The sequence below is a fragment of the Zea mays genome, chromosome 6 (assembly GCF_902167145.1).
Source record: "Zea mays cultivar B73 chromosome 6, Zm-B73-REFERENCE-NAM-5.0, whole genome shotgun sequence".
Classification (NCBI taxonomy): domain Eukaryota; kingdom Viridiplantae; phylum Streptophyta; class Magnoliopsida; order Poales; family Poaceae; genus Zea; species Zea mays.
Window position 1 is genome coordinate 19,707,907 of NC_050101.1, and position 60,948 is coordinate 19,768,854.

At 43.2% G+C, this 60,948-nt stretch overlaps 1 protein-coding gene and 1 pseudogene across 4 annotated transcripts; both read left to right on the plus strand.

The window, feature by feature from the left end:
* The first annotated feature begins 16,636 nt into the window (after positions 1-16,636).
* Positions 16,637-18,544, plus strand: LOC100857050 (uncharacterized; annotated as a pseudogene). Its single transcript, NR_160698.1, has 2 exons — positions 16,637-16,743; positions 17,508-18,544. The product of NR_160698.1 is annotated as an uncharacterized protein (transcript).
* Positions 18,545-38,896: 20,352 nt separating this feature from the next.
* Positions 38,897-59,607, plus strand: LOC109939223 (uncharacterized). 3 transcript variants are annotated; one of them, XM_020539796.1, is made up of 3 exons: positions 38,897-39,286; positions 57,934-58,358; positions 58,460-59,607. In XM_020539796.1, the coding sequence occupies exons 1-3, from the start codon at positions 39,254-39,256 to the stop codon at positions 58,536-58,538; spliced, it is 537 nt and encodes a 178-aa protein (XP_020395385.1). In that variant the 5' UTR covers positions 38,897-39,253; the 3' UTR covers positions 58,539-59,607. The 3 variants fall into 3 exon arrangements, with proteins under 3 accessions (XP_020395385.1, XP_020395383.1, XP_020395384.1); XM_020539794.1 differs by having other exon boundaries at positions 57,934-59,607; XM_020539795.2 differs by lacking the exon at positions 38,897-39,286 and adding an exon at positions 57,390-57,842 and having other exon boundaries at positions 57,934-59,607.
* Positions 59,608-60,948: the final 1,341 nt, after the last annotated feature.

Sequence of the window (60,948 nt, forward strand, 5' to 3'; positions counted from 1 at the left end):
GCAATAGCTTGAAGAAAGGTAGTGCCCTCTCTGCCAATCTTGAGATGAACCGGCTGAGGGCAGCTAGGGACCCCGTCAGCTTCTGGACGTCCTTGATGCGGACCGGAGGCCTCATCGCCTCAATTGCCTTGATCTTCTCCGGGTTTGCTTCAATGCCTCGGTGCGAGACCAGGAATCCCAACAGCTTTCCTGCGGAGACACCAAAGACGCACTTTTCCGGGTTCAGCCTCGTGCGTGTTGCCCGCAGCTTGTCAAAGACCAGGGTCAAGTCTTCCACTAGGGTCGACCCTCTCTTAGTCTTGACCACGATGTCATCAACATATACCTCTACCCTGTCTCTAATCAAGTCACCAAAAGTCTTACTCATCGCCCGCACGAATGTTGGCAAGGCATTTTTCAGACCGTAAGGCATTACAACATAACAGTAAAGCCCATCCACTGTTACAAAAGCGGTATGCTTCTTATCTTGCCTAGACATCTGGATCTGATGAAAGCCAGAGTAAGCATCTAGGAAAGACAGGAGGTCACACCCCGAGGTGGAATCCACGATTTGATCTATTCGCGGAAGTGGATATGGGTCCTTGGGACAGGCCTTATTGAGGTTGGTGTAGTCGATGCACATCCGAAGCTTCCCGTTAGCCTTGGGAACGATGACCGGATTGGCCAGCCATACTGGGTGATGTACTTCCTCGATGAAGCCAGCATGCAGCAGCTTCCGGACCTCCTCACGGATGAAGTCCTGTCGCTCAATGGACTGCCTCCGAGGCTTTTGACTCACTGGTTTGGTGTCAGGGTGAATCTTCAGATGGTGCTCGATCATCTCCTTAGGGATCCCAGGCATCTGCGACGGTTCCCATGCGAATACGTCGGCATTTGCCTGGAGGAAGGCGACGAGCGCGATTTCCTATTTCTCCTCCAGATTACCCGCAATGCGAGTGGTCTGAGAGGAATCCACGCCGACCTGGATGGTCTTGACAGGACCGCCGTCTGCTCTAGATGGTTGCACCTTAGGCACCTTGGCAGGCGCCTTGGTACAGGAAGTCGAGGGATCCCTCCCCCCATCATCCGGGCGAGCTGTTTCCGCCGCCAGGGTGTGCAACTTCTCAACAGCTGCTAGTGTAGCAGCGCGGTCGCCCCGCACGGTGAGGACCCCAGCTAGGGACGACATCTTGAGGACCAAGTACCCGTAATGGGCAATGGCCATGAATCGGTACAGCGCCGGCCTGCCAATGATGGCATTGAAAGGGAGGTTAACCTCCGCGACATCGAACTGGACGTTCTCAGTGCGGAAGTTCTCCTCTGTCCCGAATGTAACCGGGAGTGCGATGCTCCCAAGGGGATACACCGGTTGTGGGCCCACTCCGGAGAATGGGCGAGAGGGTCCCAGTCGGGACCCTGGGATCTGCAGCTGCTTGAACGCAGCATGACTGATGACGTTGAGCCCAGCCCCACCATCAATCAGGACATGGTGTAGCTTCATGTTGGCAATGACAGGGGCGGTGATGAGTGGTAGTATGCCAGCCCCTGCCATATTTTCGGGGCAGTCGGATGCCACGAAGGAGATAGTGGTGCTCCTCCACCGCTGATGTGGGGCCGCCTTCGGGACCCCTGGGGTCACCGAAAGGACCTCGAGGCGTAGGGACTTCACGCTCCTTCGGGAGGTGAGTTCCCAACTTCCGCCGTACATCACGTACAGCTTCTTGCGGCGGTCGTTGTCATCACCGGAGTCAGAGTCCCCAGTGAGGATGTCCTTCAGGACCTGTTCGGGGGACTGATACCCGAGGTCCCGTTCTCCCGTGGCTGCGTCACCTTCGTCGACCTTCTCCTTGCCAGGCCGGCGACGAGGTGGCGAGCCATCCTTGGAGGCGTGCTCGCGCCGCTCGCTGATGCGCTTCGCGAGCTTGAGGATCTCCCGGCATTCCGAGGCACTGTGGCGGCTGTTGGGATGGACAGGGCACGGCCCACTGTTGCTCCCCTGTTGTCGTGGGCGCTTGCCGCGCTCGTCCCGGCCCCCAGTCGCAGCTGCGGCGACCGGAGCTCCAGACTGCGGCCTATCGTGACCGCGGTTCTTCTTCTTCTTCTTGCCACCGCCCTGGGTGGTGGCACTTGAGCCACCCACCTGGGTAACTCCGGTCTGTAGTGTCGAGTGCCATGCACGGCCCTCGGCGGCTCTGGCACATTTGTCGGCCAGAGCGAAAAGTGTGGTGACGTTTTCCACGTCATGTGTCGCTAACTTCTCCAACATCTTCTCGTCACGTACCCCCTGTCGGAAAGCAGTGATAATGGAGGCATCGGAGACGTGAGTTATAGTGCCTCGTACCTTGGTGAAGCGGGAGATGAAAGCCCGAAGAGTCTCCCCGGGTTCCTGCCTTACTGCATGGAGATGTGCCTCCACACCATGCTGTTGATAAGCACTGGCGAAGTTTGCAGTGAACCGCGCGCAGAGCTCTTCCCAGGAGTAAATCGTCCCTGGGGTGAGGTTCATGAGCCAGGTTCGGGCCAGCCCGGTCAAGGCTACATGGAAGTAGCTTGCCATTACGGCGGTGTTTCCACCAGCTGCCGTAATGGCGGTGACGTAGACCTGCAGGAATTCCGACGGATTTGTAGTACCGTCGTACTTCTCCGGCAGGTGTGGCCAGAACTTGGGTGGCCAAGTCACCGCGCGGAGATGATCCGCTAGTGCGGCACAGCCCACACCGACCAATGGGACACCCGCCTGGACTTGGATGCCCCTTGGAGTTTGTGGTGCAACCGCAGCAAAGTCTTGGTCGAGGTTGCGGCCCTCGATGTTTTGCCGGCGCTCACGCGCCCTCTCCAGGGAGACTCGAGCATCCTCGCCCGCACGCCTGCGGTTGAGCTCTGCCCGTAGGTCGTCAGTCCGTGCACCCCTCACTGAGGGTGAGCGCACAGATGCCGACGCCTCGCGTTGACGCCGGAATGATCGAGGCCTAGATCTGACCGAGCCAGGATGGGCCATGCCGAGGAGGCGGTCGACATCTTCACGCCACTGCCTCATGGCCCCCGGCGAGGCCGTGGAACTTGGGGGATTGCGTAGCAACTCCCTTGCCGCAGACAACGCCCCACTAGGAGCAGCCCGTGCCGGAGTCCTGGATGTCTGCGCAGGCGTGTGCTGCTGTGCAGCGTGCATAACAGCAACACCAGGCGCAGGGCGGTTAGAGCCCCGTGGCATGGAAGATGCTGCCTCTTCCTCCATCAGGAAGTCCTCGGAAGACAAATCGCGGTGCTCAACGATCTGAACCATCATGTCGAGCAGGAAAAACAGGCGAAAAACCCAAGACTTGTTCCACTACCTGGCGCGCCAAATGTCGGAGGGAAAATCCTCCGACCGGGTGGCGGAGTGCACCCGCCCTAATCCTAAGATGTGGAGGGGGCCTAGGTACTTGCCTGTCTGGTGATTTTTGTTGATGAACACAAGAATACTCGAGGGTTTATAGTGGTTCAGGCCGCCGGAGCGTAATACCCTACATCCACTGTGCGTAAGTTGTATTGACCGTGTCCTGCAACGCTGTGCCTCCTCCCTTTTATAGTTTAAGGGAGGTACATACAAGGATGCTGAGCCCCGACATGTGGGCCCAGGAGTATAATAGAAGGAATATGTGAATAATTAACCCTGTCAGCACACAAGGTGGGTGATGGCTTCTTTCCTTGGAGTACGGAGTAGCCTGGTACACCTGTTATGCGTAGAGGTGTATTGGAGGAGCCGTTCAGATTCCCTCTGGCTTAGTAACGTATGAGTAATCAGCGGGAGTCATGATGACTGCGGTCCATGCAGCATTGACAGGCAGTAACCCCATTCTTGGTAACGCGCGAGTAATGGTGAGTCACTGTCCTTGTTGTAGTAACGTGTGAGTAACTGCGCAGCCCACGCAGTCCGGAATGGGCGCGCCGCCTGTCACCGGAACGGACAGGCGCACGTCTTATCCGTAATAAATGCAAAGATGCGCGTAGCCCAGAGGCTTTATGCCAGCTTCCGCCTGTTAGCTTACGCCACGCGCAGCAGGCCACGTGTCAACACCGGACCCCCGCCTCGGTCCTGATTGAGGCCCGAGTATATTCTGTCCTGGAACCCTGGGACCCCACTGTGGGCGACCCGGACCCCATATAGGGGGGGTCCGGATCTCATCCCAGGGGTCCGGTTCCCACACGTGGCGGTCCTGGACCAAATTTGGAGACCAGGACTGTACATACAGGGGTCCGGGACCTTCCCATGGGGGTCCGGACCCACGGGTGGTGTCTCAGAGCATGGAGGGCAGAACTGTACGCACAGGGGTCCGGGACCTTCCCATGGGGGTCCGGACCCACGGGTGATGCCTCAGAGTATGTTACTTTCCCTGGACACGTGTCGGCACTGGACCTGCCCATGCGGTGGGGTCAGGTGCTGCTGCTGACCCAGAGTAGCCGCCCGAGGCTTGGGCGAGTCATGGCCTGGCCCCACATACAGTTCTTTTACCACGCGACTAAAAAATAATCGCGTGGGTACTGTGCTTTTATGCAGCAGTAATGGGTACCCTAGTTCCAGGGTACCGACAAATACGATACCCCAGAATACTCCTGGGTGAAGTGCTGTAACGATATTTTGTGCGCTTGTGGAATTATCTACATGAGCACAAGAAATATCAATAGGCATTTCTGGCGCTGTTGCCGGGGAAGCAATTGGCATAAAGATATTGATAGTTACCTTGATGTTTGCTAATCTAGTTTACCACTAGCTTTTGTGGGATTGTCCTTGTCCTGTTTTGTGTGGAATAAACATGGCAACATCAACCGTTCGACCTTCTCTGGCTCGCTTCCACATGAAAAAAAGAGAGAATCATCAAGAGCCAACGGTGCCTGATCATTCATGAACCATCAACATCTCCACCCTGCCATCTCATAGGTAGGTATGTATATGCATTCTAGCCACGTGTAGATGGAGGCCATCACAATCAAAAGAAGAAGAAATCACCATATGTTACGGAACAAAGGCGTTGCATCACTCATAACTCCATCTCAAGTTCTTGGTGATAGCAAAATCAATCAAGGTATGTGAGAACCTACCTTTCCACTTTATTCGTTCCATTCCATGTTTGCTTGAATCATAAATGTTTAGTGCCTTCTTTGGGTAGCTCCTGGATTTTGAGTTGTAGTCGGGCACTGTGCCTAGTCTAAGTAGATTGTAAATTTCTTTTGTGATTTATCTATTTGGGTTCTTAATTTAGCTTTGTAGTAGACGTATGTTAAATGGGGCCAACAGATTCATATGTTAGCTATGCCATTCGGTATGATATAGGCTGATGGTTCGTGCTATGGGAGAAAGCTAAGGCCTAAATGTTTATGCTCATGCACTCATTCATTGAGAATTCTTGTTTCAAAACCATAGCATTCATTTAGTTAGCTTTCCTTCCTATAGTATGCTTGCTTGATTCACCATTAATGTTCTCATCTCCACTTGAATGAATCTTAATATGCTTTCATGTTTTGGTTTGGTTGTCTTGATCATACATCTTTTAAATTAAGCATGGTGCTTAGTTTGAAGTTTGGATGTGTTGATCTGCTTCCATAGGATTTTTTAAATTAAGCGTGGTGCTTAGGTTAAATAGCCTGCCCTAATCAAATTAGACAGGTTGTCTAGTTTGATCATTGAACTAAAACTACTTGTATAGATCTTTGTTGCATGTAAAATTGTAAATATGAATGGATAAGTTATTGAGATTCAAATATGAAGATAATGGCTTCATGAAAGCTTTTGCAAGAGCTTGGTGAACAATAAACAAGAACTAAAGAACATGGGAAAAATTATCCATGCTAACAAAACATGAGTGTTAACTGGTCACCATTATGATAGAAGAAACATTTGGCCTCAATGACAACAAACACCCTTGTTTGTTTGTGCAATTCCTTCGGGTATGTTGTCCACTAACCTTTGCAGGTATAAGAAATGGTTGATCGAGAAGGAGGTGAGACATACACCTCCAAGGCCAAAACAAACCTGCCAAGCCAAAAGCAATTGAAGATGAAGATGGTGTGGCAGAAATAAGAAATTCAAGCTGAATTAAATGGGGGAGTCATGCTCAAATGACTTGACACAATGAGACCTCACCGACAGGCAAATCGGTATGTATCCCATATTTAATTCTTGCATAAGTTTTTAATTTTCAATTCTTGCATGTTTAGTTTTCAATAAAGCATTTTTTCCTTTCATGCATAATAAATTAGAATAACCTTATCTTGTGTTAATAAAAAACTCAGAATAAACATAAAAATAAAAAAATCACATTAGTTCTTTACATAATAAATTTGCAACCACTCTCCTAGGACCTCCCTTAGTAAAAAATTAACAATGAGGGAAAGAATGTGCTCCTAGGATAAGATCCCTTCGGTGTTTTTGTTCACTAAATGTTTTAAGATTAAAAAGAATGAAGGGAGTGCCATGTCCAAAAACTTGGTTCTTGCTCTTTACCATGTTTCTCAAAAACAAAACATAATTTGTTTCTTCTTTTTGTTCTCACCTGAAAAGAAATAATAATAGTAGCAACTTAGTGATGTAAGAACAAGAGCATCTTGTGGATTTTCTATCCTTCGGGTATGCTTGTTGCTAACTCTTGTAGGATGAACACAAAAAGAATGAATGATCAAAACAACAAGGTGGCGAATCTGAGCAAGACATCATTGAACAGCGGAGTACACTCTGAGGGGTGTCCTAACATCTACACTAGGCTTTTGATGTCGAGTGACATAAAAGTCCTAGTGTAGGGGAGGCCGCATGATTCTTCCCTACCATCTCTTAGGCCTCTGCCACTTTGGCACGCTAGTTTGCACCCCCTCTGCCCACTCTTGCTTCATCCTCATAAGTTTGATATGTTGAAAATGCTACATGTTAAAATCAAACTTGAAATCTTGCTTTGTTCTTATAAGTTTGATGTGTTGAAAAGTGCCATATATTAAGGTCAAACTTAAAAAGTGAAATAAAACCGTTCCAACCTATGAACATGACTTTAAAAAGGTTGGTTGGCATAAACTTTATTCCTAGTTCACATACTTGCTACTTGTGGACATATCTATATTAGGAAAAACATGTCAACTAAGTTGTTGGGAAGTGTGATATAGTAGACTAAAGAAATCCTATCTTTATATGTAAGCTCTTGGAGATTTCTATTTTCATAAAACATCAAAACCAAAAGCCTCACTTCTCCTCACTGGTGTTATTTCCTACCAAAGCCAAATATCATGCTACATGTTGAAAACCTTCCACTTGCGTTACTTGTTTTTGTATTGAGTTTTGTCAAACTTTGTTGACCTGTGTTGAGAAGTTTATCATGCTCTTAAGATCAAGGTCACGTACACACTACCAAATATATGCTACACTACTACACTAGAAGTGAGCAAAAACATGCTTTTCCTTTTCCACAAAATAAATACTCCACATTTGCTAGTATGATATTCCTCCATAATTCTCATAAATGAGGCATGGGCTAGAGTTGGTCACTTGTTTTCAATTGCTGCATAGCATCAAAAACAAGGCAACACAAGTTAAGAAATCCAGACCTTCGTCCTTAAGTTATTACTTCTTCAAAGTATTAACATGAGGACAAAGGTTTCGTGAGGAGACGAAAAAGAAGCGATGTATGTTAAAATGATAATGAACGATAAATCGTGAAACTCATCTCATTTGCCTTAGCATTTTATTTCATCTCCCTTCGTATTAACCAAGTTTACAAACATACCTTCGGCTTCTTGGTATACGATAGCTCGAAGTTACTTCGAAGGCCAAGCAGAATGAAGCTGAGGCCCTCCAAAAGGTCCCCCTATGCATGACACTATTCCTATATTTATAGGGGACAGGTACAACTTCGTATGAAATTACATGCATGTCCATAAAGCTTATACATATGGTTTACAAATAACACAAGGGTATCATCGTCTTTTCTCTCTATCATCTTGTCGTCAGAATCTTGTAAACACCTTCTTCCGGTCTTGCCTGACTAATATCTTCGCCTTCCCATATTGTTGTCACGAAGCCAGTACCTTCGTCTTGGCTTGATTCATTCCGAAGGTGGTCTTTGCCGAAGCACCTATAACACTTAGAGATGTATCGGAAAATAATGGTTAATTAAATGTTTTTGAGGACCTTCAAAGGACGAAGGCCCCCAATAGTAGCCCCTCGCAGCATTAGTTCGTTTCCTTGCAACGGACTCAGGCTGCGAAATAAACGAAGGCTTTGTGCCGAAGGTCCGAAAAAACACCTTCCCGTCGCTAATCAGCGAAATTCTGAAATGCGGGGGCCACTCTGCAGTGGTAATTTTTTTATTTTTTCTTCCTCTCCCGCCTTTTTGCTCACCCCTGACCCCGGATTTTGCGTATAAATAGAATGAATACCGTGAGGCAGTTGTCGTGTCATTTGCCTGTCTTGTTTGCCTTGAGCCGAAGGTTGTCACTCAGTATTGTGCTCGTTTTAGCTTCAGTTGTCTTTTGGTTTTGGCTAAGATGGCCGGGGGTGACAAGAGTGAGGAGTTTGCGCTTGCTGGTTTTCACGAGGCCATGGAGAAGAGTAATACTATGAAGATTACCGATGACATACTGGCCGGACTATCAGACGATTCGGATGTTAGCGAGGATTTTGATTTTGAGGGTGATGCTGATGATGCTGAGGAACGACCTTGGAAACCAAGCCATGTTAACTTTGGGAAGTCAACTGTGAAGAGAGGACATATTGAAGCTATGAAAGGTAAATATTTTCATGATGTTTCCATAGTGAGGCCTGGAGGGGAGAGTACTGTTCCTCTTCCTGAAAAAGACGAAGTAGTTGTTTTCCGAAGTTTTTTGAAGGCTGGGTTACGCTTTCCTCTTCACATATGTTGGTCGAGATTCTAAAAAGGTTCGAAATATACCTTCATCAGCTTACTCCCGAAGCTTTGATTAAGGTTGGGATTTTTATCTAGGCAGTAAGGAGTCAGGGTTTGGAGCCAAACGCTGACTGCTTTTGCAACATCCACGAGCTTTTTTATCAGACGAAGGCTACTGGAAAGGAGCAGTATCATAACAACTTTGGCTGCTATACCTTCGTATACCGGTCAGATGCCAGATACCCTGTCCCAACCTTTCGACAAAAATGGCCAGGCTCATGGATGAAGCAATGGTTCTATGTCAAAAATGATCTGGACAAGAGGGAGGACATTAAGGGTATAATTCAGTGGCATGTCAGGTCTCGCTTCGGCATAAAAAGGCCCGCTATCGTGAAGACAGAAGAAGCCCAAGCTTGCTTGGTAGCATTTAATGCCGTGTGTAGCTACATTTGCACTAGAGATCTGGTTCAAGAGCATATAGCTTTCAGAGTCTGGCCCCTTGTTAATGAATGGGAAATGCCGAAGGAGAGTGTGGATGGGTCTAGCCAGAGTGCTGGGAAAGGTGGCTTAGTCTACTTAAAATATACATACCGATATAGAAATCAGTTTGGTGAGCCTGATGACGAATGGCTTGATGCTATTGAAGCAACATGTGATGAAATGCTAGGGGCTTATACGAAGGCTGAAGACGAGGCTATGAACACTGCGTTTGGTGCCCGAGGAAAAAGAAGATTAAATAGGGTGTTTGATGCTATTGGTTTTATTTACCCTGACTACTGCTTCCCTGTCTGAGGCAAAGGACAAAAGAGGAAAAGTGCTATAAAATCTCCTTCGGCCACTCCGAAGCAGAAAAGGGTGAAAATTTTGGTGAACCGGCCCAAAATCGTATTATGTTGAAAGAGCGGCAGTGATACCTGCTCTGACGACTGCGGTGGCGTCGGAGACGAAGGTTCCATCTCCGAAAAAAGACTGATCAGTTATTTTGAAGGTAATGGCCCTTGATTTTCATTTTTTGACTGGTTTAGTTTGTAGCATGGTGTTTGTTTTTATTTTAAAACTTTAATATAGGAGAAGGAAAAAGCCGAGGAGGGAGGGATTACTAATGTTCCGAATCGGGACGAAGTACCCCTGGGTACCATGGAGCCGAAGATGTCAACCAGCGCGCAGGATCAGCCGAAGGCGAGAACTGGCGCAACAAGGACCCCTCGAAAGGGTAAAAGAATAGCCAACGTTCTGAAGGCTGTCCTTAAGCCTGCAAAGATGGCTTCGCCCACAGCGGCAAAGATTACCGAAGGTCCTCTCAGCGCACCTGTCGCTGAAAATGTGACTACTGAGTTGAAGGTGGTTGCCTGCGCAGAGGCCTTTATTAACGAGGACAAGGCTAGTTCTTCAAAAGTCTATTCAACGACAAATGTTGGCCCAGAAAAAGAACAAGAGAAAACCGAAGCTTCTGCAGCTGATGGTTTGACAGAGGAAAAGATTTCATTAGCAACCAAAAGAGCACCGCCTGCGCTCCACGAATATATTATTCGCCACGCCTCGAGTGGAAAATTGACTACTGAACAGATTGATGAAGTTCAGAATTATGCTGAGGATTTGAAGTATCCTTCGGGCTCCCTTGTATACGGGAGCAATGATGAGGATGACTATCTGTACTGCCTACCAGATAGTAAAGAGGTCGAAGTATGCCACGAGATGATGGATAAAATGGGCTATCCGAAGCTTGAACTCGGATTATCTGCAATGCCGAAGGATCATCTTGCGGACTGCTTAGCATACAACAATTTGAAGGTTGTTATACATCTCTTCCCCCCCCCCCCTTTTATTATGATGGTTCAGATGGCTCGCGTGTTACTTATTTTTTCTTTTTGTTTTGTTATTATTAGGGACTTATTCTAAGTAAAGCTTTGAAGGCGCAAAAAGATACCGAGGATGAAGGTACTCGGATAGCCTTCGATAACTTGCGGTTAGAAGTTATCGATCTTCGGCATCAAGCCGAAGAGAAAGATAAGATACTGATCACTCTAGTTAGTGAGTTAAATGAGAACCATGCTAGATTGAAGAAATTTTCCGAAGAGAAAAATAGGAAAATTTTGAAACTGGAAGAAGAGAACAAAAATAATGCGAAACGCATCGCCGACCTCGAGGCTATGCTGGCGACACAAGATGAGTCACACAAATCCGAGATGCTGAAGCTGAAAGAAAGATTCGATGAAGTAAATGAAATTTTTGAAGTTGAAAAGTCGAAGCGTGAAATAGCCGAAGTTGGACGTAACCGGGTTTAGAAGAATGTTGATGAGCTTCGGGAGTCAAAAGAACAATGCTTCTCCATTGCCGCACAATGTTGTGAGAGGTTGAAAAATATGTTTGCTGGCATCGGCGCTTTTTCTAGTGACCAAAAGTTAGTTCGCGGCGATGCCGAAGGAGCAGTTAGATGGATAGAAGATGAAGTTGAAGCCTTTGACGAAGTGCTTACTGGTCGAGGAGACTTTTGTGCTTGTATGGGTGCACGGGGAGCAGTCTCGCTGCTTGAGAAAGCTGGTTGCGAGCACGTGAAGTCTGTGATTCGACCGGAGTTTACGGTTTTGGCTAGTGATATTAAAGACCCTTCGGCCGAAGCTGTTGAACTGGGAGGGAAATTCTATTCTGACATCTGGCTTGCTGGCGGAAGACAAATGGCGGATGAAGCCATCAGAGACAGTGAGGGAGAGGTTTCTTTTGAATGTTGAATCTTGCCCTTCTTTTTTTGTGTTAGTATTTTTAGCAAATTGTATTTATTATTATTTTTTGTAGGCTCACCGGGCCGCCGAAGCGACTAAAAGGGCCGAAGAAGCTTTGCGGTTGGAGATACTCAGAGGTACAGTATTTTGTTCTATGAGTTTTAGTTTCGGATTAACTATGGCTTACGATCTAAATAATTTTTTATGCAGCGGCCCTTCCCCCACTACCAAAACCGTACGATCTAGAAAATGATCCAGAGTTGAAAGACTTCCTTGCTGAACTCAAGGTGGTACACAAGTCAATAGACGAAGCTGTTGACAGAGCTCTAAACGAAGTTGCCGAAAAAGTTTTGAATGAAGACTAAAGAGCTATTGTAAAAACTTTTAATGCTTGCTGTGTATATGAACAATTGTGTAATATGTGTGTTCTGTATGAGTAAAGGAGTCTATGGTATTTCTTTATGCAGCGTGAAATACGTACCGTTTGAGCCGAAGGCGAAAAAACACATTCCCTTCTTTTCACGCTTCGTAAAGAAATCCTCTTTCAGCCGAAGCTCTTATTTAGTCGAAGAACACCCTAGAAAACACATGGTTTGCTGGAGAAGGATTATTTTCCCTTCTTTGCCCTTCTGTCTCCTCTATACTTTTTTTCAAGGGTATGAAAAACATATACAATACGAAAAGACAATAACAACAGAAAATTTAAATATGCCTTCATCTTTTGGATCTTACTCTGCGTTCCTTTGGGAACGGCTTCGGAGTTCTTTGTAGCTGTGCACCTTTACTAAGTGTTTTCGTTGAGATCTGCATTCCCTTAGGAACGACTTCGGAGCTTTTACACCTTTACTAGGCATTTTTATTGAGCTCTGCATTCCCTTAGGAACGACTTCGGAGCTTTTACACCTTTACTAGGTGTTTTCATTGAGCTCTGCATTCCTTTAGGAACGACTTCGGAGCTTTTACACCTTTACTAGGTGTTTTTATTGAGCTCTGCATTCCCTTAGGAATGACTTTGGAGCTTTTACACCTTTACTAGGTGTTTTTATTGAGCTCTGCATTCCCTTAGGAACGACTTCAGAGCTTTTTATAGATTTGGTATCACACTCGATGGTGCAATCTCAAATTTATTACAGACGGTCGAAGGGTATACCTTCTGAATGTTTGTTGCATCAGAAAAGTACAGAAAGTAAAATTACAATAGATTTTTCGAATAGCTTCGGCTCTTTGATCCAACCTCTCAGGCGTTTCAATAGATGTGCTTTGATTCTGGGACAGCACTATTGACTGTTCTGGCTTCAGATTGTTCCCTTGCATCTCGCTGTGGTGTATTTTGTGCAGAGAACTGCTGCTGGATCTGAAGTGGTACTGGAGGTTGCTGCTCATACGATGAAGATGTTGGTATGAATGGCTGAGGCACGATCCAACGAGCCGAAGAGTGACTTGCCGAAGCGACAGACCCCGAGGATTGTGGGCTTGGCTGCTGGTTGCGAACGTACTCTGGGATGTATGGGGAGTAATATGAGGAGGTGCGAAGGACTTGCTTTGGTTGATTTTGTCGTGCCTCAGCTTCGGCAATTTCCTTCTGTTTCTGGATTGTTACCTGGCAGGTCCTTGTTGTATGTCCCTTGTCTTCTCCATAGAAAAGACAGAACATTTTTCTTGGTTGGGAGTTGAATCTTCCTCCAAAACTCCTGGATTGTTACCTGGCAGGTCCTTGTTGTATGTCCCTTGTCTTCTCCACAGAAAAGACAGAACATTTTTCTTGGTTGGGAGTTGAATCTTCCTCCAAAACTCCTTCCTCCTCTTCCACCTCTTGGGGCCGGTGGTCTGAAGCTGTTTTGTGGTTGTTGTTGTTGGGTTCTTGTAGACTGCGATTGGCTTTGTTGGCTCTGTTGTCCCTGAGTGTGATTGTTTTTGTCTTCGTTCTGATTTGGATTGTGTATGGTTCTGACATGTCTTGGGTTGAACCTTCCACCGAAGCCCCTGGTCATTTCCGTATACCTCTGGGCCTCTTCTCTCCTCTGATGGAAGTCATTATCTGCCCTGATATACTCATCCATCTTCTGAAGGAGCTTTTCTAATGACTGAGGGGGTTTCCTGGCAAAGTATTGAGCCGCTGGTCCTGGGCGAAGCCCCTTGATCATGGCCTCTGTAACTATTTCATTTGGGACTGTTGGTGCTTGAGCCCAAAGCCGAAGGAACCTTCGGACATAACCTTGCAAGTATTCATCATGGTCTTGTGCACATTGGAAAAGAGCCTGAGCGGTGACTGGCTTCGTTTGAAAGCCTTGAAAGCTTGCGATCAGCATGTCCTTCAATTTCTGCCAAGAGGTTATTGTTCCTGGCCGAAGAGAAGAATACCATGTTTGAGCCACACTTCTTACTGCCATGACGAAGGATTTGGCCATTACAGCCGTATTGCCTCCGTAGGATGATATTGTTGCTTCGTAGCTCATCAGGAATTGTTTCGGATCAGAGTGACCGTCATACATAGGCAATTGAGGTGGCTTATACGAAGGTGACCATGGTATTGCTTGCAACTCTGTAGCTAAAGGAGAAGCATCATTGTAAGGAAAATTGTCATGGTTGAAAGCTTCATACCACATATCTTCATGAGGGTGGCCCTCATGCCGAAGGTCTTTCTGATTTTGCTGGTGTTCTTGTCACTCAGTGTCTTGTGAAATGTTGCACATCTCTTCAGTCGCATCATCAATCTTCTTCTGAAGTTCGAAAAGCCAAAGCATCTTTTCTTTACGCTTCTCGACTTGTTGATGGATAGCTTCAAGATTACTGATCTCCTGATCCAAATCATCATCTTATGGTGTTGGGCTGTTGGCCCTCCTCTTCTGGTTTCGTGCATCTCTCAGGAGTGCATCTTGATTAGGATCCAGAGGAGCAAGGATGGCACCTGGTGCCGTCGTCTTCTTTGGTGGCATGACGAAGCACCTTGTGGTCGTTTAAGTGAGTTCACCGGAGGTGGGCGCCAATGTTGGTCACTTGTTTTCAATTGCTGCATAGCATCAAAAACAAAGCAACACAAGTTAAGAAATCCAGACCTTAGTCCTTAAGTTATTACTTCTTCAAAGTATTAACATGAGGACGATGGTTTCGGGAGGAGACGAAAAAGAAGCGATGTATGTTAAAATGATAATGAACGATAAATCGTGAAACTCATCTCATTTGCCTTAGCATTTTATTTCATCTCCCTTCGTATTAACCAAGTTTACAAACATACCTTCGGCTTCTTGGTATAAGATAGCTCGAAGTTACTTCGAAGGCCAAGCAGAATGAAGCTGAGGCCCTCCAAAAGGCCCCCCTATGCATGACACTATTCCTCTATTTATAGGGGACAGGTACAGCTTCGTATGAAATTACATGCATGTCCATAAAGCTTATACATATGTTTTACAAATAACACGAGGGTATCATCGTCTTTTCTCTCTATCATCTTGTCGTCAGAATCTTGTAAACACCTTCTTCCGGTCTTGCCTGACTAATATCTTCGCCTTCCCATATTGTTGTCACGAAGCCAGTACTTCATGTTGGCTTGATTCGTTCCGAATGTGGTCTTTGCCGAAGCACCTGTAACACTTAGAGATGTATCGGAAAATAATGGTTAACTAAATGTTTTTGAGGACCTTCGAAGGACGAAGGCCCCCAACAGCTAGTATTGAAAAAAAAAGAAGAGAAGAGGACAAAATGTCCCATGTGTGAGAGAGAGAAAACAATGGGTACAAAGATGCCCACCATGAGAGAAAAAAAATGTGCGGACACATTTTTGGTCCTTAGCAAAAAAATAGCCCTACTCTCAAATAAAGAATGGAGAAGGAATCATTGCTATGGAGTAATCACAATCATTCCACCTCCACACACATGCACACCTTGATCTGAGTGTGTGACATTTTTCTCCATGGATCCATTGTTTCACTTAGCAATATATGCAATGCAAGTGTGCTTTACTCTTATCCTACCTAAAGCTCCACATAAGTCTATTAGAAGTAGGAAGTAAGGCAACATATCAATGCCTTAGTGAGGATAAATATACACCATTGAGTGACTTGAGAGTACCATTTGAGGAGAAGTATGAGCTATGCTTTTAATTTCAAAAATTATAAAAACTCCAAGTATGCTTCATAGGTGATAATGATGACTTGGTGTCATGTTGTTCCACTTTTCAACCGCTCAAGGCAACATGGTAGCCACTACAAGCTCCACAGGTAGAAATCACTTAGAATGTCTTTTATGCTAGCATCATATCTTTTGAAGTCTTGTTTCATATCAAGTTGCACCTGAATCTTTATCTTCCTGCTTTGCTCGGGACGAGCAAAGGTTCAAGGAGCTTGTTGATGGTCCTTAACTATCAATTTTGACCATCAACATTCCATCAATATGGGAGTAAACAACAACATAAGTAGTCATTTATGTTTATAACTGACCTAGTTACACTTGTACTTGGAGATCTTTGCTCATGCAGGAAAACTATACAAAAATACCAAATAATGAGGCATTAGAAGCAAATGGAGCAAGGTGGGCCACCATGGCCCACTTGGAGGTGGCGCTCACCCCCTAAGGGCGGCGGCTGCTGTGGCACTTCTTGTGCCACCTCACCTATCCGTGGGACAGGACAAGAAACACACCCCCAAGCCTTCTCCACCATTGATTCCAAGTCGGTGCAAGATCAAAGGCCAAAAATCAGCATCACATGGATTGCTGACTCATCACGGCATATGTCGGTGCTCAAATGGACCAAATGGTGTCGTACCCACACTCCGCTACAACCCAAACAGCCCCACACCAAAGGAGGAGGGCCCACTCATCAGAGTGGGGGCGGCCGCCACCCTACCCACTGCGCCCGCCGGCCCACTTTAGCCGAACCGCCTCGGACAAGGTCGGTTGGTTTCCCCACGTGCAAGGCACATACCAAATTACCTCCCCCGTTGATCTTGTGGCGGTTTAAGTTGGTTTCATCCAATGGAGGCCAAGGGACGTCACGTGGATCGCTGACGTGGTAATGGAGTAGCCCCTACTCCACCTTTGGCTATAAATAGGACCCTCATCCCTCACTTGTAACACACACCAACACATACCAAGCTCTCTCTACTCTCTCAAGATGTAGCTCTAGTAGTAGTTAGTCTTGGTGGGAGCTCTGCTAGGAGTCTGGAGTAGTCTTCAAGAGTCTGGTATAGCTTAGCCCTTCTCTTGTAATACTTTCCTTATTTTAATAATATATTACTTTCTATACAAGTTCTACTTCAAGTCTTTTACTTTTAGTACTAGTCTTGTTCTCTAGTCATGCTTTGTGTTGCATGTATTACCTTTATTAGTGGTAGGCACTCATGGCATGTTTTTTGTCACTAGCTGGTGATCTAGTCTTAACGTGAGACTACGAGTAGTATCACATATTGTAAGTATGGTGCTTAGACTATGGGGGTACCTTGGATTGTGGCTAGCCCTCCGGATAGTTGTGGTAGTGGCAGGTGGTGACAGCCCTGTTTACCTATGTATTCCACCATGTTGGGGCTAGTTATTAAATCATAGGTCTCATTGTGCTTTGTGCCTAATCAACCCCCTAGGTGAGTTTTGGGTAGGTACGCTCCAAAGTGTTAGTGCATCCTACCCTAATCTTGGTTTATGTGTACCATCAAAGTATGTTGCTAGAGGATTGCTTGAATAGAAGTAATTTAGGATTTTTTTGCTATCTTTCATAGTTTCATCTCATTTAGTTGTTACACTTCCACTTTACCCTTTTCATGTGTATATCTTCTATCTGTCACCCTTACTTTATTGTATATCACTTTTCTCACTTTAGTCTAGATGATATACTAGCTAGTAGACACATGACGGTTAACTATCACTATCTTTAACCTTGCTTCCCTATGGATAAATACGATACCCTAGAATACTCCTGGGTGAAGTGCTATAACAATATTCTGTGCACTTGCAGAATTATCTACATGAGCATAAGAAATATCAACAGAAAGCAGGCCCTAAAAGATACCAAACCTATAGTTGACTCGAAAGCAATGTCTTTGGAAAATGAAAGCGCACTACAGACGGTGCACGTAAGAAGAGGTGGAAGAAAATGTCAATCCTATGGGAGCTATCTTACTGGAAAGACTTAGAGGTCCACCACAACATCGATGTCATTCACGTGAAAAAGAATGTTTGTGGGAGTTTGCTTGGGACACTCATGAGTGATAGATGGAAAACCAAGGACCATGCAAAAGCACGAGCTAACCTTGAAGAATTGGACATAAGGCCCGAGCTCTATCCTGACAGTACCAGTGCCCAACCACCTTTATCCAGAATATATTGCCAGAAAAAACCCGAATGGCAATCATGAACCTCTACTTATTTAATGTAATCTCTCAGAAGGTCCTTGATGAAGGATCACTGGATGATCATGAAATGAACATGTGTGAGATGATGTGTCTTCCCGAGCTTACTTCTCGCTGACTTTCTTTGACATATCCATCCTATATTTGGTTAAGGAGATCAGGTTTCTTGCACCGATGTTCCTCCACCACATGTATCTGTACGAGAGATTTATGAGTACTCTGAATATCCAAACAAAAGAAGACTTTTGATAATCAGAGTACAAACCCCTTTGTTCAGTTGTGTGCTAACAAACTTAGAGAGTGATCTCTACCCTTTTGCTCTTGTGTTTTCCTTCGTGGAGATTACAGAAGCGACCGCATCATCGCCACCCAATCAGTGCTCCTGATCCATTGATTCTAGGTTGCGTAGGTTGGTTCTTTGAGAGTGTGATTGGGTGAATCCTTGGTTCAGGCTGCTATATAGACATAGTGATTGGCTCCTTGTGCATGTACTCAAGTTGCACTAGTTGTCGCTGCTTGCAGCAAGTTATTGGTTCTTCTTTAGCTAGTTATAAACATCAGAATCCTATGTCTGTATTTTAGCGTACTTATTGTACTCATCAACATCATCCATGACATCAACTCTGATAATACTTTGTTTCCCAGAGGCAACCATGTGCTTTGTATTCCTCATTGTGTGGAGGTTGTTAGCGGGTCAGGTAAATAGAAAACTTGTGTGACACATGAAGTGAGAACCCAAGGGTCCTATATTGTTGAGGTCCACGATTGTCAACTCGTTCTCGTTCACTTGGTGTTATTTGACCTAGCGGCATCGAAACAGGGCTTTTTATACCCATTCCATAGTCAAGTCCCCATATATCATCAATGATGCCAAAGTATGGGGGTCCTACGTCCCATTTCGTCGATGGCTTATATCCAAATGCCACAGTTTGGTTCACATATGTACTATCCTTTGCGTTGCTATAGTACATGTACCCATTGATGTCGTAAGCTTGCTATGATGTCACTTGTCTTTGTGGGCCCGCAACCAACTTTTTGAGGGTAATATCATCTCTGGTTTCTTCGTCTAGTAGGTTTTGCTCCTTCAACCATGTAGTGAATTGATGCTTGTATTGTTTCATGACCCAATCCTTTGTGCAGCCATTACTGTCAACCCTAATGGCATCCATGTGTTGATCAATATATGGTTGCATCAGTTTTGTACTCTGAAGGACACTCTAATGCACCCGACCCACTTCGTTGAAATCCTTGTCGATGAAGACTTTTCTCCCCATGGAGCCCTTACCAGCCACCCTACCCTTGTGACGAGAATCGGGTAAACCAATCCCTCTCCATCCTTTTAGTTACTCTTGATAGCACTAGATGACTTCTTTGGTATTGTAACCCTCTATCATGGAGCCCTCTAGGTAAGGTCGATTATTATGCATTTATTGGTTAAGAACCAACATTAATCGCTTGTAGGACCACATTTCATGTAAGTAGCAAGAGTGTAGTGCTTGTATCTGATGAACCATATGAATCATGAGATGTGCTATTATATAAAAAAGCAGGAGGTAAACACATCTCTAGTTGGTTTTGTGTCTCCACTACGAATTCATGTAGGTCACGAAACTCATTTTCACCAATCATCTTCAGTGAGGCCTTCGAAAAGAAGTAACACATGTGGCCATTTCTAAGAACTGTAGTTAAGCCCTGATTGCAATAGGTAGGAACACTGTCAATATCACAAGACAATTGTGAGCCTTGAAGCATGTTAATGATAGGTCCTTCATTGGCACTAGCCTCTTCATGTTGTATGAAAACCCAGTGGGAACTTTTACCGCCCCTCAAAAAATTGCTTATCGTACTCCTCTCTTCTAGGGTCAGGTTGAAGCTACAAGCAACCAGGAGGTATTTTCCATTACCCTGAGGTACCATGTGAAGCTCTGGCTTTACAATTAGCTATAGATTCCTTTTCGTGATTTCAGACCATCCTTTTTCTTGCATGTGCCATCAAGGTAGCAATGAGACTCTTAAACACATTGTTGGACCTCCAAGTCTGACCAATAAGGCAGATACTTAAACAAGATCGACTGTTTCTTAAAAGGTACACTAGGGACAGGAGGTGTGCTTCTATCTCTCTTCATCCCATTCGCATTCTTCTTTCGAAAGGCGAAATTTATGTTTTTCACCATTTCAAACATATGTTGATCGTTTTGAAGTACATCCGAAGGGGATTCAGTCTTCGGGTTGTTGTCATAAAATTTGATGAACATCTTGCTGCGGTATATGTGAGTTGTCTTTAAGAAGCATCGGTACCTTAGGTAAAATGTCTTCTTAGATGCATCCAATTACACCCATGTAGTACCATCCAAGCATACTAAGCATCCTGTCTTCCCTTTGATCTGTCTAGAAAAAACAAACAGCGCAAGGCAATCATTGGTAGTGACAATGATAATGGATCTACATAGAACGTCCTCCTTTCTGAACGCATCGTACATCGGCTGTAATACCTGGATTCTAGTGAATAAAACAGAGAGAATATTGGTTGTACCTTATAGGGTTCTTCATTTAGCATGCATAAATATATAGAAGGTAACATGGTTAAATTCATTAATAAGTTAAAATTTATAGTTTCATCATGCTGGACTTTTGATTGTGCACCTAGTTTTATTTTGGAATTCAAAACTGACTTGAATTCATATTTGAAAACTGGAATTTGAAAACAGAAAATGAGAATCGAAAAAAAGAAATAATAAAACTTGCGCTGGGCTGAAAACACCCAGCCGGCCCACCTCCTCTTTCTCTCCCCCTCACCTGCCGGCCTAGCTAAGCATCCATGCCGATGAGCAGGGCCCACTCGTCAGCCTCGCTACCGCGTCACCCACGCGCACGTCTCTTTATTATTTCCAGCCAGTCTTGTGTCACCCTGGCGTCAGCAATGACGTCACCTATACGCTTACCCACTCGCTGACGGCTGGGTCCCTCGGACTACACTCCGTATCAAGCGCGTATGTCCCCAGGAAACGGTTACGACCGTAACGGCCTACCGTGATTTCCGATTTCCAGCTGCGTCCACCGCCTTTGTTCACCTATTTAAGGCAGCCGGCCTCCAAAGCTCCGCCTCCCCGGTCGTCTAGAGAAGCCAAGCGGGAGATTCCCCGTCGTGTGGCACGGCTGATGAAGGGAGAGGGTGAGCGCAGGGAGCCGAGAAGGGAGTTCAGGTTCTTCAACGACGAAGCACGCAGGGGCGGGCCACGGTGCTTCCCCATACCGCGCGGGAGTCGTCCGCGTCCGCGACTTCACCGAGCCGGAGACTGGAGCATCGCTGTCGGATCGAAGGGCACCGTCACGCCGAGACCTTCCGTAGGCAACCGTATTTATGCCGGTAAGACCACGTTCCTGTAATTCGCCATCCTCTCCGCTATGCGTAGGTTCGATCCGCGCTCCGATCCATACTCTAGGGCCGCTTATCCGCCTGTCCGCTGGATTTGCACCCTCCCGGTGCATGGCGCCGCAATCCGGAATGTCGTGGGGAGGAAGAAGATCCTAGGGCCGTTGATCGGGTAATATGCGGTGGAGATTAGACCGGCGTGTACCCGTTCGCAGGATTTGATCGGTGCCGTAGGAGGGGTGATGGAGGGTGTATATGTAGTGGTAGTCGTGGCTGCTGCTCGGCCGTCGAACACAGGATCGACGATTCCAGTCACACCACAATTCGTAAAACTCCTGATCTAATCTGGTCCGTTGGTGGGAGATCGGACGGCTCGGGTTGAAAGATACCCATTCGCCGTGTAATTTTGTTTGAGTCCCTGAGCTTCTACATATTCAACCCGCCGTCCTAGCCTATATATATATATATATATCCTTACGGTCAGGTCCAGTTTTTCACAAAAAGGACCCTGTGCTTTCTAGAAATCATACCCGTAGCCCAGAGTGCTGGGATAATTATAAAAATGATTCCGGAAAATGATTTCTGATATAAAATTAATCAGGAAACTTAGATAAATCATAACTTCATCGTTTTAACTCCAAATTTAGTGATCCTTGAACCTACGGTTTCGTGTCGATTTGTAGAATAATATTATGCAGTTGTTCTCATGTTTGGTCTAATGTTAAATTTTGTATATACATTGTTTGTATGTATTGCTGCAAATAGACGAGCAAGTGACCGAGGAACCCGAAGTAGCCCAAGTTGGAGATTCTGAGCAGGAGCTCGCAGAAGGCAAGTGTGTCCTTGATCACATTCTTTGACCTAATAATGTTAGTTGTTATGTTCTCACCAATGCTTGCACTGTTAAGTTAAATTGATGGGACCTAATAGGTTACCTAGTTTTGTTTACCTTACACCTTGCATACAAATGAATTGTTGGGTAGTCTTGTTATGCTCTACCTGGTTTTGGGATTAATAATATTTATGATTCATGATCATGTTTCAATATGATTTATTATAGTTGGTTTATTATTGTGCATGACAAGATAACTTTGTTTAATTGGAACATGGAGCTTAACTCGAGAAAACAGTGCAACCACAAGGACTATATGGCTCTGGTCTTGGCTGATTAATTAAGAAAGCTAGTGTGAGTTAATCCTTTCCCGAAAGGGGCAAGCGGGGTGGAGAAGCTGCTGGTATAGGGAGGTTCTCGGGTCGATCTGTCTGTGATAGCTTTTTGGACGAGGGATTCCTATATCGTCTTCGGCCCAGAAACCGTAGCGGGTTCTCTCATGCTAGTGGAACTTTGGAAAGGCCTCGTAGTGCTACCCTGCCTCGCCTCCTCGGTAGAGGTGTATGGGGTCCGTACAACCCCGTGGCAGATGGGTATCACGACTTGTGGGTAAAGATGTGCAACCTCTGCAGAGTGTAAAACTGGTATATCAGCCGTGCTCATGATCAAGAGCGGCTCGGGACTCTCGCATGATTAACTTATGGAATTAAATTTAATCTGTCATATGCATTGCATTGTGGGAATTATTATTATTATGATCTGTTATTTTATTGGGATGGTATACACTTATACTTAGTAATTGCTAATAAAATTTTGACCAACTTATTAAAAGCAATGCTCAGCCTTAACCATTATTTGTTTATCAGCCTTACACTACACATGAGCCCCCACCATAACTGAGCTCATACACATTATTCCCCACACTTGCTGAGCGATGACCGTATGGGAGCTCACCCTTGCTATAATCACACCAGGTCAAGAACAGGTACTGCAAGATGAAGACTACTACGACGAGTTTGATGAGATCTAGGCGTCGTCTCCTAGTCAACTAGGGCTTGTGGAGGATCATCGTCGTCATATGGTGTAATATATTTAGTTATTTTGTAAAGAAACTCCGATTATTTAATAAAGATATGACATTGGTTTCTGTACGATGAGTCATCATATGTGTGAGACGTGATCCTAGCACACATTTGAGACGCGCCCGGGTTTGCCCTTAAATCCGGGTGTGACAAGAGTGGTATCGGAGCCAATGTTGACTGTAGGACGTAACCTAGATATAATTAGACTAACCCTTACCTACTTTCCTTTGCTACTCTGATTCTTTCTGTACTTTCTTTGATCCTGTCTCATTTTTCACTGCTCTACTCTGACTACTCTTACCTTTTCTACTCTAAAGACAGACAGGATTTCACACCTTGAAATCCTATAACTATGATTCCCTAAGAGATAGGAGACCTAATCAAAAAAATGGTTTTGTAGGTCTATATGCGCTTGAGTGTTTGTTCTTATGATACCTTCTTGATTTGGTTCTTTGATTGAGTGATGTATTTGTGGGGTTATATCCACAATAAAACCTAGTATAGTAGGTACATTCTAGCATGTACCAACATAGCTGTAGTATAGTAATGATAGGTAGGTGGCACTCTAATCAACTGAGCTATTTTGACCTAAAAAGCCATGTGTTGTGTACCGAGCTATCTATCTTATCTACAAATCTCTCTTACCCTATGTCTCTAACCCAGATGGTCAATACCAGGACAGGGGGAGGAGTTGATCTGCCTGCACGCATACGTCGAAGAAGGGCAGTAATTAATTCAGAATCGCAGATGAATCCCCCAAATCCCCCACCTGCCGGAATGGAAGCGTTCCTAACTGCCCAAACGTAGTTACTGCAGCAGATGGCCAATACAATGGCCCATATGCAGGCTCAACTCAACAACAATCAGCAGCACCAGCACCAACCACCTCCCAGAGACAAGCATAGAGAGTTCATGAGTCACAAGCCTCCAACCTTTTCCAGCTCCCTAGACCCATTGCAAGCTGACGACTGGCTGAAATCTGTGGAGAAGATGCTCAACATTGCCCAATGCACTAACAGGGAAAAGGTGCTATATGCATCGGGTCGCCTCACTGGCCCCGCTGCTGATTGGTGGGATGCGTATTGCGCAGCACATACCGCCACTGACACCATCACTTGGGCGGAATTCTCGACCAACTTTAGAAGCTATCACATCCCCGCCGGTTTAATGAAGATCAAGAAGAAGGAGTTTCTCTCACTCAGGCAAGGAGGGATGTCAGTAAGCGAGTATAGGGACAAGTTCATTCAACTGTCCAGATATGCCCCCGAGGAAGTTGCCGACGATGAGAAGAAGCAAGAGTTATTTCTAGAGGGACTTATTGGGCCATTGCAGTATCAGCTCATGTCTCACTCATTCCCATCTTTGCAGAAACTTCTGGACAAAGCCATAGCTCTTGAACACAAACGTGTTCAGCTAGGCGAGATGAAGAGGAAGGCTATCACCTAGGGTCAAACAGGCTGCAGCAGCCGCCCTCGCTACACTCAGCCTCAGGGTACCCTAGTACGTTCAGGAGGAGGGCAGCAGTCATATCAACGCCCTATTCAGCAGTCACCTCAGGCCACACCTCAGACACCACACCCTCGTCAGGCTACCCCAGCAAATACCCCAGCAAAACCTACGGGCCAGAACACTACTCCAGGCAATGCTTGTTTCAAGTGTGGTGAAGTTGGGCATTACGCCAATATATGCCCTAAGAGAAATGTAGATACCACCCCAGCTCGAGGCAGTAACCCTAACAAGCAGACTCAAGCCACATCCGGGATCCGCGGCCAGCAGAATTTTACCCTCGGTCAGGTTAATCAGATCAATGCCGAAGCTACTGCCGATGGTACAGACATCGTCATTGGTACGTTCTTCATTAATTCCATACCAGCATCTATACCGTTTGACTCGGGAGCTTCGCATTCGTTCATCTCTGCTCATTATGTTAATTAGCATAATATACCCTCTATAATTATGCGTAAACCCATGGTAGTTATCACACCTAAGTGACCTATTGAAGCAACTTTTATGTGCCACCAAATCGACATAACAATCTTGGGAAGAAATTAGTATGGATTTCACAGTCGGGTTGCCTCGCACCTCGAAAGGTTATGATTCCATATGGGTGATTGTGGACAGATTAACCAAAGTAGCCCACTTCATCCCGGTCAAGACCACCTATAAATGAGCCCAGTTAGCAGAATTATATATGTCTCGGATTGTGTGCCTACACGGGGTACCTAAGAAGATTATTTCTGACCGGGGATCCCAGTTCACCTCAAGATTTTGGAAGAGTCTCCATGAGAACATGGACACCAAACTGAATTTCAGCTCAGCCTATCATCCCCAAACAGATGGCCAAACTGAAAGGACCAATCAGATATTGGAGGATATGTTGAGAGCCTGCGCTCTTAAACATAGTGGCAGTTGGGACAAGAGTTTGCCCTATGCAGAGTTTTCTTATAATAATAGCTACCAGGCAAGTCGGAAGATGTCCCCGTTCAAGGCACTGTATGGAAGAAAGTGTAGAACCCCATTGTACTAGAACCAGACTGGAGAAAGACAGTTCTTTGGACTAGAGATCATCCAAGAAGCTGAGGAATAGGTCTAGATGATCAGGGAGAATCTGAGAACCGCACAGTCCAGACAAAAGAGTTATGCTGACACCCGAAGAAGACAGTTGGAGTTTGAGGAAGGTGATCATGTGTACCTAAAAGTGTAACCAATCAGGGGCATGAAAAGATTCAAAGTCAAGGGGAAGTTGTCACCTCGCTTTATTGGACCCTTTAAGGTCCTAAAGCGGGTTGGACATGTGGCCTACCAGCTGGAATTACCTAACCACCTGTCAGATGTGCACGATGTGTTTCATGTGTCCCAGTTGAAGAAGTGTCTCATGGTCACCGAGGAACAGTTGCCTATGGAGGAGCTTAGTGTTCAGGGTGATCTGACCTATATGGAGTATCCTATCAAAATCATCGATACCCTCACCAGAGTCACGAGAAACAAATTGATCAAGATGTGTAAGGTGCAGTGAAGTCATCACGCAGAAGATGAAGCTACCTGGGAGCGAGAAGATGAGTTGCAAGCAGAGTTTCCCCATCTTTTTCGTAGTTCGTCTTAATCTCGGGGTCGAGATTATTTTTAAGGGGAAGGATTTGTAATACCCGGATTCTAGTGAATAAAAGAGAGAGAATATTGGTTGTACCTTATATGGGTTCTTTATTTAGCATGCATAAATATATAGAAGGTAACATGGTTAAATTCATTATTAAGTTAAAATTTATAGTTGCATCATGCTGGACTTTTGATTGTGCACCTAGTTTTATTTTGGAATTCAAAACTGACTTGAATTCATATTTGAAAACTGGAATTTGAAAACAGAAAATGAGAATCGAAAAAAAGAAATAATAAAACTTGCGCTGGGCTGAAAACACCCAGCCGGCCCACCTCCTCTTTCTCTCCCCCTCATCCGTCGGCCCAGCTAAGCATCCACGCCGACGAGCAAGGCCCACTCGTCAGCCTCGCTACCGCGTCACCCACGCGCGCATTTCTTTATTATTTCCCGCCAGTCTTGCGTCACCCTGGCGTCAGCAATGACGTCACCTATACGCTTACCCACTCGCTGACGGCTGGGACCCTCGGACTACACTCCGTATCAAGCGCGTATGTCCCCAGGAAACGGTTACGACCGTAACGGCCTAGCATGATCTTCGGTTTCCAGCTGCGTCCACCGCCTTTGTTCGCCTATTTAAGGCAGCCGGCCTCCAAAGCTCTGCCTCCCCGGTCGTCCAGAGAAGCCAAGCGGCAGATTCCCCATCGTGTGGCACGGCTGACGAAGGGAGAGGGTGAGCGCAGGGAGCCGAGAAGGGAGTTTGGGTTCTTCAACGACGAAGCACGCAGGGGCGGGCCACGGTGCTTCCCCATACCGCGCGGGAGTCGTCCACGACTTCACCGAGCCGGAGACCGGAGCATCGCTGTCGGATCGAAGGGCACCGTCACGCCGAGACCTTCCGTAGGCAACCGTATTTACGCCGGTAAAACCACGTTCCTGTAATTCGCCATCCTCTCCGCTATGCGTAGGTTCGATCCGCGTTCCAATCCATACTCTAGGGCCGCTTATCCGCCTGTCCGCCGGATTTGCACCCTCCCAGTGCATGGCGCCACCGTCCGGAATGTCGTGGGGAGGAAGAAGATCCTAGGGCCGTTGATCGGGTAATATGCGGTGGAGACTAGACCGGCGTGTACCCGTTCGCAGGATTTGATCGGTGCCATAGGAGGGGTGATGGAGGGTGTAGATGTAGTGGTAGTCGTGGCTGCTGCTCGGCCGTCGAACACAGGATCGACGATCCTAGTCACACCACAATTCATAAAACTCCCGATCTCATCTGGTCCGTTGGTGGGAGATCGGACGGCTCAGGTTGAAAGATACCCCTTCGCCGTGTAATTTTGTTTATGAGTCCCTGAGCTTCTACATATTCAACCCACCGTCCTAGCCTATATATTTCCTTAAGGTTAGGTCCAGTTTTTCACAAAAAGGACCCTGTGCTTTCTAGAAATCATACCCGCAGCCCAGAGTGCTGGGATAATGATAAAAATGAATCCGAAAAATGATTTCTGATATAAAATTAATCAGGAAACTTAGATAAATCATAACTTCTTCGTTTTAACTCCAAATTTAGTGATCCTTGAACCTACGGTTTCGTGTCGATTTGTAGAATAATATTATGCAGTTGTTCTCATGTTTGGTGTAATGTTAAATTCTGTATATACATTGTTTGTATGTATTGCTGCAAATAGACGAGCAAGTGACCGAGGAACCCGAAGCAGCCCAAGTTGGAGATTCTGAGCAGGAGCTCGCAGAAGGCAAGTGTGTCCTTGATCACATTCTTTGACCTAATAATGTTAGATGTTATGTTCTCACCAATGCTTGCACTATTAGGTTAAATTGATGGGACCTAATAGGTTACCTAGTTTTGTTTACCTTACACCTTGCATACAAATGAATTGTTGGGTAGTCTTGCTATGCTCTACCTGGTTTTGGGATTAATAATATTTATGATTCATGATCATGTTTCAATATGATTTATTATTGTTGGTTTATTATTGTGTATGATAAGATAACTTTGTTTAATTGGAACATGGAGCTTAACTCGAGAAAACAATGCAACCACAAGGACTATATGGCTCTGGTCTTAGCTGATTAATTAGTAAAGCTAGTGTGAGTTAATCCCTTCCCGAAAGGGGCAAGCGGGGTGGAGAAGCTGCTGGTATAGGGAGGTTCTCGGGTCGATCTGTCTGTGATAGCTTTTCGGACGAGGGATTCCTATATCGCCTTCGGCCCAGAAATCGTAGCGGGTTCTCTCATGCTAGTGGAACTTTGGAAAGGCCTTGTAGTGCTACCCTGTCTCGCCTCCTCGGTAGAGGTGTATGGGGTCCGTACAACCCCGTGGCAGATGGGTATCACGACTTGTGGGTAAAGATGTGCAACCGCTGCAGAGTGTAAAACTGGTATATCAGCCGTGCTCACAGTCAAGTGCGGCTCGGGACTCTCGCATGATTAACTTATGGAATTAAATTTAATCTGTCATATGCATTGCATTGTGGGAATTATTATTATTATGATCTGTTATTTTATTGGGATGGTATACACTTATACTTAGTAATTGCTAATAAAATTTTGACCAACTTATTAAAAGCAATGCTCAGCCTTAACCATTATTTGTTGATCAGCCTTACACTACACATGAGCCCCCACCGTAACTAAGCTCATACACATTATTCCCCACACTTGCTGAGCGATGACCGTATGGGAGCTCACCCTTGCTATAATCACACCAGGTCAAGAACAAGTACTGCAAGATGAAGACTACTACGATGAGTTTGATGAGATCTAGGCGTCGTCTCCTAGTCAACTAGGGCTTGTGGAGGATCATCGTCGTCATATGGTGTAATATATTTAGTTATTTTGTAAAGAAACTCCGATTATTTAATAAAGATATGACATTGGTTTCTGTACCATGAGTCATCATATGTGTGAGACGTGATCCTAGCACACATTTGAGACGTGCCCGGGTTTGCCCTTAAATCCGGGTGTGACATCGGCTCCCCATACCTCCATAGCCTCTCCATTTCTTGCACCAAAAGGCTAGAGGAACACATCTATATCAACGCCTGGTTGTTTGGGATCTTGAATGAGAATAGTGAGAAGATACTTCGTCTTTTGAACAGCCACATTGGCTTGTTGAACATGGTTAACATCACTGGCCATGTGCTATGGTCACTTTTCCTCCCATTCAAGCGATTCAGTCCATCAATGTTCAAGCCAAACCGTACATTCCTTGGGTCTTTGATAAATTTGGGATGTTTCGCATCGAAGCATTGCCACTAGGTAGCATTGGCTGGGTGTCCAATCTTACCATTACCAACCTTGTGTTCATCTTCCCACCATGTCATAAGTGCAACATCCTTAGGGTTTAGGAACATACGCCTCAAGCGATCGATGACTAGTAGGTACCACATTACTAAGTCAGGAATTCTTCTATGCTTTGCATCATTGCCTAATGGAGTGTCCTCTTGGGGTTAAGAATCTTGTACCACCTTTTTACACCCTTCTTTCTCTTGTTCCATGTGGAGGCTCCATCCTAGTTGTAAAGGTCATTGTTCTTGTACCGACTAGTGCCACACTTGGGGCATTTATCTAGTGACTTAAATGTATCACAACAGTAAAGGATATAGTGGTTCGGTCATGCATGGACTTTTTCAACCCCCATTATCAGTGGACTTATAATCTTCTTTGCTTGGTATATGGGGGCAGGAACTGAGTTTGGCTATGGCAGGAACCATGAAAAGAGATGCAATAGATCATTGTAACTACAATCTGACCAACCATACTTAGCTTTTAGGATGAGCAACTCAAGCACAAAGCATAGCACAGTCCATTGTGCTCGACAACCCTTTTCAACAGCATACAAAGTCATGTTCGATGCTTTTTCACCCTTTCTAAAATTTCTAGACCTTTTGTGCTCTTTAGTATAATCTCTGGTCCAAGGGCCTGAAGCATTTCCTCCAAATAATCGACATCACCTTTGTCCCCAACACGTCCTCCGCCATCATTGCCACTAGCGTTGTCGATACCATCCCAACCACCAGCATCACCACCTTGTTCAACCATCCATTTGTGCATCAAGCCCAGCTACATATTGGTCCAGGTGTTGGCAGTCCTTATTGCCTAAATTTAACCACCAACACTCGCATAAAATCCATTCATACAAATGTCGCACCCGGATTTAAGGACAAATCCAAATGCACAAATATAGTCACATATAGTCACAAATATGATAATATCAAAAGACAATGCTTTATAATAACATACGTAGTATAGTCAGAGTATAACCTTATATAGCAATCAGCAGATAGACAACTCCGTTCCTCAGGTGTAGACACCAACTCCACAGGGACAATTGAATGGTTGATCACAAGCCTTGACTGTTGTAGTTGAAATAGCAAGAGTGAGCACGTACGTATTCAACAAATATAACATGGGGTTATGAGGCTCAAAAGGGTAGACACTGGTTCACTGCATTAGCTTTTAATAGTAAGTCAAACTTTTTAGCAATTAAATATAATAGCAGCATGCTATGCTTAACCCCATTAACCCATATAGTTATTATTATAAATGAATCATTCTCATCACAATCCATCATCATCCAGTAACCACCATAATCTTGAATCCATGTCTCATTCATCATAGCCTCTGTCCATATCTCTATTCTGCAAGACGTCCAAGGCCGCTCGTGACCTTGAGCAAGGCTAGTATACTAGTTTTAAAACACTCTACAGAGGTTGCGTATCTTTACTCGTGGGCCATGATTTACCCTTTCTCCTGAGGTAACTACCTCCCACAACAAGAGATAACTAGCCTCTTAACCCACTCTGAGGTAGACCGGCAGGGTTCACTAAGAAGTCTTTCAAAAGGCTTCCAAACATATTAACAGTCAATCTAGATTCAGGGGCAAGGGATATTAAATCCTATCTAAGTGGCACATACCACAGCTATACACACAAAGATCTAGGGTTAATACCGACTCGTCAAAGAGCTCCGGATTAAAAGCCAATATGAAAGAAAGTATCTTCATACTTAACTAATACCAGAGCCATATAGCCCCCACGGTAGCACTGTCAATCCCGGATTTCACTTATAGATAAGTCCTTAAGGAGAGGAATACTAGAACAAAAGTCTAGCCCCCTTGAATCCAAATTGTTAAACATCATCTTGGGATCATCATTTCATGTAGCCATCATTCAATGTAACTAGTATTTCATATTCAAATCATATTACTTTAATTCAAACACTTGCAATAACTACCCATATGCAATTTAACCCAATAGGTATCAAGGCACAAGATAAACAATATCTAGGATGTCCTTAAGGTAACAAATTAGACACATGCAATATGAATTATGATGGTTAAAAGTGAATAGGTAACAAGGATAGTCCCATGTTATACTTGCCTTTGACTTGAGATCCTTCTTCTATAGATGACAACCTTCAAATACTCGATTCTTGATCACCACATAATTCTCATCGACTTGACACGATCATAAAATACCACACAAGCATACCAGACAAGCACATGCATAGCATACACATATTCATCTAAATTAGAATAGTACAACAATCAATGAAAACACAAGATGAAAAGATCATAAAACTAATCTACGCATCACTACGATCACGTGGATAGGTCGTTCACTCAAAACGGAGCTACGGTTGAAAAGAAATGATTTTCCTAAGATTTTCCTTTATAAGATAAATCAAAAGAACACTATAAACTTTATCATATAAACTATTTTAGAGAATATTCAGATTAGATTAATGAGATTTAAACTTGAACAAGTGAAAACTAATTAAGATTTTATTTACAACAAATCATAGATCAAATTCTAATATTAACTTTAAGATGACATTCTATTGCATATATTAATCATTTAATATCTAACTTACAAACTTTAGGAACATGTGACAAGGACTAAACAAAAGCATTTACATCTTAAAGTGGAACTAAACATGTTATAATCAAAAAGACATGAATATTAATATTAATCTTAATAATTATCTAGGTTAATTTTAATTATAAACCCTATTTCATAAAGCATTAATCAAACTACTATTAACCAATAAATTTATAACGGAGTAGCATGATAAACATTAACATTAACACTTAGAGCACGATGACACAAATCCAACACAAGTTGAATCGCCCAAAACGAAGTTAAAAGGAATAAACTATGAATTAAACAAGATTTCCTATCCAAAAGTAATTAGAGTTTAAACCTAATTATGAATTTCAAACTAAACTTCATCAAAATTATTCAAAAATAGTTTACTTAGCTAGATTATTAAATTATGAATCTAACGCAACTTGAACGGATCAAATCGGAACTAAAACGTAAAAGTTATAGTCGTTTAAAGTCAAGTGGCAAAACTGTAAATAACCCGAAGATTTATCAAATAAAATAAATCCGGAAATCAGATTAAATCCCGGAATATGCTTTCCTTAAGGGAAAACGTATTTTCCTCCTACAGAGAGCCGGTTTACGCTTTCACCTAATGAAAACATATTTTTCCGGATGCCTTGGACCGCGGGTTAAAACCTAGAAACTTTGGGGGCTCTTTATGAAGAAAACTAGGGGGTTATATGAAAACTGTCTTACGAACCGATATCATCCATTCTAGGTCGTTGATCCGCGATCGTGTGGCTCGGGTGTTTTAGGAACGTCATCCCTTTCAATGACGGTGAGGAAACGGTGGTGCCCATCGTCAGCGGTGGTGAACCCGCCAGAAAAATCCTGATCTACCGCTGCCGCTCACTAATCAATGTCGGATCTTGACTAGGAGCGAGAGGAAGGCTAGGGCTCTTTACCTGACTAGATAAGCACGACGCGGAAGACTTGTTGACAGCTGAAGACGGCATACGGCGGAAATCCGGCACTGTAAACTGGAAGAGGACCAACCAGTGCCCAAAATTTCTGATTACCCGAGGGAAAAACTCCCTGAGATTCTTGTGCAACTCGCGAACTGGCTCACAAGAGTACCAATGCTCTGATCTCGACGAATTAGATTCGGTGGCGGGCAAAACTCGTGGTAGCTCGCGGATTCGACGAACATGGCACGGAAACAAGAGCTAGCACTAGATACGAGTTGCGTAAGGTTCTGCGGGGGGCCTGGTTGTTAGCGGTACTACATCTTCTGCTACTGGGACCATTGTGGCGCAACGGATTAGCAGGCCGACCAAGAAATCTACAAAGGTGTATGGGCCGGATTGGGTGAATGGGCTGCAGCTGTGCTCGCTTTGCGAATAAGTAGAACGAGGGTTGCCTCGTGAAGGGCATGTAAGAATTATTCACTACAACTTCTTCTCCAAGTTCTACTGCTCGTTCGCCGCCACTCTTCTTCCTCCTTACCCTCTGCTACTCTTAATCGTCCTCTGCTACTCTTTATTGCTGTTCTCTTCTACTGCTACCTTGTATCCATACCGAGTTGCTAACAGTGGTATCAGATTCAACGATCCTTGGCCGATCCTCGCGTTCTCGCGCTGGATCCTTCTGGTGTTCATTCCCATTTCACTCGTTTTCGCCGTCAGCAAGTTCTCATGAATCCATATACTCAGATCATCTTGGACGAGATCGCTCGCCGATTCGCTGATCATGATGCCAAATGGGATCAGCGCGCGTCGGAGCAAGAATCTTGCTGGGAGGCGGTGTTCTCTGATTTTGCCAAAAACCAGAGCGATCGTGTCGGGGCGCTCGAGAAAGCCTCCGGTGCGTTCGACGAATGGCGTGTGGGGATGGAAGGTGTCGTGGATGATCTGCGCTTGGAGGTGGGCAAGATTGCGCGTCATTGGGAGCGGGCTGTCATGGACAAACCGACCTCCATGGTTGGGGTACTCGCGCCTTCCCCTGCGGCTGCCGAGCACACAACAGCCGGATCTCCTACCAACTCGCCCCATGGGCACCGCGTCGAACTTCATTCCCGGGAGGATGAGTTTGGGTCGGTCACCACCCTTATTCATCCCCCGGTCAAGGGTATGTGCCAGTCCTTGCCTTCGGTTCTCCCAATTCCTCGAATTGAGTCGAAACCAATTGAGATGTCTAGTGCACGTTTGGAACAAGCGCCTGCGGGTGGTTTTGGCGGGGCTGTTCGGAGTCGTTTGCCTCAATTGAATTTTCCATCATTTGACGGGGAAAATCCTAAATTATGGATCCGTCGGGCGCATGATTATTTTGATATGTATAGCGTTGAACCCCATTTATGGATCAAGGTGGCTTCGATGCACCTGTTGGGAGCTGCGGGTCGTTGGTTTTCTTACTTGGATGATAGGGGTCAGGATCTGCCATGGTCTGAATTTTGTCAAACTTTGCTAGAACGATTTGGAAAAGATGAATATGAACTTTTCATTCGTAAACTGTTCAAGGTTAGGCAGCTCAACACGGTATCTGATTATGTGGAGCAGTTTACGTCCATTGTTGATAATCTTCGTGCATATGGTCGACGTATGGACCCCATGTACTTTGTGCAACGCTTTGTGGACGGGTTACGTGAGGATATTCGTGCTGCTGTTTTTGTCCAACGACCCACTTCCTTGGATACTGCTGCCGTTATCGCATTGTTGCAGGAGGAAGTTGCTGGCACCACGAGGCGAATGGAGGTTCGTCGGTCGGATGTCGTGCCGAGCAGGCTGTTTGGCAAGGGACCATTGCCACTGCCCTTGCCTCCACGACCAGCGCAGCAAGTGACGGTGACTGAAGACAACAAACATGATGAGGTTCCTCGTCAGCGTGGGATGGATGATAAGTTGGCTGCATTACGTGCTTACAGGCGAGCAAAGGGATTGTGTCAGCGTTGTGCGGAGAAATGGTCGCGAGATCATCAGTGTCCGCCGACTGTGCAGCTTCAAGCATTGCAGGAAGTCTGGGATTTATATCAGTGTGAAGATGATGACAGTTTCACCCCACCGGAAACGGCTCATTCTGGGGAGGAGCAGTTATTTCTCGCAGTTTCAGTAGCTGCAGTTCAGGGCAGGAAGTCTTCTCATACTATGAAATTCAGTGGCATAATTCAAGGAAAAGAGGTATTGATTTTAATTGATTCTGGTAGCTCTCATTCGTTTGTCTCAACTACATTGGCAGTTCAGCTTACTGGCGTGTTACCCATGACGCGTCCAGTTTCTGTTCAAGTAGCAGACGGTGGGCGTATCCATTGCTCACAACAATTGTTGGCAACTCAGTGGTCCGTGCAACAGTGTGTGTTTACAACGGATTTTCGTGTGCTGGATATCTCTACATATGACTTAATTGTGGGTATGGATTGGTTATCAGCACATAGTCCCATGAAAGTACATTGGTTACAAAAGTGGATGATTATACCATACCAGGGCTCTTCGGTATTGTTACATGGGTTATCTGCAAGTGTTCCACCTGGGTCTGTTGTCGAGGTATCTGTAGTACAGTCTGTGCCTCCTTCTTTTGCAGAGCTGGGGTTGCCTGAGTCCTTTGTAAATTTATTGAAGGAGTTTGCCGTGGTGTTTGCTCCTCCTACTGGGCTGCCTCCATCACGGGATTGTGATCATGCGATTCCTTTGGTACCAGGTGCTACACCTTTTCAAGTTAGGCCCTATCGCTATCCTCCAGCCATTAAAGATGAAATTGAAAATCAGATTACTGTTATGCTACAGTCAGGCATTATTAAACCCAGTACCAGCCCCTTTTCTTCTTCTGTCTTGCTGGTCAAGAAGAAGGATCAGTCGTGGCGTTTTTGTGTGGATTTTAGACATTTAAATGCTATCACAGTCAAGTCCACCTATCCAGTTCCAGTGATTGAAGAATTACTTGATGAGCTTGGCCATGCTTCTTGGTTCACAAGCTTGGATTTAACAGCCGGATATCATCAAATTCTTCTTCAGTCAGCAGATACACATAAAACGGCATTTCAAACCCATTCTGGCCACTACGAGTTCAAGGTGATGGCGTTTGGTTTAACTGGAGCACCAGCTACATTTCAACGAGCTATGAATGTTACGCTGGCCCCCTTGCTTCGTCGTTGTGTGCTAGTCTTTTTCGATGACATTCTCATTTATAGTGAGGATTTTGAGCAGCACCTAAACCATGTGAGGCTTGTGTTGGAGTTGCTTCTCAAAGACAGTTGGCAAATCAAGCTGTCCAAATGCTCTTTTGCCCAGAATCAGTTGACTTATTTGGGACACGTGATATCTGCATCAGGTGTTGCCACAGATCCAACTAAGATCCAAGCTGTGGCTAATTGGTCTTCTCCTACTTCCATTAAGGATCTACGAAGTTTCTTAGGCCTAGCAGGTTATTATAGGCGTTTTGTCAGAAATTTTGGATTACTTGCAAAACCCCTGACCTCTTTATTGAAAAAAGGGACAGTGTTCGTATGGACAGCAGCTCATGAATCGACGTTTCAGGCATTGAAAACAGCCCTGGTGTCTGCCCCAGTGTTAGCATTACCTGATTTTTCCAAGCCATTTTGCCTTGAGACAGATGCAAGTAAACTGGGCATTGGTGCTGTGTTAATGCAGGATGGGCACCCCATTGCATATTTGAGTAAGGCTCTTGGTCCTAAATCTCAGGGGTTGTCCACTTATGAGAAGGAATACCTAGCCATCTTGACTGCTGTTGATCACTGGCGCCACTACCTGCAGTTGAAAGAATTCCAGATCTTTACGGACCATCGCAGTCTTGCTCACCTTGACGAACACAGACTGCACACCCCGTGGCAGAAGAAGATGTTTACTAGACTGTTGGGGCTGCAATATCGCATTGTTTTTAAAAAGGGAGTGATAATAGTGCAGCTGATGCCTTATCTCGCCATCCGAATGTGGAGTCTTCCTGTTTGGCAATATCTTCGTGTACTCCTAAATGGGTGGCAGAGATTGCAGATTCTTATTCGCAAGATTCAGCGACTACTGATATAATCGCTAAACTTGTTGTTGATGCCTCGGCGGTGCCCAACTTTTCTTGGCAAGATGGGCTGTTGCGTTACAAGAACAGAATCTGGGTCGGTCCTTCATCTGAACTTCAGCATAAACTTTTGACTGCTTTTCATTCGTCCGCAGTTGGTGGTCATTCTGGCATTCCAGTTACGTATGCTCGTATTAAACAGCTGTTTGCATGGAAAGGGTTGAAGCAGGCAGTCCAAGATTTTGTCCGTCAATGTGTCATTTGCCAGCAAGCCAAATCTGACCGTTCACGGTTGCCAGGACTGTTACAACCATTGCCAGTTCCAACATCTTTGTGGCAGATAATTTCTATGGATTTCATCGTGGCGTTGCCCAAATCTCAAACTTATACATGTATTCTGGTGGTCGTAGATGTCTTTACCAAATATGCAAATTTCTTGCCACTGAAACACCCATTCACTGCACTGTCAGTAGCTCGTCTATTTCATGATCAGATCTATAAGCATCATGGCCTTCCACAGTCGATTATTTCTGATCGTGACAGTGTATTTCTCAGTCATCTCTGGCAAGAGCTGTTTCGTTTGGCTGATGTGAAGTTGTGTATGAGCTCCGCCTACCATCCGCAGTCAGACGGTCAAACCGAAAGAGTTAATCAATGTGTGGAGACATTTCTGCGTTGCTTTGTTCATGCGTGCCCAAAGCAGTGGAGTAAGTGGTTATCTGTTGCTCAGTTTTGGTTTAATTCCTCCCCACATTCAGCTACTGGTCTTTCACCTTACGAAGCTCTGTATGGGTGCCGGCCACGTTAGTTTGGCATCTCAGAGAAGGACAATATTCAGTCCACTGATTTGGCGTCGTGGTTGCATGAGAGGCAATTGATGTCCGAACTGATCCGACAACATTTGGAACGGGCTAAACTCAGAATGAAGAAGCAGGCCGACAAAGGTCGTTCTGAACGGGAGTTTGCAGTTGGCGACTGGGTGTTCCTCAAGCTCCAGCCATATGTGCAGTCGTCCCTGGCAGTTCGTGCTCATCAGAAGCTGGCATTCAAATTCTTTGGGCCTTTTCAAGTACTACAACGTATTGGTTCCGTGGCATATAAGTTGCAGCTGCCTGATTCCTCTCGCATTCACCCAGTCTTTCATGTTTCTCAGCTTAAAAAGGCTCTGGGTAGTGGGTTCAATGTTTCACCGGCGTTGCCTACTGATGCTTATGGTTTCAGTGTCCCTGGCAAAATTTTGAAACGTCGTACTGTCATGAGAGGGAACAATGCTTGTGATCAAGTTTTGGTGCAATGGTCGTTCATGCCAGCTGAATTGGCCACTTGGGAGGATGTGCATGAATTGAAGCAACAATTTCCAAAGGCCGCTGTTTGGGGGCAATCAGCGTTTTCAGCAAGGGGGACTGTTAGCGGTACTACATCTTCTGCTACTGGGACCATTGTGGCGCAACGGATTAGCAGGCCGACCAAGAAATCTACAAAGGTGTATGGGCCGGATTGGGTGAATGGGCTGCAGCTGTGCTCGCTTTGCGAATAAGTAGAACGAGAGTTGCCTCGTGAAGGGCATGTAAGAATTATTCACTACAACTTCTTCTCCAAGTTCTACTGCTCGTTCGCCGCCACTCTTCTTCCTCCTTACCCTCCGCTACTCTTAATCGTCCTCTGCTACTCTTTATTGTTGTTCTCTTCTACTGCTACCTTGTATCCATACCGAGTTGCTAACACTGGTCCTCATTTTATAGTCCGTCCTGACGTGGGAAGCACGCGGGGGAAGGAGTCCAGCGGAGGAACGCCATCAGACAGTGTCCGATCCGAACTCTAGCATGAGGAAGAGGAAGAAGCTGACAGCGCGGGCCCGGTTGTCAGTGGAAGCAAGGCACGACCCACTTGTCGGTGGTCGAGACAGAAGAGGGAGTGCGCGCTTTCAGCAAAAACAGGCTACGCGATACTGGGCCTCAAGCTGCTGGGCTACGGCCGCGGACCGCTAGAGCTGACCACACGCTTCACCAGGCTTAGCACGGAGAGAAAAGAAGAGATGGGCTGCGTTTTGGTGTGGAGCTGGGCTGTAGAAACAACTTCACTGGAAGACTGCGCGTAAAGAGGATGGGGAAGCAGGCCGCGGCTTTGGGCTTCCAGGTAAGCTTTAGTTTTCCTTTCATTTTTATTTTCTGTTTTCAAATCCATTTCCTAAATTCAAATTCAAATCTAATTTGAATTCAAATTTCCTCGCAACAAATCAATACAAAAATAATGCTCCAACATGAATGCATCAAACGATATTTTTATAAAATATTTTTATTACCAAAAATATTATTTATCCCATATAGAAAATAATAACTAATTCCTATTAAATCTAAATAAATTCATATTTGGTTTATTAAATTCTAGAAAATTAGTTTTTCAAAATTAGGCAAATTTTAGTAGGGGTGTAAACGAATATCCGAATTGTTAGGACAGATTTAATATTTTAAAATAGATATTTATGAAATTTGATGTTAATCTCTTCTTATGTTATGAAGCACATTATTATAAATAAGAATAAAATTTTGTATAAATTGTTTTATACATTATTTGCTACTTACAACCAAAAAGGTGAAAACATATCCGTATTCGATTTGTATCCGAAATTTATATCTATTATTTGAGAAGATATATAATAAATTTGAGTTTTATCTTTCATGAATCTTTACAAGCTCAATGCTAAAAACAAGAATATAAATTTGCATAGCAGGTTCTATATTCTATTAATTCACAATCGAAGAAAAAAGACCAAAAAACTGATATCCGAATAAGTATCTGTTTGCACCCCTAAATTTTAGGGTGTTACAAATCTACCCCCTTAAAGGAATCTCGTCCCGAGATTCAAGAAGAAGAGAATTAGAAAGATAAGGATAGATCTTCTTCACTAACTTGGGTAGCTCATTCTTGAAACCACTTCAATATTCCTTGCAGATATTACATCCTTGATTCAATTAACTCCATCCAATTTTTCCAACACTTTAGTAGATACCACTTTAGTGGATACACATGTGGTCAAATCCTTTGTTGTGAGATGAGTTTTGTGTAACTAAGGATCTAACCCCTTATATAATCCATAAATCTTCTCAGGAATTCCAAAGTTAGGCCAAATCTTTTCCAAAAGATATTTACCCATTTCTTGTTCTAAGTAGCTCGCACTAATAACAACATTATCTTTGGATGTTGATCCCTTAAGTAGTAACTGCCTATCTTTTAATCCTTGCCTCCTTGGTAACAACACCTCCCTTAGGATGAGAATCCTGGTTTGACTCCAATGATCATGTTGATAGCTCAATCCCAACTTAGTTAAGTTCTCCTTTAGGTTCTCATAATCCATGTAGATGTTACTCTTATAATCCATGCTAATGTCTCACTTATATCTAATAGAATCATATTTCCAAGTTCTGACAATACGAACTGGTCATTCCAAATCCTTGTACTTACTAGGTAAACCCAACTTGCTTTGGTTAATCTGATGCTAGACCATCACCTCCGTCTTCATGCAAAGACACATTCCAAACCAAGACAATGTGCATAACACTAGATAATCAACTCTTGCATTCCACTAAGCTGAACACGTAGGTTTTACTTCAACCTTTCATTAACTCCTTTAAACTTATCCAAAAACTATTTGTTGCAACATACTTGATACCTTCTCCAATAATCCCACAACACATCTTAGTATCCATGGAACTCCAAGTTTACTTTATCCAAGAGAGAACTTCCTTCAACCAAAGTCCAATTATCAAGCTAGGTATAGTATGGATGCTTCTAATTCTTCATAAAACAAACTTAGAGATATCAAGTATCTACTTGCATCAAAATATCTCCTTGTCCAAAGTATGTGGAAAATTGAACTCTCTTATGATAATATCTTGAATTGAAGACCAATCTTGATGAAACCATAACTTCCTTGTGGTTGATCCCACTAGCTAACAAACTTTGAATAAACATTCCTAACCTTGATAGTAGATTCTAAGCCATAGGGATTTCCATCATCTCCAATAGAAACCATACATAACTTTCTTAGCTGTATATGTGATAAACTTATTCCCATGGTTCAAACCTGCTGGTGTAGTCTTATTTTGCTAACTTCCTTGGATCTGTTCCTTTATGAACACTCTGTTCTCACTCCAGTTATTGTTGACTCAGGCTTTGATTCTCCTCCGCAATCTTACAGTACCACTATTAGTGTAATGTTCCAATATCACCAATATCATAACACCCTTCACTTAGTAAGGGTATTATGAGTCTTCTTCCATATAAGGACCATATTTAATTCCTATAGTGGTGAGGCTTGATTCTCATATTGCTACTCTTGTTGCTGAAGCTATAGCTGAGATGAATTTAGATCTTCTTGGCAATTGGTTTCATGTACCGGTGCTTGCTCCAAAGCTTATAAAATTTGGTCAAGGTGGATCAGAATTGGTATTACTCCTTAGACACCAAGTAAGTCACTTCTCCAAATAGCAACCATCTTGTTTCCAATATGTTGGACTTAAGGTGTAACTATTCTTATCACTCTTAATGGTAGACTAGTAAGAAATAGCAGAGAACTCATCTAGGTAGACAAGCTTGGGCTTGGCTACCCCCCTTGAAAGAAAAGAGGGAAACTAGGGAACCAAAGGGTAGCAGACTCTTTCTTCTAATGTTGATTAGCTATCCGCATGACCTTCTTAGATTCCAACAAACTCACTTGGTATGGTCTTGTCATTTTCATACTCTTAATCCAACGTAACTATCAAGGTGACTCTTATTTCCAAAATATTTTCTTCCATAAATTCTTCATCTTCCATTGACTAAGGTAAGATTAGGAATTGCTTCAATGGGAAAAGATAGAAGGAACAAGAAAGAAGAGAAAGAAAGAATAAGAGAGAAGAGAAACCCAACTATCTATTCCATTATCTTTAAACTTTAACTAAATGAAATTGTGGACAAACTCCACAAAATCATTGCACTCGTTACAAAGATCCAAATCAATCATATGCACAAAGCAATAAATCAAGCATTCAGGGTTCATAAAGCACACAGACCCAACTAGACTTCGTTACTAACGATATAATTACATAGGGGACATAAACTCTTAGCTCATAAACACGGTATGAGTATAAATCTTATGGGCAAGAGTAAACCAAGTGCCCTTCCTTGATACTATCCAATTATGTAGACAGAAGTTAGACAGAGAGAATTTAAACAGAGGCAAGGTTTCATGATTAGTGAAAGTCGCCTAGAGGGGGGGTAGATAGGCGAAGCCTGAAAATTAAAACTTTATCCCCCAACTAGATCCTTTGATTAGTGGTTAGAACAAGAAATATGATTATCGGAGTATAAGAACTAAGTCCTTTGCTTGTAACCAAGGTTGCTTTGAAATAATGCGGAATTGATAAACAATACAACTACTAGATATATGGATAGTAGAGCAAGAAGGCTTAGATGAGAAGAGCAATAAGTAAAGTTCTTTCTTGCGAAGGGTTGCTCCACCAAATGAGTATTTAACTTGAAGCAACACCAAAATATGTTAGCGAGGAATGGCGCAAGAAAACTTAGAGAAAGGAAAGCAAACAAATCACAAGCAAGAAACACAATGAACACGGGTGATTTGTTTTACCGAGGTTCGGCCCTCGAAGGCCTAGTCCCCGTTGAGGAGTCCACTCAAGGACGGGTCTTTTTCAACCCTTTCCCTCTCTCCACCGATCACACAAGGATCGATGAGCTCTTCTTCTTCTCAAGGATCACTCTCGATCCCGCAAGGACCACCACACTCTTTGGTGTCTCTTGCTAGCTTTTACAAGCCTCCAACACTTTGGAGGAAGTTTGAATGGGAGTCAAAACTCCACGCGCAAATGAACACAAGGATGAAGCACACACTTATCTCTCAATGTATCTCACAAGGCACTAGGGCTAAACTCAATTGAGTAGCTCTCAATTGCTTGCTCTCTCTTTTGTGGCACTTGTGTTGGTTGTAGTGGGCTAGATCTTGTGTATAGGATGTATCAATGAATATAGGTGGTGGGGAGGGCTTGAGTATGTCAACTAGATGACTTGGAATGTTGCTTGGACTCCCACACCTTGAAGTGGCCGGTTGGGGTGGTATTTATAGCCACCATCCAATTTTGTAGCCGTTGGAGAAGCTGCTGGCGATGGGCGCACCGGACAGTCCGGTGCACACCGGACATGTCCGGTGCGCCAGCCACGTCATCCTATCCGTTGAGATTGGAGTTGGTCGACCGTTGGAGGCTTTGTCCTCATGTGGCACCGGACAGTCCGGTGCAGCACTGGACAGTCCGGTGCCCCTCTGATCTTCTGCTCTGACTTCTGCCGCGTGTACTGTTCAGCACTGTTCTCTGTCAGAGTCGACCGTTGGCGCGAAGTAGCCGTTGCTCCGCTGGTGCACCGGACAGTCCGGTGTACACCGGACAGTCCGGTGAATTTTAGCGGAGCGGCCTCCCATTTTCCCGAAGCTGGCTAGTTCAGAGCCGCTTCACTCTGGAGCACCGGACACTGTCCGGTGGTGCACCGGACAGTCCGGTGAATTATAGTGGGCTGCGCCTGAGAAACCCGAAGGTGAAGAGTTTGAAGGCAATCCTCCCTGGTGCACCGGACACTGTCCGGTGTCACACCGGACAGTCCGGTGCGCCATACCAGGGAGCACTTCGGTTTCTCTTTGCTCCTTTCTTTTGAAATGTCTTGTTCTTTTTATTGGTTTTGAGTTGAATCTTTGGCACCTGTAGAACATGTAATCCAGAGCAAACTAATTAGTCCAATTGTTTGTGTTGGACATTCAACCACCAAAATCATTTAGGAAAAGGTTTTAAAGCCTATTTCCCTTTCAATCTCCCCCTTTTTGGTGATTGATGCCAACACAAACCAAAGCAAATATATGAGAGAATAATTGAACTAGTTTGCATAAGATAGGTGCAAAGATTGCTTTGGAATTAAACCAATATTCATTTCATAAGATATGCATGGATGCTTTTCTTTATTTTTAACATTTTGGACCATGCTTGCGCCACAAGTTGGAAATTCTTTTACAAAGTCTTTTGTAAATAGTCAAAGGTAAATGAATAATAATTTTGAGAAGCATTCATAAGATTTGAAAATTTCTCCCCCTGTTTCAAATGCTTTTCCTTTGACTAAACAAAATTCCCCCTAGATTAAATCCTTCTCTTAGTGTTCAAGAGGGTTTTAAGATATTGATTTTGAAATACTACTTTCTCCCCCTTTTGAACACAATAAGATACCAATTTGAAATTTTCAACTGAAACTCATTTAAAATTAGGTGGTGGTGCGGTCCTTTTGCTTTGGGCTAACATTCTCTCCCCCTTTGGCATGAATCGCCAAAAACGGATACATATGAGTGAAATATAAGCCCCTTTCTATAAGTTGTCTCCCCCTTTGGCAAATAATATATGAGTGAAAGATTATACCAATGTGGAGAGCTAGTGTGGAGTGATGGCGAAGGATAAATAGTACCGATAGAGTTGAGTGGAAGCCTTGTCTTCGCCGAAGACTCCATTTCCCTTTCAATCTATGACTTAGTATAGAAATATACTTGGAAACATATTAGTCATAGTCATGGTACGAGAATAATAAGATATATGCATTTGTACCAAAATGAAAGAGATATGATCAAAAGATATGTCAATTAAGCATGATCATAGTTCTATACAATATAGATTTCTCCCCCTTAAATATGTGCCTTGAGAGGAATACATATTTTGGCCTTAAATGCCAAGTGCACATAATTAGGTTAATGAGAACAAGTCTATATCATAGAGAAAGTGAAGTGCATTGTGTCATAGTATATGTGTGATGCTCATGACAGATTATGCACTTATGAAAGCATGTTGCAAACATTTTAAGCATTTTCCTTTAAAGATTTCAAAGAGACTTAAGGACCATCCACCTTTGGAACAAAGGTAGCTTATCCTCGTTACAAGGTTAAGCTTTAAGCTCTTTGACAATAAAACCACTTCATCTAGTTTTAACAAAGATGCAATAATGCATGAGTGAAATTTTAAGAGGTTAAACTAGGTATGAAGCAGGGATAAATGCAAAGGACATGCTTTCTCTTCCTTTTATACAAGATATGCAAAGAGTGTATATAAGAGGAAGATTTAGGTACATATGTAAATGATAGGAATTAGTTATACCCTTTTTGTACCTTTACTTGTATACGCTCTCTCCATTGTGCTTATGTCCTTGGTCTTGTTTGCTTAAGACCTATGCTTAATGACAGTGTGTGAAAATATTTTGCACAAGAGAGAGTTCTTACAACTAGTGATCCTTTTTCTAAGACATGGTTAACATATATCAAGTGGATCACAAATTGCATAAATGAATCATGAGTTCTCCTTTTAACTTAGTGCATATCAAGAGAGATATCGATTTGAAAGAGTATGAGGCACTAAGTGTCATTTGATGTTATTCTATGATCAAACAAACAATGGATGTGATCAAGAGAGTAACATATTGGAATATGAATTAAGCTTAAAATGGGAGAATCCAATAAGCATGCTACTTTAGCAATGAAAGCAACAATCCTTGATAAAAGCGACATTATTTTAACAAGTTGGATTGATGTGGAGTAGCATAGTATATGAGAAACATTATTCTTATTCAAGAGACTATATGGAATTACTAAGATAAAGCAATAGTCTCAACATAATCAAGATATAAGAATAGACTCCCCCTAAAGGTATGCACCAAGTATTTGAAAGAATTGATTTAGTGCACTTACTTTTAAAGACATAAAAGGAGACCCATTATACATCTTGTTCAAGGCTCATAAAATTTGCAATAAATAACTTGCGCCTTGCATTCTCAAAATGAAAGGGATAAGAATGCTTACAACCACACCATTGATTATTTTTAAGACCTCATCCTCCAAGTTGGTGTTGTTGTCCTTGATGTTCTTCCTTTTTCATTTGAGTGTCCTCCCTTTGTAGTTATCTCTTTTTCCTTCCAAACTCATTGAAAATACTCAAGAGAGATGTTAATGGCGCAAGGGAGTATATGGCGAAGGATGATTTCTTTAGATAATAAATATGAACAATTCATCATCCATAAGTCAAATAGACATGAAGTAAAATCCTTAACATTAGTGCACTTTACTTGGAAAGAGGAATATGCACCCTTTTGATATTGGATCAATCATGGGAATTTTACTTTTTCATATTGAACTCATTATCATAACTTTAAAAGCATATCAATATGAGAACAGATATAGCAAAGGCATGAATTAGATTCTAATGGACAAGCGCATTTATGAATATGATATTAAATGCACACTTAGTTAATTTTGGTCCAATAAAGAGTCTATTCCTCACAAGGGTAGAATATGATAATTTAGATTAAATACCCATTGAGATGGGAACTAAACTTAATTAAGAAGATGAGTTCCCATACCTTTGCTTTTACCTTTCTTCTTTTGGGTGAAGATCAACCCATGAGGCTTGTGCACTTTCTCTTTTGGCATATTTATAAGTAAGCTTAAGAGATATGTTAGTAACACAAGCACTAGTTTCCATTTAGTAATCATTTTTGATAGGGAATGAAAAGCTATATTACTAAAAGCATGGAAACTTCATAGCATGAACTAGATTATCCATAGATGATGTTATGCTCAATTTTAACTTATGAAACAAGCATAAATAATCCTTTAAGATTATGGGAATAAATCTAATTCATGATATGGAAAGCGATAAATGTGAAAAAATCAAATCCAATTTAAGCAAGTAGAAGTGCATCATAAATTATTGGATTGATTTTTCATTTCATGTTAGATTACATGCTTTTCCAAAGAGAAACCTATTCTCTACAAGTGAGACTACTTGGGTTACTTAGAAAAAAAATCATTAGTCTCACTATTCTAGTTATAGAGAGAGTTTTCCTTTTATAAGTGTCCTAAGGATTTGAATTCCTTACATGACACCTTATTCTTTTAAGAACTTGAAATGTCTCTCTATATCTAGAATCATGGCAATAATTGGATAATTAAAGTAAAACATGCCATGGTAACTTGCAACAATTTTAAAGCGTGTAGATTGCCATAATATAGAAATGAAGAATATGCAACCTACCATATGAAAGGAATTTCTTCAAAGAATGGCGACATAATTTTAAAAACTTCTTAAGTGCTTCCTTTTTCTATGTGACTACACAAGACACATAAGAGATGATAATTTAAGATGTTTGCACTTAAAAGCATAAGTGTTACCGTCCTTTGACATTCCTCTATGTTGTAGGCCTTGATTTTCCACACATGATGATTCTTTATTTCCTACAACATTAACATCTTCCCGAGATGATATGGGTTTTGAATATAATAAATTGAAGTAACCTTGGGTCAATCTTGAATAAGAAGATCATTTGAAGATTGATAGCTTGAGTTGATAAGAATTGAATGAACTCTCTTAAGCACCCCAAGGCTTCATATCATCTCCTCCTCCTACAAAGCTTGTCAAGCACATTTTGGTACCCATCGCTTGATGGGTCCGTTAAGGTTAGTAAACAAAGATCTAGGAACCCAAAAGTCCTTTGTGTTAGCGCTTGGTAACCTCATTACCTTTCTAGCACAAGTTGCAATTTTAGGTTGCCTAGTTATATGAGAATTAATTGACAAGCTAGGAGTGGAGTTGTTACCAATGGGACAATCCTTGCATTGATGTCCCTTTTTCCGGCATGTGTAGCATAGGCGTTTTTGAAGTCTTGAAGATTTCTTCTTTCCTTGTTTGTTGCCTGCTACATGGTTAGTAAAAACTTTCTTTTCTAACCCTATGCCTCTTTGTTTCAAATGGGGACAAGATTTTATTAAGTGTCCCTTCTTTGAGTATTTAAAACAAAGTCTATCATCCTTGTTAATAATCAAGCCATTTTTAATGTAGGGACATGACCTAATCAAGTGTCCCTCTTCAAAGCATTCACTACACTTCTTATTTTTCTTAGTGTGAAGTATGGCTTGATCATTACCTTGGATGTTACCTTTTATGGAGGCATGATTGAGGCTTTTGAAAGAGGTGTTGATTTTCTTCTTTTGCTTCCTCTTCTTGGTAATCCTCAAGTCCTTGACATTTTCTTCCAGGGATGTAGTGCATGCCACGGTTGTTCCCGTCTCAAGCTTCTTCACCATGTAATCACGGTTATCTTGAGAAGGTTGAGCGATGCATTTCCCTTTAAGTTGTGTCAAGCTCATCTTTAGCCTCTCATTTTCTTCTTTGAGCTTTTGATATGTATCATCATTTGTTCCTGCAAATTCTAGCTCAAAAGAAGATTTGCTTGTCGACGGACAACAAGCATTAGCACATGGTAATATAGTATCAATATGAACACATGTGCAAGAGTGAGGTTGTTGGAATTTTAAGTTTTCTATCACAACCTCATGAGCAATGTTTAACATGATATGATCATCCATAAGATTTTCATGAGAGCATAGGAGCATATCATATTTTTCTTGAAAAGCTAGATTTTCAACTTTTAGCTTTTCTACTTGGTCTTTAAGCAAGGTATTCCTATTTACTAATTGAGCGATACAATGTAAAGCGTTATCTTGCTCAATTGAAATAGTTTCATACCTTTGGACCAAATCAACATGAGAGCACCTTAACTCCTCATGTTCTTTAGTCAACTCGTCAAAGCATTGCATTTTCATGGAGAGAATATCTTCTAGCATTTGACGAGCTTTGCTTTCCTCTTTCGCTCTTTCTAGAAGTTTGAGCATAACCGCCTTATCTTCTTGGCTTAGGTGAGCGTAGAGTTGCACGGAGCTTCCTTCTTCCTCCTCTTCCTCGTTTGTGCTTCCGCTATCAATTTCATTAGCCACACAACACATGTGGGAATCGAGATGGGAAGACAAACCTTTTGGAGAGGTGGATTCATCGTTTGGTCTCCATCGATCATTTTCTTCTTCTTCCTTGCAATGATTAGTATCACAAATACCAAAGGAAGTAGAAGCACAAAATGAACTATCATGTTTTGACTTATCAAATTTAGTTTTAATTCTAGTCCAAATATCATGCACATCACAAATAGGTTTATCATATTTTATTATGAAAGCATGATAATCTTCTTTGCTAAGGGATTTACTTAAGATGTCATAAGCTAGATAGTTTAAGCGAATACATCTTAAATCTTCTTCGGAGGCATTTTCCCTAGCATAGTTAGGAGGAATAATACTCTTGTCTAAAATTTGTTCTAATTGTGGATCTATGATTCTAAAGGCATTTATTACTCTAGTGGACCATGAATCATAATTAGAACAATCGGAAAGTAATATCTCAAGAGTTACCTCCTTGTTCTCATTCGGAGTTGTCTTCTTGTTCTTTTGGGATCTTCTACGAGCCATCACTTCGAGTTGTTAGACTCAAGATGAAGTGCCTAGCTCTGATACCAATTGAAAGTCGCCTAGAGGGGGGGTGGATAGGCGAAGCCTGAAAATTAAAACTTTATCCCCCAACTAGATCCTTTGATTAGTGGTTAGAACAAGAAATATGATTATCGGAGTATAAGAACTAAGTCCTTTGCTTGTAACCAAGGTTGCTTTGAAATAATGCGGAATTGATAAACAATACAACTACTAGATATATGGATAGTAGAGCAAGAAGGCTTAGATGAGAAGAGCAATAAGTAAAGTTCTTTCTTGCAAAGGGTTGCTCCACCAAATGAGTATTTAACTTGAAGCAACACCAAAATATGTTAGCGAGGAATGGCGCAAGAAAACTTAGAGAAAGGAAAGCAAACAAATCACAAGCAAGAAACACAATGAACACGGGTGATTTGTTTTACCGAGGTTCGGCCCTCGAAGGCCTAGTCCCCGTTGAGGATTTCACTCAAGGACGGGTCTTTTTCAACCCTTTCCCTCTCTCCACCGATCACACAAGGATCGATGAGCTCTTCTTCTTCTCAAGGATCACTCTCGATCCCGCAAGGACCACCACACTCTTTGGTGTCTCTTGCTAGCTTTTACAAGCCTCCAACACTTTGGAGGAAGTTTGAATGGGAGTCAAAACTCCACGCGCAAATGAACACAAGGATGAAGCACACACTTATCTCTCAATGTATCTCACAAGGCACTAGGGCTAAACTCAATTGAGTAGCTCTCAATTGCTTGCTCTCTCTTTTGTGGCACTTGTGTTGGTTGTAGTGGGCTAGATCTTGTGTATAGGATGTATCAATGAATATAGGTGGTGGGGAGGGCTTGAGTATGTCAACTAGATGACTTGGAATGTTGCTTGGACTCCCACACCTTGAAGTGGCCGGTTGGGGTGGTATTTATAGCCACCATCCAATTTTGTAGCCGTTGGAGAAGCTGCTGGCGATGGGCGCACCGGACAGTCCGGTGCACACCGGACATGTCCGGTGCGCCAGCCACGTCATCCTATCCGTTGAGATTGGAGCTGGTCGACCGTTGGAGGCTTTGTCCTCATGTGGCACCGGACAGTCCGGTGCAGCACTGGACAGTCCGGTGCCCCTCTGATCTTCTGCTCTGACTTCTGCCGCGTGTACTGTTCAGCACTGTTCTCTGTCAGAGTCGACCGTTGGCGCGAAGTAGCCGTTGCTCCGCTGGTGCACCGGACAGTCCGGTGAATTTTAGCGGAGCGGCCTCCCATTTTCCCGAAGCTGGCTAGTTCAGAGCCGCTTCACTCTGGAGCACCGGACACTGTCCGGTGGTGCACCGGACAGTCAGGTGAATTATAGTGGGCTGCGCCTGAGAAACCCGAAGGTGAAGAGTTTGAAGGCAATCCTCCCTGGTGCACCGGACACTGTCCGGTGGTGCACCGGACACTGTCCGGTGTCACACCGGACAGTCCGGTGCGCCATACCAGGGAGCACTTCGGTTTCTCTTTGCTCCTTTCTTTTGAACCATGTCTTGTTCTTTTTATTGGTTTTGAGTTGAATCTTTGGCACCTGTAGAACATGTAATCTAGAGCAAACTAATTAGTCCAATTGTTTGTGTTGGACATTCAACCACCAAAATCATTTAGGAAAAGGTTTTAAAGCATATTTCCCTTTCAATTAGAAGTGAGGTAAGATGAGCAGGATGTTGGTAGGTAGCAAGACCTAGGTGAGAAGTAAGAATCAGATAAATGGAGCATGCTAAAACGTTCCAGTTCTAACTAGGCTTGCGTCCTACAGTCAACATTGTTCTGATACCACTTTGTCGCACCCGGATTTAAGGACAAATCCAGATGCACATCATATGTGAGCCCAGGATATCAAATCTCACATATAGTCACAAATATGATAATATCAAAAGACGCTTTATAATAACATACGTAATATAATCAGAGTATAACCTTATATAGCAATCAGCGGATAGACAACTTCGTTCCTCAGGTGTAGACACCAACTCCACAGGGACAATTGAATGGTTGATCACAAGCCTTGACTATCGTAGTTGAAATAGCAAGAGTGAGCACGTACATACTCAACAAATATAACATGGGGCTATGAGGCTCAAAAGGATAGACACTGGTTTACTGCATCAGCTTTTAATAGTAAGTCAAACTTTTTAGCAATTAAATATAATAACAACAAGTTATGCTTAACCCCATTAACCCATATAGTTATTATTATAAGTTCTCATCACAATCCATCATCACCCAGTAACCACCATACTCTTGAATCCATGTCTCATTCATCATAGCCTCTGTTCATATCTCTATTCTGCAAGACGTCCAAGGCCGCTCGTGACCTTAAGCAAGGCTAGTATACTAGTTTTAAAACACTCTGTAGAGGTTGCGCATATTTACCCGTGGGCCGTGATTTACCCTTTCTCCCGAGGTAACTACCTCCCACTACAAGAGATAACTAGCCTCTTAACCCACTCTGAGATAGGCTGGAAGGGTTCACTAAGAAGTCTTTCAAAAGGCTTCCAAACATATTAACAGTCAATCCAGATTCAGTGGCAAGGGATATTAAATGCTATCTAAATGGCACATACCGCAGTTGTACACACAGAGATCTAGGGTTAATACCGGCTCGGCAAAGAGCTCCGGATTAAAAGCCAATATGAAAGAAACTATCTTCATACTTAACTAATACCAGAGCCATATAGCCCCCACGGTAGCACTGTCAATCCTGGATTTCACTTACAGATAAGTCCTTAAGTAGAGGAATGCTAGAACAAAAGTCTAGCCCCCTTGAATCCAAATTGTTAAACATCATCTTGGGATCATCATTTCATGTTGCCATCATTCAATGTAACTAGTATTTCATATTCAAATCATATTACTTTAATTCAAGCACTAGTAATAACTACCCATATGCAATTTAACCCAATAGGTATCAAGGCACAAGATAAACAATATCTAAGATGTCCTTAAGGTAACAAATTAGAAACATGCAATATGAATCATGATGATTAAAAGTGAATAGGTAACAAGGATAGTCCCATGTTTTACTTGCCTTTGACTTGAGATCCTTCTTCTGTAGATGACAATCTTCAAATACTCAATTCTTGATCACCACGTAATTCTCACCGATTGGACACGATCATAGAATACCACACAAGCATACCAGACAAGCACATGCATAGCATACACATATACATCTATATTAGAACAGTATACCAATCAATGAAAACACAAGATGAAAATATTGTAAAACTAACCTATGCATCGCTACGATCACGTGGATAGGTCGTTCACTCAAAACGGAGCTACGGTTGAAAATGTATGATTTTCCTAAGATTTTCCTTTATAAGATAAATCAAAGGAACACTATAAACTTTATCATATAAACTATTTTAGAGAATATTCAGATTAGATTAATGAGATTTAAACTTGAACAAGTGAAAACTAATTAAGATTTTATTTACAACAAATCATAGATCAAATTCTAGTATTAACTTTAAGATGACATTCATTTGCATATATTAATCATTTAATATCTAACTTACAAACTTTAGGAACATGTGACAAGGGCTAAATAAAAGCATTTACATCTTAAAGTGGAACTAAACATGTTATAATAAAAAAAGACATGAATATTAATATTAATCTTAATGATTATCTAGGTTAATTTTAATTATAAACCCTATTTCATAAAGCATTAATCAAACTACTATTAACCAATAAATTTATAAAGGAGTAGCATGATAAACATTAACATTAACACCTAGAGCACGATGACACGAATCCAATGCTAGTCGAATCACCCATAACGGACTTAAAATGAATAAACTATGAATTAAACAAGATTTCCTATTCAAAAGTAATTAGAGTTTAAACCTAATTATGAATTTCAAATTAAGCGGTGGTGAACTCACCGGAAAAATTCCGATCTCCTGCTGCCGCTCACTAATCACTGCCGGATCTAGACTAGGAGCGAGAGGAAGGCTAGGGCTCTTTACCTGACTAGATAAGCACGACGCGGAAGACTTGTTGAGACCTGAAGACAGCATACAGCGAAAATCTGGCACTGTAAACTGGAAGAGGACCAACCAGTGCCCAAAATTTCCGATTACCCGCGGGAAAAACTCCATGAGATTCTTGTGCAACTCGCGAACCGGCTCACAAGAGTAGCAACGCTCTGATCTCGGCGAGATTCGGTGGCGGGTGAAACTCACGGTAGCTCGCGGATTCAATGAACAAAGCACGGAAACAAGAGCTAGCACTAGATACGAGTTGCGTAAGGTGATGCGGGGGGGCCTGGTCCTCATTTTATAGTCTGTCCTGACGTGGGAAGCACGCGGGGAAAGGAGTCCAACGGATGAACGCCATCGGACAGTGATCGATCTGAACTCTAGCACGAGGAAGAGGAAGAAGTTGATAGCGCGGGCCCGGTTGTCAGTGGAAGCAAGGCACGGCCCACCTGTCGGTGGTCGAGACAGAAGAGGGAGTGCGCGCTTTCAGCGGAAATGGGCCACGCGATACTGGGCCTCAAGCTGCTGGGCTACGGCCGCGGACAGCTGGAGTTGACCACGCTCTTCACTGGGCTTTGCGCGGAGAGAAAAGAAGAGATGGGCCGCGTTTCGGTTTGGAGCTGGGCTGTAGCAACAACTTTGGAAGACTGCGTGTAAAGAGGATGGGGAAGCAGGTTGTGGCTTTGGGCTTCCAGGTAAGCTTAAGTTTTCCTTTCATTTTTATTGTGTTTTCAAATCCATTTCTCAAATTCAAATTCAAATCTAATTTGAATTCAAATTTCCTCGCAACAAATCAATCCAAAAATAATGTTCCAGCATTAATGCATCAAACAATATTTTTATAAAATATTTTTATTACCAAAAATATTATTTATCCCATAGAGAAAATAATAACTAATTCCTATTAAATCCAAATAAATTCATATTTGGTTTATTAAATTCTAGAAAATTAGGTTTTCAAAATTAGGCAAATTTTAGGGTGTTACAACAAATACCTAAACTTAGAAATAGGACTTTAAACTAACAATTTCCTCAAGTTTTGGTGTCTGACCTTTAGCGGGATGATATTTATGGAGATGCACATAAAGGGCCAAGAATGTGCAAAGGAACAAAGCATAAATACCATTTTACGCAAGCCCAAAGGAGAGGGGCCCAATCACTAGAAGATTCAAGGCCCAAACAAGTAGAGAACAAGTCCATAACCAAAGCAAATCACCGTCAACTTCGCGCCAACCACCCATGGGTCAGGTCACAAAACTCACAGGAGATCACCCATCGAAGATGGGCAGGTTTGGGCTCAACCAAGGTGTGGTCGCACCCCTGTTGCGCCCCCCAGCTAGCCCAAACGACCCCATCTCACATGGGTTGCCTCTTATTGACTTTACAAAGGTGGTTGCTAAGGTTTTGTCCAGGTTCACTGCACCTAGAGGTCGGTTGGCTCACTTAATGAGGGAGAAGGAATATTCAAAGGGATAAACTACCTCATCTCCACCTATAGAAGGAGGCTCCCTCTCCTCTCAAAACAACAACACACAGAGGAGAAGAAGAACTACCTCATTTGTAGAAATAAGAACACCACTCCATGGGCCTAGGCACTAGCTAGCTATCTAGAGTTGATAGGGAGAGATGTGAGGGGAAGATCATGGAAGTTCTGGACTTGTCGATAGCCTTTCCCCTTGTACCTCTACGAACACAAGCTTTTGTACCTTGGCAAAATCTTTCGCTAAGTGTTCGTGGTTTTTTCTATAAAAGTCTTTCCGTTAGTTGAGCTTTAGTCTTATTCACTTGCGGGTTCATCGTCTGTTCATGTAACGGATACTCCAGTAGAGGGCCCTGATAGAGATGGATAACCCTGATCAACGCTAGAGTAGTAATCGATAGCGTAGATGTGGTGTCTAGGCTAGAGGCTACCTTCGTCTGCCTCGTTCCCCACGGTTGAGGGGTGGGCGGCAGGTGGTGATGGCCCTGTCCATCCCTTGTAAACCCCCACGTTCGGGTTCAGCGTAGAGCTATAGGCCGGTAACGCTTGGTAGACCAGGTGTACGCCAATGTCCGAAGTAAGCAAGTAGTAGTAGAGTTTATCTATCCATGGACCCTAAAGCCTTAGAAATCCTTCTCTACCCTTGCCAACTCTGTCCTTGTGTTGTCCTTGGACGAACTAGCTAGAAAAGTACCTCCGTTCCCTCCGGAAAATACGATACCCTGAATACTTCCGGGTGAAGTGCTACAATGGTAATTCCATGTGCTTGCGGATTCTTTCTGCATACATTAAGAAATACCAACAAGCATTTCTAGCACCATTGCCGAGGAACGGTTGTTGTATCATCTTTGAACCTAGTTCGTCCTAATATCTTTCATCCTTCTTTTCATATAAAGAAAATAGTTTTTCCTTTTATCTTTTTCATCATGAAGCCATTACTACTACCAAACCTTTCCACTTCGAAGAGTGAGTTCTTTGAGCCACCACCTTCAAAACCAATCCGTTCGTCTTGCTATGAACTCCACCCTAGCTTGATAGCCATGGTTCAGGCACAACCCTTCTCCGGGCATGATAACGATGACCCATACAATCACTTGTGAGAGCTCGAGGAAATGTGTTCATGCCTAAGCATCTCTGGCATGACACAAGAAACTCTAAGTGGAAATTGTTTCCTTTCTCTCTCACAAAGAAGGCGAAGCAATGGTACACGAAAGTTGAAGAAAGTGCAAATGGAGATTGGGTGCACTTAAAGACAAGTTTTATCTTGCATTCTTCCCTATATCTCGTATCGTCTCTCTGCCAAGGGCAGCCCTCGGCTTTGAGCAACACAAGAAGGAGTCTACAGGTGTAGCCTAGGCCAAGTTTTTAGTTTTAATACACTCCGGCCCAGACTTATCTTTACCTGATAGCGTGTTATTGCAACTCTTTTGTTTGGGTCTCAACATAGAAGTTGCCCAATACCTCAACATGGCCATCGGACGGTCATTTACACACAAACCTATGACAGAACAAAAGAAAATCCTTGATCACATTCTAGAAAAGCAAACTTCTTCCGTCGTAGAAACCAAACCCCTCCAAGAAAAGGCCATGTCAAGATGTGAGGAGCCCTCACTAGCCGAATCCAAACCCATACCATTCCTAGATTCGATTGATGAGCCCTCAACTAAATTTCAAACACCGGAGGAACGAGTAATTCATCCTTCGGATTTTCTGATCTAATTCAAGGACTACGACAACACGTCAAATCACTCTTGGCACGAAAAGCACACAACACTTCCTTCTAAGGAAGCTTTCCCCAAGGTAGAACCATCAAAGGAATGGTTAATGGAAGTGAAACGTTCTTCAAAGCAATTCAGATTCTTTCACCTTCTACAACCATGCCTTGTTCATTAAGGGAAGCTACCATAGAAGCCCATCGCAACCCCCACAGTCAGGACTAGTATCTAGTGGGTTTGAAGTATAATCACTGTAGAGACGGCTGGTGAGTGAGCCACACTAGTGGAAAAAGACAGATGTTGCTACAAATCATTTCAAACACTTAATCCATACTTACTTTGTATGTAGTGGTAGTGCGCATGCATGCTATGCTAGACGACTTTCACAATAATCTGGTTTCTGGAAGGGAAATACATGTGGTTGGTGGGTTGACTGACTTTGTCGTGTTGTTTGTGCTCAACACGCAGCAGACTGGGCCAGTCAAGCAACTGGAGTATTGTCCTCTCTGACGACGTGCTCAAGACGCGGAGAGGTTTATATTATATATATATATATATATATATATATATATATATATATATATATATATATATATATATATATATATATATATATATATATATATATATATATATATATATATATATATATATATATATATATCTGTGGTGTGCTCTCGAGGTTTATTATGTCAGTTATCAAAATAATTCAATGCTTTACTTGATGACTTCAGTTCTCCTTGTACCTCCCACTCAGAACTCTGAGCTTCTGAACATGGAACTTGACTAATAAAGTAATAATACTGCTGATGACTTGAGACTTGGCAATGGTCTCTTTCTTGTCGTCTATCTGAGGCTCAAGGCCTAAACTTCAAAGGTGGGATTGTGGGAAGCACAAATCTAATCTATCGAATGTCCTAGTGGAACGCCATCTTGACTTGAATGATGACTTCAGTTCTCCTTCGTTGCTATATATCCCTTGAACCTATACATACGCGTATCTCTCACTCAGAACTTTGAACCTCTTCATGCTGCAAACCCTTCGCCCAGGATCGCAATCCCACACTACAAAGTGATCCATCTCTGGGCCTTGCCGACAACAAAAGCAACTACAGCGTGAGAATACTTGGCTAATTTTCTTTAGTTACGCATGTATCCTCTGTTTTGGCTCCAAGTTCATCATATATACGTATTCGTTTGTTTTCAGGCTTTTTTCTGCGGATTGTTGATGGCGGCGATGGTGTGCTCTGCTGTCGTTAGCGAAACAGTGAGTAAGATCGTCTCAAGCCTCCTCGCTAAGGATGATGGCAAGTCCAGTGCAGCAGAAAACATAGAAAGGCTGGAGATGGCACACATCAAGATGGAGTCCGCGCTGCACATGGCTGAAAAATGGCAGGTCACTGATGTGCCGCTGCTAAGGTGGCGGAGCAAGCTGAAGCGCGCCGCAGAGGAGTGTGACGGCGCTCTGCGGAGGTGCAAGCAGCGCGCCCTGGAAGAGGAAGAGATCCGGCAGTCCTCGTTTCCCAAACGGATTGCTCATGCTACCAAGTCATTTATCTCGTCTTTCCCCGCCGCCGGCGCTAGCAGAGATGAGACAAGCTCAGGCAGTAGCGATGTCCGGAGATTCGAGAGGTTTGCAGACAGTTCACATGAATTCCTCAAGTTCGTCGAGGTCGGTGGAACCCCCTGGAAGTACACGTTCTTCAACCCTCTCATCGGCCATCTTCTTGCAGGGAAATCTATGAAGTACCACGCAGTTCACATGAATTCCTCAAGGGGTTTATATCTTGGCTTCATGCTGCGGCTCTCTGAAAGCACTGACATACTCGGCGTCATCATCAGGTGCTTGCAGTCAGTCACGCCGCGGTTGAAGCCTACCGCAGAATGTGTCAAGAGAGAGCTCATTCAGCTGCCTACGCAAGATTTCTCCTGGTTGCCGTATGGTCTCCATACCAAAAATGAGTACTGGAACAACGTCCACTGCAGTTTGACTCAGTGGTATCGTCCAAACCCTCTTTGTTGCAACGAGCACAAGAACAACAACAACTTGATCACCTCCTCTGTTATTGGTAGCACATTTCCGGAGGAGGTTATTGTGGTACACCTGCACTGCAGTGCCAGGTCTCGGTATCTTATTATCGTCAATTCGTCAGGACAAAACTAATCTGAGTTCTGCAGCTCAACATGGAGGAACTGGTTTTCAGGATTCAGATTTTCCGCCAGTGAAAGTAGGAGTTTTGATCATACCTCACGACTCTCCAGAGGACATGGAGCCTGGAGCTGAGACCTATGCTCTAGAGGTGATTGCTGAAAAGGAGAAGGGAATGGTGGTACACACCAATGCATGCCTGCAAGACCTAGATGAGAAGTTACTACCCAAGGCGATAAATTACCTGAATCAGAATCCTGAATCGAAGGAATACCAAATGTGTTTCAAGTCTAGACATGGCACGGCGCACCTTTACCTGGAGAAGACGAGTGCACAAATGCAAAAAGGACGTACAAGTAAAAGCAAAACCACAAAGCTGCAGGCTCGGAAGAAAAGGGTAATTCCATTCGACAGCGTAGAGATATGGAAGCAGGCCTCCCGGGACTATCTCAAGTTATGGGTTGTTCGTGCATCGAGCACACTACGAAGTTTATTCAGGTCTTGGGCTGGCCATACTTAGCTTCGCACAAGGGCTGGTACACCAGAATGTATTGAAAAAAAAAAATGCTATGTGCTGCTAGTTCCATCCACCAGGGATACTGAAATGTGTTTAGCCAGTGAAGTATCTGTTGTGTATAAATTAAATCCATGAAAATTCATTCTTTGTGGTAGGTCCTTAATCAAATATAGATTGGTTATATACTCTTTTTTTTTTAAGTATTTGAAAAATCATATGCTGTGTCATTATTTGAGTATGTATTGTAGACATATGAAGACTTGATCTTATCGTCAAAGCATTGAGGTGAACTTGATATGAGTCTGAAATCAGGACATAATAAGAAGCCTGACCTACTGCTGTGTTGAGATCAAGGTGGGCAGTGGCGGAACTATGAATTTTGTTCCACCCACCCAGTCATTTAGCCGGCGGATGAAGCCCTTTTCTATTTTGTCAGCACGATTTCTTCAAGGGTAAATCTAAAATCAGGCAAGGAATCAACAAGGTTGTTACTAATAGCAAGACATATCTGCAAATCCGCATATATAAAGTCAAACTAAAACTGGACATAGATGATGAAGCCTGGAGGCCTAACATGAATTGAACAATCTTCCTTTATATCAGCTTATAACATTCTTAATACAAAGATACACAGCTCTACTGTGTGTTCGAGAAAAAAAACACTATAATAAGGCAAGGAAGCTGCGAAAGAGCATACATGAACAAAAGCAAGATTGATAACATCAGATGGCGCCTGACTTCCAGGTAGATTATCTAAGCAAGTGACTGCAAATTCTAAGTTCATCCTTGTGACTCCAATTTCTACTCCAAAATCTCCACTTCATCTAAACTGAAACCTGTTCAATATAAAATAAAAATAAGACCACGGGGCTTCATTTGATAGATAAGATAACTTTCAGCCGTGGGCATGGATGAGGATACCATAGACCCATAGGCTTCATTTCAATTTCGGTTCGCATGAAAGTTGCAAATCCATTCGTAGCCCAAATCTTGTTTACTTTTTTCCATCCGTAACTTGTATTAACTTTAGTGCATTTCATGAGATGGATTTAATCAAAAATGTCTAGAGGAAATGGTAAAAAGAAAAAAAAAAACGAGAAAGGTTTACCAAACTATGAACTTTTGTATCGCATACTTTACACACGAGGGACTCAAGGGTAATATTAGGTCTTCTCTCCGTTCTAAATTATAGTCGTTTGACTTTTTTCATGTCAAGTTTGACCAGTTGTCTTATTTAAAAATTTATGAAAATATCGTTTTTTTTATGGCTTACTTTATTAATAAAAGTAATTTTTTTTTTTGAATAAGACGAACGGTCAAAAAAGTCAAACGAACTATAGATTGCAATGGATGGAGTACAAAATACATTACTTGGACTAATTTTTCATGGCTCCATAGACCTATTTAGATTTTGATATGAGAATTTTAATCGACCAATTAACCACGTTCGATTTCTAACACCAACCTAGATACATCGGTATAGGCAAAGCTCCCACAACTAAGTGTCTATCATTGTTGGCAGTGGCATCATCATAGTATTATTGTTGGTTGATAAA

Bases quoted from the DNA above. Each gene is read 5' to 3' on its own strand.
- LOC109939223 (XM_020539794.1), top strand. From the start codon at position 39,254: ATGGGGAAGCAGGCCGCGGCTTTGGGCTTCCAG. The intron at 39,287-57,933 runs GTAAGCTTTAGT...GTTTGTTTTCAG, and splicing joins CCGCGGCTTTGGGCTTCCAG to GCTTTTTTCTGCGGATTGTT.